A 56,513-nucleotide genomic window follows, 5' to 3' on the forward strand; every position below is an offset into this window, starting at 1 on the left:
CAGTTCCTCATTCTTTCTAACTGTGAGATGAACAGGATGTCATCTAAGATGTTCATTCTTCCTACCAAACAGTACTGTGAACTGAACAGGAAGTAATCTGAGATGTGGTCATTGATTAATCATTAAAATAGAATCCTCTGCATTGTGTGCATCCTGCATAATAATGTAGGCCTACATTCTGTAGATAGTAGGGTTGAGCGAGTACTCGGCTGAAACAAGTATCCGCTACGGATAATGTACCTTTTACGGATAACGACTTTCACACCAGACCCAATTTGCATGAATAAAATGTAGACCCATTCCGAAAGGATACGAAGAAAAACAGATCAGTTCCTAAAAGTACCGTAGAAAAAACTAAAAACAGACCAAAGCCTGTCTTGATCCGAAAGATCCGTTAAGTTCAGACTGTAGAAATAGCAAGAAGCCTAAAAAAGAGTGCCGCAGCCAGCTTGCACCATCAATAGCTCAAATATTGGCCAAATTAGCTCATTGTGTTTAACGTCCTAAAAAACTAATAAAATGACCTACAAGTACAAGCTTTGCGGTCTTGACTGTAAAATGACCTACAAGTAAAGCTTTGCGGTCTTGACTGTATGCATTTCGTAATATAGGCCTAATGCCTGATGTCAACCAGATACGTCAAACTCGTTGCATTACGTCGGAAGTCATTAATTGTCAATGAAGCAATACGAAAAGGTACGTTTCCAATGTGATGTATTATGGTGCGTTTGATGTAACACATGCATTCAATATTTTCAACTTTGCGTTGTTTTACTCGTGATGTTACAAAGGAGTGGCCACGCCCCTTGACCTAGTTCCTCCCTAGGTCACGCCTCTCACAGCCTCAGGTGCAGACGAACACAACACAGACAGAGACAACAGGGGGAAAAGGGCCACACAGAGGAAAGGAGAACACAGCCAACCCATAACAGTGTTTCCACACCAAAATGTGACATAATCAATACGTTGGTAATTACATTTCATCTTTTTACTTTCACAGAACCTGAAAAATGCATTTTAATATGGGCTTCAATATACATTTAGCAATTTTTTTTATAATGCATTACGATTGTAATGATAGCATTGTTGACGGTGAAATACATTTGGACAAAACTGAATTGTATTTATACATTTTCAAATACATTTTGGAATAAAAGGTCAAATACATTTTGATGCCTGAAATGTGTTTTTAATTAAGTTAAATGTATTCGACATATATTCATCATACATTCTACATACATTTTGCATTGCAAAAATATTTTTATTTTCCATATTGGATAGCCCAATAAATAAAAGGCAGGTTTATCAAATGCTATATTATTTACAATGTCAAATCTACATTGTTTCAGCTAATTTTGATTATCTGCTAAATAAGTTACAGTAACCTACCTAACCAAGTCAAAAACAAATTAAGTAGATAGTTAACTATTGTTGTTACCTAGCATTGTGTCAAACTACTGTACAATGTGAAGCATTCTGCTCTAACTTAGCACCTGTTTTCCACAAATATAGTACACTATCTCATTTAACTGCACAGATGTAGAGATCATGCTCCAAGCAGCATTTTTGGAGTTGATGTCCGTGTAGCAAAAGGCCCTATGCAGTTGGGTCGTATAGAGCAGGGCTATTTAATTCCAGTTTTTAAAGGGCCGAAACATTTCTGTCTTTGTCCTTTACTAACTATATGGGACTGATTCAGATCTTAGATACCAGATCAGCTAGCAGGTAGAACCATAAACCAGAAGTGTTTCGGCCCTCCAGGACCAATACCCCTGCTCTAGAGACTGAAAACATTATTTTATCCTCCCTGCTTCCATCTGTATACCTTCTCAAATTTACATATGCGTCAAATACGAAAAAATATGTAACGCTTGATGTTCTCAGATACGTCAACATTTTGAGTATGTTATTTTCTGTCAGAAGACCTGTACATACTTTTTGGTACTTGATGCACATGGAACCAGGGAGGAGATAATTTTTGCTGTCTCTAGAACCTGCTCTATACAACTAAAGTAGGGCCTTCCTACCAGAGCATCAACTCCAAAAATGCTGCCTGTTAATAGCGGATTAGCTGCTGTGTGGCTATTTTCACCCGGGTGCAAATAGACACTCCATTATTGGCTTTAGCAGATTATCAAATTTAGCTTGAACGATGTAGATTTTACATTGTAAATAATGCAACGTTTGATAAACATGCATTTTTGGGCTGTGGTCATGCTTTGTATGACTCGTTGCCGGAACTTGAACTTCCGTCGTACCACCGCTAAACCACGCACAAGTAGAACATTTTGAAAGCATGCGTTCCACCAAACACACCAAACGCAATGCAACATAGCATCAGAATGTACCATTTCGGATTGCTTCATTGACAATGAATGTCAATGAATGTTTGTGTATCTGGTGAACATCAGGCGTACCCTAAACATTCACTCACTGCATGCAAATCCATAAATATATTTTACAGTGTCCTGTCTGCATTTTTCTATTATACAATGCTGGCATTAATTCAGATAGACAATTCTTGTCAACATGTTGGACTATTCGTACTTCTTGGTTCTTAAGGAAGCGAAGAATTTGTTCAAAAGTATAATTTTATGTTTTTTCCCCAACCTAACCCGGGGGTGCTGATTGCAGAACGATATCTTAATATATTTTGGTTCCCCTCAAAGGCACCCGTTTCGGCAGCGTGACTCACAAAGGAACAAAAGCAGGTGAGAAAACAATACCCAAACACACCACACTTTCTGTGGCTATACACCTGTTGGACCCAGAACACAAAAAAATCTAATTAACTATTACAGTTATTAATAATTATAAAATGAAAGGAAAATTTAATTCTTTTGAAAATACGATCTTCACATTATACAAGAACCATCATCATCATCATTTTCTTCTGCTTATCCGGGGCAGGGTCGCAGGGCAGACTTCCCTCTCCCTAGACACTTCCTCCAGCTCTTCCGGGGGGACACCGAGGCGTTCCCAGGCCAGCCGGGAGACATAGTCCCTCCAGCGTGTCCTAGGTCTTCCCCGGGGTCTCCTCCCGGTGGGACGGGACCGGAACAACTTCCCAGGAAGGCGTTCCGGAGGCATACGAAACAGATTCCCAAGCCACCTCAGCTGGGCCCTCTCGATGTGGAGGAGCTGCTGCTCTACTCTGAGCTCCACCCGGGTGACCGAGCTTCTCACCCTATATCTAAGGGATCGCCCGGCCACCCTGCGGAGAAAGCTCATTTCGGCCGCCTGTATCCAGGATCTTGTCCTTTCGGTCATGACCCAAAGCTCACGACCATAGGTGAGAGTAGGAACGTAGATTCACCCCGACAGACTGATACATCGACCGCATTACTGCAGAAGCTGCACCGATCCGTCTGTCATTCTCCCGTTCCATCCTTCCCTCAATCGTGAGCAAGACCCGTAGATACTTAAACTCCTCCACTTCAGGCAGGCACTCTCCACCAACCTGAAGTGGGCAAGCCACCCTTTCCCGACTGAGGACCATGGCCTCGGATTTGGAGGTACTGATTCTCATCCCCACCGCTTCACACTCGGCTGCAAATTGTCCCAGTGCATGCTGAAGGTCCTGGTTTGAAGGGGCCAACACGACAACATCATCCGCAAAGAGCAAAGACAAAATGGTGTGGTCCCCAAACCTGAGACCTTCCGGCCCCTGGCTGCGCCTAGAAATTCTGTCCATATAAATTACGAACAGAACCGGCGACAAAGGGCAGCCCTATCCTATGGTGTTCATGGAGGGTTCATGGGAGTTTGCCCAACCAGTCCACATGTGTTTTGTGGATTTGGAGAAGGCATTCGACTGTGTCCCTCGCGGCGTCCTGTGGAGAGTGCTTCGGGAATATGGGGTCCTGGGTCCTTTGCTAAGGGCTGTCAGGTCCCTTTACGACCGAAGTAGGAGCTTGGTCTGCATTGCCAGCAGTAAGTCAGACGTGTTCCCAGTGCATGTTGGACTCCGGCAGGGCTGCCCTTTGTCGCCGGTTCTGTCTACAAGAACCAGTATAATATATGTATTGCATAATGGATGTCCAGTCAGTGAATACAATATTTCTGCAGATACTCGAGACCTGTTGCAATTATGTTAGAACCAAACCAGATCTGAGAAAAAAGTACAAATGTTGAACCCAGACCCCTCATATTTTGGAATTTCGGGTCTGGTGAAGACCTTTACCCTGAAGCTCAATTCTGAGGCTGTCTGTAAATAGTTTTATTCTAAATCTAGCAACGTCTGATAAACCCTTATCAATTTCAGGCTTAAATTAAAAACGCACGGTTTGCTCCCCCACTTCTGGTTTAAGACACGCTCATTAAAAAATGGATACAAAAAATGTATTTGGTTGAACAGATACAGATAATGGTGTACTTGTTCATCCCTAGTAGATAGGCCAGAATTTTCCTGAATGTGTTAGAATCTCTATGTGAAGTAGTCCATTAACTGTTTATGTGACTATAAGAACTACATCATGGAGATTAACAGAGGCATTGCTAGGATCACTGTACATTTGGGGCTTAGCTACAGAACAACAACATTAACTACCACAGCTATGCCAATGATACTCAAATGTATATGGCTCTTGAACTGTATGACAACAGCTCAATAGACTCACTGTGTCACTGTATAGAGCACATACATACCTGGATGAGATTATTGTGTTTGGCAACAAAAATAAATAAGTATTAGTAAAGAGCTGGATTCTCTGGCCCAAAAAAAACATGGATCAAGTGCGTAATCTTGGTGTTCTGATAGAATCAGACCTCACATTTAACAGTCATATCAGAGTGGTCACCAAAACAACATTCTATCATCTAAAAAATATAGCCAGAATCAAAGGCTTGGTGTCCCAAAAAGACCAAGAGAAGCTCATCCATGCTTTTATCCCTAGTAGGGTTGACTACTGTAATGGCCTCTTAACTGGACTCCCGAAAAAGACTGTAAAACAACTGCAGCTCATTCAGAATGCTGCTGCTAGAATATAAACCAGGAACAAAAGAACAGAGCACATCACTCCGGTTCTTAAATCTTCCAGTCAGTTACAGAATAGATTTCAAAATGGTGCTTTTAGTTATAAATCTCTGAATGGGTTAGGACCTGAATACATTTCTGATATGTTTGCAGAATATAAACCGAACAGGGCTCTTAGATCCATGAACACAGGTCAGCTAGTAGAGCCCAGAGTCCAAACTAAACATGGAGAAGCTGCGTTTAGCGGTTACGCTGTACAAAACTGGAAAAACTACCAGAAGATCTTAGACGTGCCCCAAACCTATCAATTTTAAAATCCAGGTTGAAAACACTTCTCTTCTCACGTGCCTGTGACTGAGTGTTTTTTTTTATGTTATTGTACTTTCATATATTTTTCTTTGTAAAGCACATTGAGTTGCTTCGATGTAGGAATTGTGCTATATAAATAAACTTGCTTGCTTAGCAAAATGTACAGTGGGGAGAACAAATTTGATACACTGCCTATTTTGCAGGTTTTCCCACTTACAAAGCATGTACAAGTCTGTAATTTTTATCATAGGTACTCTTCAAATCCAGAAAATCATATTGTATGATTTTTAATTAATTAATTTGCATTTTATTGCATGACATAAGAATGTGAGCATGACTCGCAGGGTTCAGTTAAGAAACCATCCCCTAAAACCCCAAGACGAAACATCCCCGATAGTTGACGAAGTCAGAGAAGGAATGATCGAATGCGTTAATGATGAAAATCCTCACCTAGGGCAGACCTATGAACACATAGGCAACCCCAGGAAAAGAAGGATGTGGAACTCAAATGAAAGGGTAACATATCCGTTCCACATTTTAACTTTGAACCAAGGAGGACATGAGGTCCTGGCCCACACCTGCTGAGTACCTGGCTTGAAAGACCCGTTGCTGTCCCTGTCCAAAGACCTCCTGGTTGTGTTACAGATCAAGACGATACCTGACGAATTCAGCTGCCACTGTGCTGACACCTCCTTTCTCCCCCATGTTGTCACTGTCCTTGTCCATCTGGTAATGCTTCCGACCTGGACTAAGTTGAAATAGACTCTGGAGCCCACATGCATTTATTAATTCTTATAATTGTACTCTTAATACGTTCACCCGGCACAGCCAGAAGAAGACTGGTCACCCCTCTGTGCCTGGGTCCGCTCTAGGTTTCTTTTAAAATGTTGCATTCTAAGGGAGTTTTTTTCTAGCCACTGAAATTTAACACTACGGTTGTTTACCCGTTGAGGTTTAAAGCCACATGTTTTGTAAAAGCACTTTGTGACAACTACTGATGTAAAATAAGCTTTATAAATAAATGTGATTGATTGATTAACATAAAGCACAACAATAACTCACATAGCACACATCACAAGATGACAGGCAAGAGAATACAGACACACAAAATGAGGGCAGCCCCAGGGAGGAGGCGAACTGTAGCTGAGTGTGTCGTTGGGCAACAGTAATACCCCTGAGCCAAGCAGGCTACTGAAGCCTATAGCCTCAAAGCAGAGATAGAATCAAGGGAAAGCACGAGATTCCATAGAACAGTTTAGAGGTCTCGGGCAGCAGGGCCAAGAACCAAATAAACAAAGGATGTGAGAGAAACATCCAGTAAATAGAAATGGACAAATGCAGAAGACGCCGCATGGAGTGTGCAGAGACCCTCCGGAACGACAGAGCCAGACGTCTCATAGGCCAAAGTGATGCAGTCACAAAGCCAGTGGGAGAGACGCTGATTAGAAAGCGGACAACCCACCTGGGAATCTGAATAACTTATAAACAGCTGGGGAGTCAGTCTGGTAGTCCTGGTGAGTCAGTCTGATAGTCCTGGGGAGTCTGTCGGATAGTACTGGGGAGTCAGTCCGATAGTCCTGGGGAGTCAGTCTGATAGTCCTGGGGAGTCAGTCTGATAGTCCTGGGGCGTCAGTCGGATAGTCCTGGGGAGTCAGTCGGATAGTCCTGGGGAGTCAGTCCGATAGTCCTGGGGAGTCAGTCCGATAGTCCTGGGGAGTCAGTCCGATAGACCTGGGGAGTCAGTCTGATAGTCCTGGGGAGTCAGTCCGATAGTCCTGGGGAGTCAGTCCGATAGTCCTGGGGAGTCAGTCTGATAGACCTGGTGCGCTCCACATACAGAGCCAGAGTGTACCGGGCAGACAGTGGAGCCTCTCATCCTCCTCACACACATGCAGAGGAAGGCCTGTAAATCTATAACTCTAGATCGAAAAGAACTGGTGATAACCTTGGACATGAAGGAGGGGTTAGGTCTCAGCGTAGCACAGCCTAAGTCCTCTCTGATAGCCAGACAGCCTGGGCACACAGATATCGCTCACTCGCTTAGCAGACCACAAAGCGAGGAGCAAGGCAGTTTAAGAGAATACAGTTGTAAGGGCTTGAAAGGGGGTTCACAGAGGGTGTCCAGCACCTTAGCAAGGTCCCACTGTGGAGCGCCCAGCCTGGCCATCGGGCTCAGAGGGCGCGTACCCAAATGGAAACGGTGGAAGAGAGGGCGGCTGAAAACCTTGTTCCCAGCAAAACCCTCATGGCACGCAGAGATGGCCGATGCATAACCAGGGATAGTGGAGGGCGACCTATCCATATCAAAGAGATACTGCAGAAATGACAGGATCTCCTCCACAAGGCAACATGAAGGGTCAGACAACCTCCAACCACACCACATCACAAACATATTCCAACGAGTGGACATAGATGCTGCCCTGGATGGTGTGGACCACCGTAGCAGACAGGCCTCTGTTCAAAAAGACTGTCCCATTCAGACCATGAGGGTCCCTGACAGCAACTTGCCTGAAGGGAACCACCCATTGGCGGTCCGCCAGCAACTGGATCATCTACCAATATCAAATGGCCGCAGGATGATCGGGTGGCACCAGAATGACCCGAAGTCCCTTTTTGATCCAAGCCAGCAGAAGTGCTATGCAGCACAACGGGAGGGAATGCATAAAGGAGACCCCAAGGCCAGTGGTGGTGCGCAAACGCGTACCAGAGGGGGGCGATCTGTCTGAGATGGAGAACCACAAACGTCAGTGTGTGTTCTGTCTGCATGCAAATAAGTCCCCCTGGGCTTCCCCAAACCTCTGCCTGATGAGGGAGACGATGTCCGTGTGGAGGCGCCACTCATTGTGATGAAGGCCTCCCGAGACATCGGGTCCACGCTCAATAGGGACATGACGGCCTGAACCGGACACCTGCAGAGGTTGAGAGCAGAGAGCAAATGGAGAGCCAGCGTGTCTGAAATGTGTGCTCTTATTGTGCGTGTACATGACCAGACGCAAGTAAAAAACCTGCAGGGCTGGCCTCGGCACGCTTTTCTTCCAATTCACAGCGAGTCTTAATCGCGTGAGAAGGGACACCACTAGGAAAGTGTGTATCCTGGCCATTGCCAGGGACGATGCTAGAATCAGGAGATCATGTCGATAGGCTAAAACCCTGATGCCCTCCCTGCGTAGGGGCTCTAACGCTGCTCTCTCAATCATGCCCACAAACCCCACACAGAGAGATTGGCGGGTGGAGGGAAGCAGCAGAAGAGAGGTCATCATCTAGTTCTCCCCAGGAGAGAGGGAGAAGCGCAAGACCCGCCACCACAACCCACGTGGGAGAGGAACGGGTCTGTCTGAGTCAGGGGAGTCGAGTCCTCCTCAGATATCTTGTCGTTGTCGCTGCTGGAATCCAACATGGCGGAGACGTCCACTTCAGTATGGCCGCTAACATGGCTAGGGTAAACCACTAGGAGCAAAAGCCCCTCTAGGGGGGGAGCTCCACGACATATAACCACCAGAAGTAGTCGCAATATAAACGTAGATACGTTTAGTTTTGGCTTACTATAACGTAGTTACCGAAGGTTGTAGCCAGCAACGTTTTTGTCCTTCTGAAAACAAATGCTAAAGCATATATTTTTTTGATTATGGTGAAATTCCAATGCGGAAACCTTTTGTTTAGCGGTCTGCATCTCAAACCACTACTCTATCTAAGAACAGATAGATGCGAACAAGCTGTATTGAAAACTCTGCAGAAAGTAGTCGCAATATAAACGTAAATACTTTTAGTTTAGCTTACTATAACGTAGTTAGCAAAGGTTGTAGCCAATTAAGTTTTGGTCAACCCGGCACAAATTCGAATGCATATGTTTTTTGTTGATAATAAGGAAATTGAAATGGGGAACCTGTTGTTCAGCAGTCTGCATCTCTAACCACTACGCTATTTAACAACAGGTAGTCAGCCAACCAGTCAGCCAGCAAGTCACTCACTCACTCCATAAGAGACATTCGATCTTCTTGGCCAGCTCCACTTAAGCGGTCCGGCAAAAATAATTCTAACAGATAAATGCGTACAAGATTTATTGCAAGGTGGAAAGTGAGAGGTTCTTCAAGTTTTGGGTTTTAACTGATTATTAAAGCAAGAGTTCAGACTTTTCTTTAGACACCCTGGACAATGAACACAATTTAAATGGAGACTGATAAAGGGGGAAAACACAGGGGGTGGTAGTGCCCAGGGGTCAGGCACACATCTGGCTAATCTCATCAGACACAATAATTCATGTTTCCTATGTTAGTGCCTTTAAAAGAAGAAAATGCAAAATAACTACTTAAATAGCATTCATGTGTTCTATCAATTAGTCAATGAACCAACTGTATTTATTACAAGGAAAATTACACCAGTGACACACATATAAAACAACATTTTGTGCTGGAAGTATTTATATGTTAACTTGATGATTTGTTCCGATGCCATGTCATATTGATGATGAATGATGTTACCTAAGGCTAAAGACACTTTATTTGCTTTGGATTGGCATTTGAAATGTATTGAAATGTATCATCGTTAAAGCATTAATGCTGTCTTTCCAGTGATACACTAACATATAATTATGTAACATAAACAAAGTTACACAAAACAGGATGAGTTACTTGTTTTGTAGATTTTCTTTGACTGTACCGTTGCAATACCTATAGCTTTGTAGTTTGTTTCTTCATAGTCTTCATATCCACCAGATGGCATGAGGGCTTTCTTACAGTAAATGGATGTTGTCATTATCATCTACTTATCATACAACCTATTTTTTGGTCTTCACAATGAGTGTGTTAATTATTATACAGTTAACTCCCAAAGTATTTGGACAGTGACATTTTTTGAAGCTCTGTGTTCCAGCGCTGAAAATGTGAAATTATATAGTTACTAAAAGGTTAAAGTGCCAGCTATATTTATTTAGGTATTTTCATCCATTTGCAATGAAATGGATGTTTCATCAAGCGGACTATAGAGGCTGGACTTCACCGGGTGGAAAAACACTAATTAGCCTCAGAAACAGGATGGCCTGACTTGTTCCTTAAGAAGTATTGTGGACAAAGATTAACATGTTCTGGAATGATGGCAAGAGAAATGGTGCGGAGGAAGAAGGATCTGGTATCAGGTGGTGTTGTGATTTGGTCAGGTTTGGTTGTCACTGGAATTGGCCCACTTGCTGTTGTTTGTTTAGTGTTGGATATATTATAGATAGATGTATTATTCTCCATATATACAGGTGCTGGTCATATAATTAGAATATCATCAAAAAGTTGATTTATTTAAGTAATTCCATTCAAAAAGTGAAACTTGTATAATGTATACATTCATTCCACACAGACTGATATATTTTGAGTGTTTATTTTTTTCAATTTTGATGATTATAACTGATAACTAATGAAAACCCCAAATTAAGTATCTCAGAAAATGTGAATATTGTAAATAGTTTCAATATTGAAGACACCTGGTGCCACACTCTAATCAGCAAATTAACTCAAAACACCTGCAAAGGCCTTTAAATGGTCTCTCAGTCTAGTTCTGTAGGCAGCACAATCATGGGGAAGACTGCTGACTTGACAGCTGTCCAAAAGACGACCATTTACACCTTTCACAAGGAGGGCAAGACACAAAAGGTCATAGCTAAATAGGCTGGCTGTTCACAGAGCTCTGTGTCTAAGCACATTAATAGAGAGGCGAAAGGAAGGAAAATATATGGTTGAGAAAAGTGTACAAGCAATAGGGATGACTGCACCCTGGAGAGGATTGTGAAAAGAAAACCATTCAAAAATGTGGGGGAGATTCACAAAGAGTGGACTGCAGCTGGAGTCAGTGCTTCAAGAACCACCACGCACAGACATATGCAAGACATGGGTTTCAGCTGTCGCATTCCTTGTGTCAAGCCACTCTTGAACAAGACACAGCGTCAGAAGCGTCTCGCCTGGGCTAAAGACAAAAAGGACTGGACTGCTGCTGAGTGTTCCAAAGTTATGTTCTCTGATGAAAGTAAATGTTGCATTTCCTTTGGAAATCAAGGTCCCAGAGTCTGGAGGAAGAGAGGAGAGGCACAGAATCCACGTTGCTTGAAGTCCAGTGTACAGTTTCCACAGTCAGTGATGGTTTGGGGTGCCATGTCATCTGCTGGTGTTGGTCCAAGGTCAACGCAGCCTTCCACCAGGAATTTTAAAGCACTTCATGCTTCCTGCTGCTGACCAACTTTATGAAGATGCAGATTTCATTTTCCAACAGGACTTGGCACCTGCACACAGTGCCAAAGCTACCAGTACCTGGTTTAAGGACCATGGTATCCCTGTTCTTAATTGACCAGCAAACTCGCCTGACCTTAACCCTATAGAAAATCTATGGGGTATTGTGAAGAGGAAGATGCGATACGCCAGACCCAACAATGCAGAAGAGCTGAAGGCCACTATCAGAGCAACCTGGGCTCTCATAACACCTGAGCAGTGCCACAGACTGATCGACTCCATGCCACGCCGCATTGCTGCAGTACTTCAGGCAAAAGGAGCCCCAACTAAGTACAGAGTGCTGTTTATACTTTTTATACTATACTTTTCATGTTCAAACTTTTCAGTTGGCCAACATTTCTAAAAATAATCTTTTTGTATTTGTCTTAAGTAATATTAAAATTTTCTGAGATACTGAATTTGGGGTTTTCATTAGTTGTCAGTTATAATCATCACAATTAAAAGACATAAACACTCGAAATATATCAGTCTGTGTAGAATGAATGTATACATTATACCAGTTTCACTTTTTGAATGGAATTACTGAAATGAATCAACTTTTTGATGATGTTCTAATTTTATGACCAGCACCTATATATTTGGTAGGTATCAGTGTTACTTTTTAGGGAAGGGTGTGCCTAAAAAGAACAGTTCCCTGATGTCATATCCTCTTTGGAGGAGTTCTGAGGAGCTGGTCATTGCTGTACTGAAGCTATGTATTATTTCCTCTTCAGTATTACTGTAAAAGTGAGCTGGCAGCATTACAGCATTCCAACCACGTTGCTGCCCCCATTTAAATGTGTGTACCGTGCGTGCAATATTCTATATCCAACTTAATCTAAATTAACAGACATTACACTACGGAAGCTCGACAACAACACACTTAGTTTTTAAATTATTAAAATGATATTTCATTGACCCCTCCAAGAACTGCCACCTTAACGTGGTGGAGGGGTTTGAGTACCCGAGTGACCCTAGGAGCTATGTTGTCTGGGGCTATATGCCCCTGGTAGGGTCTCCCAAGGCAAACAGGTCTTAGGCGACGGGTCAGACTAAGAGCGGTTCAAAACCCCTTAATGAAGAATTCAATTTTGAGTACCGTGACGTCGCCCGGTATGGCGCAGCCGGGGCCCCACCCCGGAGCCAGGCCCGGGGTTGGGGCTCGAATGCGAGCGCCTGGTGGCCGGGCCTTCCCCCATGGGGCCTGGCCGGGCTCAGCCCGAACGGGTGACGTGGGGCCGCCCTCCCGTGGGCTCACCACCCACAGGAGGGACCATAAGGGGCCGGTGCAAAGAGGATCGGGCGGCAGTCGAAGGCAGGGGCCTAGACAACCCGATCTCTGGACACGGAAACTGGCTCTAGGGACGTGGAATGTCACCTCGCTGGCGGGGAAGGAGCCTGAGTTAGTGCGTGAGGTTGAGAGGTTCCGATTAGAGGTAGTCGGGATCACCTCTACGCACGGCTTGGGCTCTGGAACCACACTCCTTGAGAGAGGATGGACTCTTCACCACTCTGGAGTTGCCCATGGTGAGAGGCGGCGGGCTGGTGTGGGTTTGCTCATAGCTCCCCAGCTCTGCCGCCATGTGTTGGAGTTTACCCCGGTGAACGAGAGGGTCGTTTCCCTGCGCCTACGGGTCGGGGATAGGTCTCTCACTGTTGTTTGTGCCTACGGGCCTAACGGCAGTGCAGAGTACCCGACCTTCTTGGAGTCTCTGGGAGGGGTGCTGGAAAGTGCTCCGACTGGGGACTCTATTGTTCTACTGGGGGACTTCAACGCCCACGTGGGCAACGACAGTGACACCTGGAGGGGCGTGATTGGGAGGAACGGCCCCCCTGATCTGAACCCGAGTGGTGTTCAGTTATTGGACTTCTGTGCTAGTCACAGTTTGTCCATAACGAACACCATGTTCAAACATAAGGGTGTCCATCAGTGCACATGGCACCAGGACACCCTAGGCCGCAGGTCGATGATCGACTTCGTTGTCGTCTCATCTGACCTGCGGCCGTATGTCTTGGACACTCGGGTGAAGAGAGGGGCGGAGCTGTCAACTGATCACCACCTGGTGGTGAGTTGGATCCGATGGCGGGGGAGGAAGCTGGACAGACTCGGCAGGCCCAAGCGTACTGTAAGGGTCTGCTGGGAACGTCTGGCCGAGTCTCCTGTCAGAGAGATCTTTAACTCCCACCTCCGGCAGAGCTTCGACTGGATCCCGAGGGAGGTTGGAGATATTGAGTCCGAGTGGACCATGTTCTCCACCGCCATTGTCGAAGCGGCCGCTCGGAGCTGTGGCCGTAAGGTCTCCGGTGCCTGTCGAGGCGGCAATCCCCGAACCCGGTGGTGGACACCGGAAGTAAGGGATGCCGTCAAGCTGAAGAAGGAGTCCTATCAGGCCTGGTTGGCTTGTGGGACTCCTGAGGCAGCTGACGGGTACCGACAGGCCAAGCGGGCTGCAGCCCGGGTGGTTGTGGAGGCAAAAACTCGGGCCTGGGAGGAGTTCGGTGAGGCCATGGAGAAGGACTTTCGGCTGGCCTCGAAGAGATTCTGGCAAACCATCCGGCGCCTCAGGAGAGGGAAACAGTGCCCTACCACCGCTGTTTACAGTAGAGGTGGGCAGCTGTTGACCTCAAGTGAGGATGTCGTCGGGCGGTGGAAGGAGTACTTCGAGGATCTCCTCAATCCCGCTGACATGTCTTCCATTGAGGAAGCAGAGGATGAGGGCTCAGAGGTGAACTCGTCCATCACCCGGGCTGAAGTCACAGAGGTGGTCAAGAAACTCCTCGGTGGCAAGGCACCGGGGGTGGATGAGATCCGCCCTGAGTACCTCAAGTCTCTGGATGTTGTGGGGCTGTCTTGGTTGACACGCCTGTGCAACATCGCGTGGCGGTCGGGGACAGTGCCTCTGGGATGGCAGACTGGGGTGGTGGTCCCTCTTTTTAAGAAGGGGGACCGGAGGGTGTGTTCCAACTACAGGGGGATCACACTTCTCAGCCTGCCCGGGAAAGTCTATGCCAGGGTTCTGGAGAGGAGAATACGGCCGATAGTAGAACCTCGGATTCAGGAGGAACAGTGTGGTTTTCGTCCGGGCCGTGGAACACTGGACCAGCTCTACACCCTCTACGGGGTGTTGGAGGGTTCATGGGAGTTTGCCCAACCAATCCACATGTGTTTTGTGGATTTGGAGAAGGCATTCGACTGTGTCCCTCGCGGCATCTTGTGGAGGGTGCTTGGGGAATATGGGGTCTTGGGTCCTTTGCTAAGGGCTGTCAGGTCCCTATACAACCGAAGCAGGAGCTTGGTCCGCATTGCCGGCAGTAAGTCAGACTTGTTCCCAGTGCATGTTGGACTCCGGCAGGGCTGCCCTTTGTCACCGGTTCTGTTTGTAATTTTTATGGACAGAATTTCTAGGCGCAGCCAGGGGCCGGAGGGTGTCAGGTTTGGGGACCACACGATTTCGTCTCTGCTCTTTGCAGATGATGTTGTCGTGTTGGCCCCTTCTAACCAGGACCTTCAGCATGCACTGGGACGGTTTGCAGCCGAGTGTGAAGCGGTGGGGATGAAAATCAGTACCTCCAAATCCGAGGCCATGGTCCTCAGTCGGAAAAGGGTGGCTTGCCCACTTCAGGTTGGTGGAGAGTGCCTGCCTCAAGTGGAGGAGTTTAAGTATCTAGGGGTCTTGTTCACGAGTGAGGGAAGGATGGAACGGGAGATTGACAGACGGATCGGTGCAGCTTCTGCAGTAATGCAGTCGATGTATCGGTCTGTCGTGGTGAAGAAAGAGCTGAGCCGCAAGGCGAAGCTCTCGATTTACCAGTCAATCTACGTTCCTACTCTCACCTATGGTCATGAGCTTTGGGTCATGACCGAAAGGACAAGATCCCGGATACAGGCGGCCGAAATGAGTTTTCTCCGCAGGGTGGCTGGGCGATCCCTTAGAGATAGGGTGAGAAGCTCGGTCACCCGGGAGGAGCTCAGAGTAGAGCCACTGCTCCTCCACATCGAGAGGGGTCAGCTGAGGTGGCTTGGGCATCTTTTTCGGATGCCTCCGGAACGCCTTCCTGGGAAGGTGTTCCGGTCCCGTCCCACCGGGAGGAGACCCCGGGGAAGACCTAGGACACGCTGGAGGGACTATGTCTCCCGGCTGGCCTGGGAACGCCTCGGTGTCCCCCCGGAAGAGCTAGAGGAAGTGTCTGGGGAGAGGGAAGTCTGGGCATCCCTGCTTAGACTGCTGCCCCCGCGACCCGGCCCCGGATAAGCGGGAGAAGATGGAGATGGAGATATTTCATTGAAAAGGGGTCTTCCAAGACAGCAACGTCAAGATGTTATTTAGAGTGTGTAGAAACCGTTCAGTCTTTCCATTACAGCAATGCATTTTTTCATGTGCCCAACCTGGTGTGGTTTGCTTACATTTCTGGTGTATTGTCACCGCTCCAAAGGAACCCCTCAAAAAAGCCCCTGTATTAAAAAGAAAAAAAAAATCTGCAAAGGTGGTGTCTGTTTGGTTAACTTTCTTGTCTGGTTTCCTTTTTAATTCAATGCAAACAGAGTGCTCGCTACTGACAGGTTTTCTTTTTTGCCTAAACCAAGCACGAGGCTACTGGAAAAGTGTTGAACTCACTTTACTGCCAACTAAAGCATGCTGTGTATTGCTCACCCCCCTTGGCATTGGTCCTATTATGTTGCCTTTATGACCTTGAGTTAAAATGGGATTTTGGGGGGTTTGTATCATTTGATTTACACAACATGCCTACCAATTTGGAACAGGTGTGTATATACCGAGATAATGTGACAGACTATGTGGCACTTACATGTAACACAGGTGGACTTAATTTAACTAATTATGTGACTTCTTGAAGTAATTGGTTGTACCAGATCTTATTTAGGGGCTTCATAACAAAGGGGATGAATACATATTCACAAACCACTTTTTGCAACAAGTTATTATTTTTTTATTTCACATCACCAACTTGGACTATTTTATGTATGTCCATTATATATGAAATCCAAATAAAAAGTCTATTTATATTACAGGTTATAATGCAAGTAAAAATGCCAAGGGGGTGAACACTTTTGCAAGGCACAGGCACTATTTTATTAAAATTAATAGTCTTTTTGAACTAAGTGCAAGTAATTTCCTTTTCAAAATGTAAGCGGTAACATCCTTAGCGGTTTAAAAAACGGTTCTAATGGCTTGACAATGGTCACCTAAAGCATTTATATGTGAAAGTTTGAAATGTAAAGGTATGAGGAGTCAAACGGCAAAAATGTTGTGAGCGTTTTATAGCTTTATAGGTGAGAGAGCGAAGTGCTTATTCAAGGCCAGTGTCAGTACAAGGAGAACTGAGTTGCTTTTGTTTTTCCTCCATCATAGAGTTCCCTTTAAAATGGACCTGTTCAGGAGGACTACGTGAAAACACATAAACCAAGTCAAAACCACGTCACCAGCTCTTCAGTCCAGTGTTGTTGTTTTTTTACTTGAATCTTGGGGTTGTCCTTGATAATATTAGTTAGGGCATTATATAATTACATATGTATGGTCAGACAGACAAGAATAGACAGCAGTCAGATCCTCCAGTCAGTTTTCCAGAGAAAAAGCAGCATATCGTCACAGACACCAACTTTCACAGATAGAAAAACTAGAATAGTTACCATTGTCAGTAAGCTAGGACGCACTTCCTCCCGAAACACACAAGCGGGGTTTGGGTGGTGGGGGGGCGTTTGTTTCATGCGTATCAGCTCAGCTGCTCTGACCCACTGAGTGAGCTTGCAGCAAAAGTCATGCAAGCCCTTCTGCAGGCATATCTCGCCTACATCAAAATGCCCGCATATGAACACACACGTACATTTATAGCAACATATCTAATGTCTCTCTATCTCTGACCCTGTCAGTCTCAGTCCCTCCACCACCCCTCTCTTCCTCATTTGGTCTGCACATATACTTGCAGAGCTCCTCTATCAGTAAAACATCATGACAATTAAACCACAAACCCAGTAGCTAGGAAACCCGCACACCAACCCCTCCTCCACTAAACTTACTGTCACTGTAATACAAAACACTCTATCTCTCCATACATTGTTTAATTCTGAGGCTGAGAAAAGGGTTATTTTCAGTGAGCCACTTTAGATTGTGACTTCCTTTTGAAATGAACTTACAGGGGTTGTTTTATAAAACTGAAGTCATCCACTGAAGAGGTGCCTGCTCTGACCTCTCGACTTTCTCTTCTCTGTATGTTTGTTGAGTCAACCGCTACCAGAGACAGAGAGATAAGGTGGACAGCCAGCCAGAGGAAACAGACATAAAACGTCTAACAACGATGCCTGCTGGTCCCTTCTCCTACTGCTTCAGTCAGGGAATACTACTACTGTCTATACTCCACTATGGTACGTTTCAACACATTCTTTTTTTTACCATTGTTTTGTATAGCATGGGTTTTCTAGTTGAGGGGAAAATCTGTTTGTTTTCTGTAACTTCCTTGTTGGTTCATGCATGATGTGTGTTAAATGTAGAATGCTTCATGATTGGCTGCAAATGTTCTTACTTTATTATTCTGTGCAACACTAACAAACTATTTTGGTTCAGATACACATAACATAGTAATGCTGAATTTATTAAATGCCGTGCCGTGAAAGTAATCATGATTTGTATTTTTTTGTGCATATTTTTGCCTAGTAATGTTATCAAATCTTCCATCAAAACGTCTTGTCTAGTACAGAGAACCTGAGTGAAAAATAACACAACTAAATACTTAAAGAGAAGAACTTAATGCCATTAATGTTTCAAATTAATGTTTCCATTTTTTTTGTTTTACAAAATGGTTCAGAGTGCCTGAAATACAGTGAAATCCACTTACATCTTCTTGTCGGTCCGTCTGTCAGTTTGAATTGACTTGTAATCTCCTCTATAGAAAACTCCATTGAGCTTGTTATTTTAGTCCTAGACTGGCATTTATCCATGTCTGCGAAACCAGCCCTCAGAGTACTATCCCCCACACTAAACCACCCTGGACTAGATAATACGACCCCCCTAAACCACCCTGGACTAGATAATACTATCCCCTTGACCCTAAACCACCCTGGACTAGTTAATACTATCCCCCCAACCCTAAACTACCCTGGAATAGATAAAACTATCCCTCCTCCCTAAACCACCCTGGACTAGATAATACTATCCCCCCATCATAAACCATCCTGGACTAGATAATACTATCCCTCCACCATAAACCATCCTGGACTAGTTAATACTATTCTGGTCTTGTTTGGTAAGTGAAGGAGAGGAGGAGACAAGTTATTTATTTTTTATTTAGTGTAAACATTATAGGCAGGATTCTACACTGTGCACTTTAAATTATTTTATTTAATGAAAATGAAGTTATGCAGCTTTAAATACACTGCTCAAAAGAATTACGGGGACAGTTAGATCACACATCAGGTCTCGATGAATGAATTATACTAAAGATCAATATCTTTACTGTACATTGTGTCATTTGTTGTGAACAAAATGACGTAACAACGTTCAATGGAAACCAAAGTGAACTGTTGAAATCACAGGCTGTTCCAACTTGCGTGTATTTCATCACAGCAACTCAATGTGACTCAGTAGTGTGTATGGCTCCCAAGTGTGTGTATGCACACAATGTCTGGGCATGCTCCTGATGAGACGGCGGATGGTCCTGGTGAATCTCCTCCCAGACCTGGATCAGGACATCAGTTAACTCCTGGACAGTCTGTGGTGCTACTTGGTGGAGTTGGATGCCACGATACTTAACATCCCAGAGGTTCTCAATTGGATTCAGGTCTGGGAAACGTGAGGGCCAGTCAATGTCATCAATGCCTATTTGTCATCCAGCAACTGCCTACACACTCTGACCACATGAAGCCGGGCATTTTACTGTGATGATTACGTGTTCCCTTCATTTATTTGAGCAGTGTACATGAATATTGCAAAGAAGTGCGATATTGCAAACTATTGAGAATATAAGCACAATGAAGTCCAATGGCTTGTTTCCATTGTACTCCCATAAAGGGCCAGGACATTTGGGCAACAGACGAGGTGACTTGGGCACTGTGCCCTACGTTCAATCATAACACCAACAACCCTAGAACATATTAACATATTTTATTCAAATCCAACTCCAACACTCTTATTTGATGATATCAAGTTAGTGAAAATGCTTCTCGTGGCGTGAGGATGTGCCCCTTACTGAAGTAACATTTTTGATACGGACAGAACGAGTCAAGCTGAATCTTGTGAGCCAGTCCCACCTTAATCTGAATCATTAATTTATTAACCTTTAGCCATTGGAGTTGAGACGAGACAGCATCAGAATCTAGGTTAAGGCAAAGTATAACGCTTATTTATTTTATTCTGAGTCGTTGGTTATAAATGTCTGTCCCATCAGCAAACACATGATCTAACACCATCTCAACCATAGTGTTACCATCTTGATAACACTTTTGTTGTCATTTTCACCAACCATGATGTTAACACTTGCTGATCTACACAGCCTGATATTACAGCCATATAAAATGTCATTGCTTTTCCCCATATTAAGAGAGTACAACTGACAGTTACTGATCCTCCAGTTCTGAGCTGACTCTCTGCGTTCATCTTATCCCATCTCATCCTATGAGAGAATGAAATTGCTGAATTTTATGCATAGAGAGAAATTGATTTACGGGTGATGGACTAAATAACGGAAACACCTAAACATATATTAATACCAAATAAGGAGTAAGGCCACCGTTGGCCTTCAGAACAGGTCCAATTCCTCTTGGAATGCTGTCATACCAGTCCTCAACTGTGTGTAGTGACACAATCTTCAAGAAGAAAAGCCTCCAGTTCTTTTGAAGGACAAAGGTATTATGATTTTTTGTATTTATGTAAAAATAACAAAGTGCTGTTTATTAAAAGCATAGACATATTTACATTAAATAGTTTGTGGTATAAGACTTTTCTTGGTTTCCTGATATCATTGGCAGGTTGAGGTATTATTGATCTGAGGGTTGTTCCTGTCCAGAGTGTTGGGGCGGAGAACCCAGGTTGGTGCTGGGGATGTTGGAACACCTGATTATAGGAACCAGGATGGGTGCAAGGTCTGGGTTGGGGTCCCAGACACAGAGGTCAGACGGGATTACCCTGAGGTCCCTTGAGGGAATAAATGTTGGTCTTCCCAATGACTGTGTTAATTATTATACAGTTAACTCCCACAGTATTTGGACAGTGACATTTTTTGAAGCTCTGTGTTCCAGCGCTGAAGATTTGAAATTAAATAGTTACTAAAAGGTTGAAATGCCAGCTATAATTATTTAGGTATTTTCATCCATTTCCAATAAAATGTATGTTTCATCGAAACGGTTGTTTCATGTTTTGCGGATAGTCCCCCGATGTTGGGTCTTGATTCTTGGCTTTGCATTTGAATTTTGGAATGCACTGCTGGTGTTTGATAATCTGAAGGCTAAAGAAATGTCAATGCAAGTCAAGCTGTCTATCAAGGCAGATAAATCTGAAATTAAACAGAGATATAGCTGAAATATCAGGAGTGCCAAAGTCAACCGTAAGGTACATTACGAAGAGGAGAGAAAGTACTGCTGAGCTAAGCAATGGAAAACCACCTGAAAGGACTAAGGCAAGACCACTGCAGATGAAACAATTATTATCACCATAATAAAGCAGACAGGGAACATTCTTCGGGAGGTAGTTGTGGATGTGTGTGCCACTACCATCCACAGAACAGAGAATGCTCCCACAGGATGGCTGCACATAACATTACAGACCCTCGACCTTGTTTGAGAGGTGGCAGTTTACATTGTGGGCAGAAGACATCCTTTGGGTTTCTTCAAATAGAAACCCTTTTAGATGCAGGAAATCTGGACGTGTTTATCTGAAAGGTTTTGGGGCATTGAGCAACCATCCATCCGGTTAAGTTAACTCTGTTGGGCTGTTTTGACTTGAGAACACTGTTCCTCTTGGAGGATGCCTTTTGTCCATTTTTCGCATATGCTGTTGTGATTCTTGAGACTGTTCTTGTGGACACATTCACACAATCATCATGTAGTTAATGTGACAGATGCACCCTGCAATTCGGGCACCAACTTTTTGTCCTCTTTGGAAATCTGTTATTTGCCTAATGTTGGTTTAAAAATCTAAATATCAAATTGCTAATTGTCAGACCTGTTTTTTAGCTGACACATACAGTTTAACAGGAAGAGGAAGGGTGTTAATACAGAATGTTGTGACACTCCACAACTGAGTAACCAGGCCTCAGACCAAGTGTTATTAACACTGACCCATTGACTTCTCTGTGTCAAAGAGCGTGTAGAGCACTATGTGGCAGTCTGCTTCCTCAAAGGCTTGTAGAAGGTGTAGCAGCACTTGCTACAGAATGTTCTATGATCAATTATGATAAAAACAAATGAACATGTCGTTTCAAAGGGACTTGCAATCACCAGACCGTAAATCATACCATTGTGCCATTATTTGATATGTAGAGGGATTGTGATGTATTGAGGATGCTTTGCTGCATAAAGAGGCCTGGAAGATTTGCCACCTTCGAAGGAACGTGAATTATTCACTGTCTCCAAGATTTCTGTCCTGTTAACTATAGTACAATTTATAACATCTTTAATGGTATAAAACACTGTCTCCAGTATCAGTGTACTACGGAGATTTTGGTTTGGAGTTCCTCCTCTCATCCTGCCTGTAATGATATCTGTTTAGGGTGAATTAGCAAAAAGAAATGAGGAAACTGACAGATTGAAAAGCATCAATCTGTCATACACTCGAGACACACATTTAGATGTTGTGGAGCACATTTGAAAGCAACAATCAAACAGAGAGTCTATCATTCACAAATGAAAAAATATGTTTTCTAACGTAGTATCTAATTATTTTTAATAATTCTACTTGTTGTTGTTTTGAGTGAAAGATGAGAGGATAAACAACAAAGAGATTGTTTTCACAGCCCAAGTTGCTCATATTTACCAATGGTGCCAAAATTAGTGACGCCTGCACATAATGGTCAAAATGAGGGAGCTGAGCTCCCATACTTCATGTTCCAAGTTAACATTTTAGATACAACTGGAAAGTGTAAAGTAAGGCTCCCCCACTTCTGAAATCCCAATGTAACCCCTGACTGTAAACAATTGTACTCTAAGTAATGTTTTGTAACTGACGATTGGGCTATACCTTCATGGCTACTCGGCAAAAACACAACATTAACACACATATTCACCTGTAGAAATAAGAATTAATGCATTCTTAACTATCTACTAAATCTGGTTGTTCTATGAAGGATGGCCCATTTGTTGTAGTACAACCCCGTTTATAAAGAAATTGGGGTGCTGCGTAAAATGCTAATAAAAACAGAATGCAATGAGATGCAAATCATGTAATCAGTATACTTAATTGAAAATAATACAAAGACAAAACATCAAATGTTGAATCAATGCCAATTTTTTATTAGATGCCAGCAACACATTTTGAAAAAAGTTGGGACAGGTTCATGTTTCTTACTATGTTGCATCTCCTCTGTAAGCATTTAGGAACTTAGGTAGACCAGTTGCTGTAGTTTTGAAAGTGAAATGTTTTCCCATTTTTGCTTGATTTAGGATTTCAGCTGCTCAACTATTCGGGGTCTCTTATATTTTTCATTTCATAATGCGCCAATTGTTTAAATGAGCTGGAGGTCTGGACTGCAGGCATGCCAGGACTGGCTCTTATACTACAGAGCTATGCTATTGTAATACATGTAGAATGTAGTTTGGCATTGTCTTGCTGAAATAAGCAAGGTCTTCCCTGGAAAAGACATTGTCTGGATGGCAGCATATGTTGCTTCAAAACCTGTGTATATTGCTCATCGTTAAAAGGAGTTTTTTTCCTTAAACTCTGTGCCTGTGTCATGCCTCCCTGCTAATTTGACAGGCATATATTTCAAGGAACTATAAAAAAATTCTGTTTCAACATTTGATATGTGTTCTTTGTAATGATTTGGGTTTAAGTAATGTGTACATCTTTGCATTCTTTTTTCATTACAATTTTACACAAACTATTAAACTGTAGGTTGAGTAAGTATAATAAGTGCATTCACATTTGTTTATAACTAGAATGATGGCCACATCTTAATTAGCAAGGCTCAAATCAATAGCTGTTATAAAAACAACATGTGCGTAACTATTGCTCATGCTGTTTTTTTTGCATTGCTTGAGAAATAGGTTACGCTTTCAGGGTGCAATGATAAAAGAAAAACACCCACACCAAAGATATATGATAGTAAGATTGGAAACAGTCTTAAAATGTATTTAAAAAAAACTGTCAATATCAGGGTCGGCCCTCGCATTAGGCAAGATTAACCAAAATACGTCAAAATTAGGTCAAAATACATCTGTGTCATCTGTTTCTAACCCACTGAGTTGTGAATAATCCTCCCCAAAGAGCTCCTGCAGTCCTGAACCTGGTTCAGATTGAGATTCATGGTCATATGTCTGAAACAAGGTGAGAGAAGGAACGATTATGTGACTGTTGTTTGCCTTTAAACAGTAAGACCAACTTACTCAGATACATAAAGATATAGGAAGCAATCCAATTATCACATTTTTAGCTCTTTACCTCTGGGTGAACCCTTTTTGAAATTGCATTCAGTATTGATTGCCATTTTAGGTGCCTGTCCAATTCTCAGAATCTGCCCCTTAGCCCTTCATTTAGATTGATAGAAATACTCAACAACTTTGTTCACTGGCTGGATTTATATTACCCACAATTCAATGCCTCATTTAGTCACGTGTCTTATACCAGTGGCCCCAAATGTCAATTTTAATCAGCACAAATACCTTTTGGTGTCAAATTTTAAGCTCTTTCGACAAACTCCTTTAGAGATGCATAACTAGTTTATAAATGTCAGTTTGCTAACTCCAATCATAACTTTCCCTCGCAAGTACACTTGGATCAAAATGCTGAGGTAGTCAGGCCGAGGCACAGTCTACTTTGCATTTGGAGTGCAGCCAAAGAGCTAATCTATCCCCAGAAACACACATTATGAAACATTTGGTGTAAGCCTATGTCCTAACAGTAGGTAAAGTAACCATTTTCCCCCTTCTGAGATCTGAGAATTGTGGAGTTTCAGTAGGTAGTCTGGTGACTGGTAGTGTGGGATAAAGTTTAGTTCTGAGTAATCTGCAATCTGATTGGCTATAATCGTGTTTGATGACTTTGGCAGTTGTCTGTATGATCAAATACACGACCAGGTGGATTTTGGACAGGGCAGACCAGGTGGGCTGTGTGCAGGGCAGACCAGGTGGGCTGCTGTGGGCAGCGACAGCAGGAATCATCAGGTAGAGTGTAGATCAGTAACGTGACCAGTTGGACTTTGGTCATGGAGAGCTAGACGTTATCTGGTCAGGTAGTCCTGAGGCATGGTCATAGGGAAAGGGCCATCTAAGATCCAACAGCACACCAAATAAGGTTGGATAAATAACACTAGACAGGATAAATAACACTAGACAAGATAAATAACACTAGACAGGATAAATAACATTAGACAGGATAAATAACATTAGACAGGATAAATAACACCAGACAGGATAAATAACACTAGACAGGATAAATAACACTAGACAAGATAAATAACACTAGACAGGATAAATAACATTAGACAGGATAAATAACACCAGACAGGATAAATAACACTAGACAGGATAAATAACACTAGACAGGATGAATAACACTAGACAGGATAAATAACACTAGACAGGATGAATAACACTAGACAGGATAATAACACTAGACAGGATAAATAACACTAGACAGGATAAATAACACTAGACAGGATGAATAACACTAGACAGGATAAATAACACTAGACAGGATAAATAACACTAGACAGGATAAATAACACTAGACAGGATGAATAACACTAGACAGGATAAATAACACTAGACAGGATGACTGACTGAAACACAGAATTTTGCAGCGTAGACACTGAAGACTGAGATGGGGAGGGTGTCAGCGGACACTGTGGGCCCCGTTCAAAGATAACGAGCCAGGAAACACTGTAAGAAACAGTATTAGAAATCACAATATGTGTTGCTTTACTGGACTTAGTGTACATCCATATTCACACAGTACCAAGGGCACTGTAGAGTAAAGTTCAACCATTGGTTGATATTATTGTTCCATGTTGTGTATTTGTTTGTTACAGGTGTGGGTGAGCCTCTGTTGATCCACAAGACAGTGGGGGACTCAGTGGAGCTGCCTGGTCCTTCACCCACAGAGGGGATTGTCACAGTGGTGTGGAATTATGGAGGAAAAGAGATTGCAGAATACAAGAAAGATGTTAAATATGTATCTTCACAGTTGGAGGGAAGACTAGAGATGAACCCCAAACACTTCAGTTTAACAGTCAGAAATCTAACACTGCAAGACTCGGGGGAATTCGTAGTGACTGGTAGGAGGGACACAGTTCAGATTCCCTCTAAGGTCTTCCTTCTAAAGGTCCACGGTAGGTTATGACCATGTTTGCATCCTATATTGATTTAAATCCAAGTCATGGAAAATATTTTTACGTTTTTTTCCCTTATCTTAGCATACTTTTTTGCATTACTGTTTCATTTTAAGTTTCATCCTTTCATCATTCTCCTGGTGGTGTAGCTATGCTATAATTAATTTAGAAGTCTCTTCCTCTTTTTGTGTCAGAGCCTGTATACAATGTGGTGATCCATCCTAATGTCAGGTTATTGGCCAACCACAACTGTTCAGTTCAGATGACGTGCAACGCATCTGGCAGCTCCAACCTCACCTACACCTGGAGGAGAGGGAAGGAGAAGATCAGGGACAGCCAGCAGATCCAATTCATTCTGTCACCAGCAGAGGGAGTTATCAATTTAATATGCAACGCCTCCAACCAAGTCAGTGAGAAATCTGCCTCTACAACAGTGAGCTGTGTTAATGAAACAAACCCAACAGGTAACAGTCAATAAAATAAAAATGCCATACAATTTCAGTCTGCATATACTTATGTTGTCAAATAACCTGATGTCCCCTTTGCCCTAACATTTGGAAAGACATGTTAAAGCTTATTACACTGGATAATCTAAAATCATAACATGGTTATGGGTGTTATTATAACCATCTTACAGAGATGTTGTGGCATGTCAAGTACATTGGAATTCCAGTAGGTGGCGCTGTGGTAGTGATCCTAATTGTAGCTGTGGTCATGTACAACCGCAAGGGCAATAACACAGGTATGAACAGCATGGGACTCTCAGCAATATTAGAAATACTTTTTATATGTAAAAGATGGCACATATTCATAGGATGCTGAAGATATTGTTTGGACAAAATTTGAGCTTTTATACAATAAGGCCTTTTTACTGAAAATTGGTGAAAGTCAGATTAATGAGTGTGTTAACTGCAGGATATGTTTCGGTGATAACCGGTTTAACCTTTATCTGATTGTATGATGTTATTTCCTTGTTGAACACAGATGAACGAATAGATAATACCATCTATACAGATGTGGGTGACATTGGAAGAGTCAAAGATGTAAGTATTTCACATTGTGTGTGTTGAGGTTATCACGTATAGCTGAATGTGTGTAAAGACATGGATTGTTGTTTCTAATGTATCATGCACATATTTTGGCCCAGGAAGTAGCATCGGTTTGAATGTCTGTTATTTTGCATCCTTGCTTGGTGTTTATGTCTGAGTTGTAGAATTAATTTATGTCTTTCTTGCAGACCAGATCAAACAGTGATGTAAACCCAATGTCTATATATGAGACAGTCGATGACCGGAATATCCCAAACATAAATCCGGTGAGAATGAGACATGAATGCTCTGCTGATATCTGAACAAACAGTAGCATTTCTGATTGTCTGAACATGTTATCATATAAAGTGCTATAACATTACACCAGCATTTAAGTGAATGGAACGGCAGTATAAGGTCTACTTTATAATTTGTCCACATTGTATAATACTGAAACGGTTTCTTCTTGGTTTTCTGTCCTAATAAGCCACAGACTGTGTATGACCGGATCACATTTGGACGTCCAGATGCTCAGTATTCCTACTAAGTAGTACCAGCGAGGTGAACAGGAAGTTGTCTAAGATGTGGTCATGGACAATTAATGAAAATAGGATCTTCTGCATTGTCCGGATCCTACACTTGTACATTGTATATTGTATTGTATTATATATTAAATGTATATTACATTTTAATAAAAATTGTTTTAATACACCATCTTTAGACGTGTCAACATATATTCAACATGACATGATATATGTTTTACCTGTACTCAACCATCAATACATTTCAGAATTAATAAACATTCAATAATAAAAGTCAACAACCTAATTCAGCCTAAAGAAAACATGAACACTCTTAGGTGTAAATGTAGGGTATATTGTGTCAGAATTGATGTGACAGGTGGGCAGGACATCTGTTTTGCATGGTGGGACTTCCGGTGTGACATATGGACTTCCTGTATGACGTGTGTTAGGGCGGGACTTGAGGAGTGACGTATGCATGTCTGGTGACTTTGTAATTTATATTTACATTGATGTGTCAGTGTTTGATTTTTACAACGACTGATGAGCACCCCGGATGAGTGTTATAACAGGTGAGTAATGTTTGATGCTTAACAAAGGGGTCTTAGGGTTCTGGAATGTTAAATTCCCAGGCAATAAATAAGTGTTATATCAGCTGCAAGATGTTTGGTGTTCAACAAATGGGTGCCAGAGTTCAGCAATTCTATAAACCCCCTGGGATTTTATCTTCTGACAAGTGGTACAACAGATGTCATACAACCGGTGGGTGTTAACCATTCATGTTTAATGAGATGATTGGCGTGGTCTGTCTATTTAAACCACGCAGACAATGGTGATGGTCATTCAGTATTGCCTGATTAAACATACCTACACAATACAACTCAACCGCAGCTCAGTGATTTGGTAAGAAATTATAAATGGACAGCAGAGATGCAATCAACATGGCAGCACCAAAGAAACCGATGCAGAGTTTAACATGAATCCATCAACTAGACCAGGATATGTTGGCACAGGAATGGAAGAAGGGACAACAGTCGGATCAGTGAATACATATTCAACCCAGAGATACCGGAGGTTGCATTTAAAGAAATACCTGAAGGTCAAGAGTTTAAGGCTGATGTGACTAATCAAATGGTTTTTAATGCTAGTTTATGGAACACCTTTCTAAAAGTGATACGGTAATAATATGGTAGATGTACTGTTTAAAGTTGTCGAGGAGATGAAACAGTATGACTGTTAGATTGGAATTATTTCCGGAAAATTTCAGCAGGTTAGATTTTGAGGGCGACTGCGGACTGTTCGATTGACTTAAGACTCTGAAGCCCCGGCTTAAGCTAACACTGTCCTCAACATAGCATAAAAACAGACAGACCGCCTGTGACTATCAAGCAGTCTGAAGAATTTAAGAAACATGTCTCAAGATTACAACCAAGCGGAGATTGAAGAACCCAAGGCTGAGGACTGGCTGTGTGACACCAGGGATGACAATGCTGTAGACTTCTATGGAACCCCGGACCCAGACATCTAGATTCCACCTGCATACCCAACAAGAAATTACCATTGGCTTGACCGGTTTGGTGATCAGCTAGGTCCTCTTAATCTGTCATAGCTTTCAAATGCTAAGAAGAGCTATCACAAAATGGACAAACACCTTGTACCAAAAGTTTTAAAGATCCTCAAAGCAACAGTGGGTATGATTCTGGAAAACGTTGTTGCAGCTATTCTCCACAAAGCATGCATCGGATGTGAAGTGGACCACCCGAGCCAGACGAGACATTCTTGTCTCGATCCGCCTGATCATTTTTTGAGACCCATTATGATGACATCGTGGAGACAGTTTTAACACTGCGACTGAAACGTGTGTTGGTCAAGGCTTTGAACGCATCAGGCTTTCATGCACCGCTGACCGATGTTCACGTGGCCGCTGAGAACTTTCTACATGAGTTCAAGTTGGAGCCCAACATCACACAGAGACTGAGGGAGAACCGGGATGAATACATGGATACATTTAATGAGGATGCCGTATGCGACGCAGTGGCGGCTTCGTGCGATGAAAGCAAAGAGTCTGCTGTCTAAGGATGGGTAACTTCAGTTGTCGTGTTTACATCTATATAAACAAATCCAATGTGGGTTTAACGATTAAACAGTTGATGCACAAAGCTATAAAGAGCGGTATTGATGTTTGTAGACCTTTCAATTAAATCGTGACCATGTCGGTATAAAACGTTTTAATAATCTGAACAAGCATATTGAAACGGTCAGGAACACATCTGATGACTGGCAGAAATTGTTGTCAATTGGTGTTGAATAGACAATTATTCAAACAGTGTTGAATAAAACAACTTCATGTATAAACTTCTAACATTTTCAAATGCTGACAACAAAGACTTTAAAATCGGGAACCTGTTTGTTTACGTATGTAACAGATGTTTGTGTGATAAAATTGTTGAGTAATAATGCTGTGGATGTAAATTGTATTTCTAAATTGTTTACAGATTTTCTAATCACCAGATATCTGAATGTTTGTGTAACTTTACTGAAATTCTTGGATGATGTGTAATTTCGAAAACACAAATAAAACTATGTTACTTCTCATTATTGTCCGAATGCATTACGATGTCTGAACAGGTTATGAAAAGTATTTACTACGACCCAGAAACCCTGGTGCTTATGTGTGTAGAGAGATTTGAATAGAGCGTACTTGGAGAAAACTGGGGAGATCCTCAAAAATGCTGAGGCCAATGACTGGTTGCTCGACCAGGATACATACACACATTTTCAAAGAAATAGAGTTATTGTTCATTATATAAATCCACAATTTCAGCTGGATTTGGTTAACATGAGTGCTTACAGTGTGGAAAACGAAAACATGAAATGCATGTTAACATGCATGGGGTGAAAACACATTTGAACAACATGACTTGAATAACGACAAAACTTGGAAATATGAACTTAACACCGGTTATTACAGCAGCATAGTAAAACTAGTGACAGAGCTCAACTGTTATATAAAACCACATGGTGTTTGGACGGGGTACGACAAATATAAAAATAGAATGTTTCTAAAAGGTGAGCCCCAATTTAGTTTGAAATTTAGTGCAAAACTGGAACAGATATTGGGGTTAAAACCAGGCGAGCGGTGGTACGCCCCATGGTACGGAACATACCCCACAGATATTCTGGCGGGGTTTAACACCCTATACATCTACACAGATATAATTGATTATCAACGTGTTGGTGACAGTCATGTCCCACTGCTGCGAACTGTACATATTGCAGGGAAAAATAAGTTGTCACAGTGACGTACGATAAGACCTCTTAGTACCTCTTAGTAAGAGTCAATTTGATGAGATCTGTATTGAAGTAAAATCTGATCAAAACCAGCTGGTTTCATTCGTAGTGGGGAAGGTGATTGCAAAATTACACTTCAGACCCATCAAACAATCTTTTAGACTATAACATGCAGCCCCAGAAACTCTATGATGATCCTCTAAGGTATGTTGAATACTATACAACACAGGCCGGTAACGGTTTACCAGGGTATCATGGTAGCGCTGCAATGTATGGGGCTGGTCTAGGGGGGCTTTTCCGAGGGCTTTTCAAGATGGCAATACCTTTGTTGAAGCGCGGGTTCTCAATAGCAAAACCACATCTGAAGAATGCGGCTAGGAATATAGTTGGCGATTTTGTCAGCAGTGTTATGTCACGACAAACAAAACAGCAGGACGGTTCTGGATTGATGGTTATGATTCAAGGTGTCTGGTAGGAGGAGCCTACCAAAGAGTAAGAAACGCAAGAATGAGACAAAAACAGGAGCCACAGTAAAAAACAAGACCTACAGCTCGGAGGACACTCAGAGGGAACACCACAAAGTTGATTAAGAATATATTTTAAAAAGATGGTACTCCTACACCATATGTCTGGTGAATGTATGAAAACTGAGTTGGATTTATTCACAGTTCCTTTATTCACAATATTTCCTACTTAAAAAGCATGTAGAGGTCTGTCATTTTTATCATAGTTACACTTCAACTGTGAGAGATGGAATCTAAAACAAAAATCCAGAAAATCACATTGTATGATTTTTTTATAATTAATTTGCATTTTAGTGCATGACATAATTATTTGATCACCTACCAACCAGTAAGAATTCCGGCTCTCACAGACCTGTTACTTTTCTTTAAGAAGCCCTTCTGTTCTATACTCATTACCTGTATTAAATGCACCTGTTTAAACTTGTTACCTGTATGAAAGACACCTGTCCACACACTCAATCAAACAGACTCCAACCTCTCCACAATGGCCAAGACCAGAGAGCCGTGTAAGGACATCAGTGATAAAATAGTAGACCTGCACAAGGCTGGGATGGACTACAGGACAATAGGGAAGCAGCTTGGTGAGAAGGCAAAAACTGTTGGCGCAATAATTAGAAAATGGAAGAAGTTCAAGATGACGGTCAATCTCAATCGGTCTGGGGCTCCATGCAAGACATCACCTCGTGGGGCATCAATGATCATGAGGAAGGTGAGGGATCAGCCGAGAACTACACGGCAAGACCTGGTCAATGACCTGAAGAGAGCTGGGACCACACTCTCAAAGAAAACCATTAGTAACACACTATGCCGTCATGGCGTAAGGTCCCCCTGCTCAAGCCAGTGCATGTCCAGGCCCGTCTGAAGTTTGCCCATGACCATCTGGATGATCCAGAAGAGGAATGGGAGAAGGTCATGTGGTCTGATGAGAAAAAAATTGAGCTTTTTGGTCTAAACTCCACTTGCCGTGTTTGGAGGAAGAAGAAGGATGAGTACAACCCCAAGAACACCATCCCAACCGTGAAGCATGGAGGAGGAAACATCATTATTTGGGGATGCTTTTCTGCAAAGGGGACAGGACGACTGCACCGTATTGAGGGGAGGATGGATGGGGCCATGTATCGTGAGATCTTGGCCAACAACCTCCTTCCCTCAGTAAGAGCATTGACGATTGGTCGTGGCTGGGTCTTCCAGCATGACAACGACCTGAAACACGCAGCCAGGGCAACTAAGGAGTTGCTCCGTAAGAAGCATCTCAAGGTCCTGGAGTGGCCTAGCCAGTCTCCAGACCTGAACCCAATAGAAAATCTTTGGATGGAGCTGAAAGTCTGTATTTCCCAGCGACAGCCCCGAAACCTGAAGGATCTGGAGAAGGTCTGTATGGAGGAGTGGGCCAAAATCCCTGCTGCAGTGTGTGCAAACCTGGTCAGAAATGACAGGAAACGTATGATCTCTGTAATTGTAAACAAAGGTTTCTGTACCAAATATTAAGTCCTGCTTTTCTGATGTATCAAATACTTATGTCATGCAATAAAATGCAAATTAACTACTTAAAAATCATACAATGTGATTTTCTGGATTTTAGTTTTAGATTCCGTCACTCACAGTTAAAGAGTACCTATGATAAAAATTGCAGACTTCTACATGCTTTGTAAGTGGGAAAACCTGCAAAATCGGCATTGTGTCAAATACTTGTTCTCCCCACTGTACATGTAAAAGTCACTAAATCGGATGGAATTAATATTGATGCCGGAGCAAGTGTTGGGGTTATCAACTACCCGATAGCCACCTTATTTTCACAAGTGGATGTCTCCTTGGGAGATCGTTTAATTAGCCCAGCGGTTCTCAAAGTGTGGGGCGCGCCCCACTGGTGGGGAATAGAGACGTGACAGGTAGGGCGTGCCATATGGGAGGACATTTTCCTTTTTATGCCTTTATATCTTTATCCGGACATCCCAACTGTCCAGGAAGTTCAGGGACTCTCCCGCATATTGATAGCGGCTCCTTGATGCCTGCAAATGAGATCCAGTCTCCCGGAATCTGGAGAAAGACAGTGCACTAGACTAGAGAGTGACTGCGCCTGTGTGTGGGTTTGTGTGACTATAAATGCAGCGCGTGTGAGACCAAACCATCCTTATAGCTGTGTGTTGCCGTTTATTAGACCAATCACTCCGATCTAACAGGAATTGAGAAATAGTGCAATGCAAAACAGGCTCATTGCAGCCACTAATGCAGGGATAAATAGACCTGTCTTGCCAAATGGATTTCTCTTCTTTTCCTTTTTTAACAGATTGCAAAGTGGCACTTTTATTTCTTTTCTGTTTTTAAACTTGATACAAATTTTGACACAGCTGCACTTTTATTTTCTCTATTTTTGAATTTCATGCAAGTTATGACACAGCTGAACTTGCTGTTATTTGATGTAGATAGTTAGATTGTATTTAGATACAACTTGTTACTATACTGATACTACTTGTTACTTCAATAAATTGGAACATTTGAAGCTTGTTATTTCATTAGCATTGTGTTGGGGCGATGTGGGCAGGTGGGCTTGAAAATTCCCCCTTGTCCAAAGTGGGGAATGACCGAAAAATTTGAGAACCACTGAATTAGCCAGAGTAGCAACACATACCCCTACAGAGCGTTAAAGAGAGCATTATGGATATGATATTTTAAAGACAATTTTCAGCTGGTTTGTTTTACAAGGATGCCGCAGGTCACATGGATGTTACGGACCCTGCAGGCGAGAACAATGGACTCACGAAAAGGGCAGCCTATTCAGTGGATAGCACAACATTTGAAATGCTTGGCCCTGTTCATAGCGATATCTTTTTTCAAGAGAAACTCATGTTAAACGGCATTGACATCAAGGTTAGGATGGTGCGCGGTAAAGACGAATTCTGTCTTATAGGGGCAGGAGACGTGTGTTATCGTTTGCATATATTATCTGCGTCACTATTTGTCAAGGAAGTGTCTGTTTCGCCAGCCGTGAAACTTGGACATGCTCAAGCGCAACTCTCAACCAATGCCAAGTACCCAATTGAAAGAGTGTGTATGAAGACATTTAGTTAACCGGCGGGGGGTCGCGTCTGCAACCAGGAAAACCTATTTTAGGACCTCTGCCAAAATGTATTGTAATCGGATTGGTGGACAATGACAGTTTTACCGGAAGTTACACAAAAAATCAATTTAATTGCAAACATTATAATTTGGAGTTTATGGCTACGTATGTAGATGGTCAGCAATTTCCTAGCAAACCATTCCAACCAAATTACACAACGGGGTCAGCAGTGCGTGAATTTTACCAATTGGCCTTAGCTTCAGTAAAACACCTAAAGGACCAAGCCTTGGCTATTGACAGGTCGGACTTCTTACACGGCTATGCCCTTTATGCATTCAACTATGTGCCGGATGAGGAATGTGGTCAGCACATATCCTTGATCAAGTCAGGGAATGTACGACTTGAGATGAGGTTCAGACAACCACTACCCCACACAATTAATTTAGTTGTTTATTCAATCTTTGACTCCATTATCAATCTTTGAACCAATTTTAATCTAGGACCCATTTCTATGGTGTGATGGCAAGTGACCAACTACCTAGGGTGCCTGTCCGAGATGTTGCATTAATGATGATTGTTAATACACACCCAAGCAATCAACCTGGGGAGCACTGGCTGGCTATTTACATAACGGATGATGGCATTGGAAGGTTTTATGACAGTTTTGGAAACCCCCCGGATTTTACATATTTTCCCAAGTCAATCAAGGCCTTTCTGAAAACCTGTGAGAATGTGGAATACAGTTCAAAGAGTTTTAAAGATGCTATCTCTTTTTATATTGATGATTTATGTAATTTGTAGCTAAGATGTACCAGAGTAAGCATGATAAGCTAATGTTCAATTGCATTCAACGTGCTCAATCTTGTGAATCGTTTAATTGGTGTCATGGTTGTTAAAGAAATAGAAAAGTCAATCATGTGTATGTCAACTTTATTATTCAAAAATAAAGCCATTTGTAAAACCACATCAATGTTTACATAGTATTTTTCATACAACAATTATTCAAGGTAAAACATACACTTTTACAATGAATCACAAATGATAAAAAAAGCATAAAATAAAAACACATTAAAATGGAAGCCATTTTGTGGGGTCCATGGTAAGGTGTACAAAGAAAGCTTTGGTTGATTTATAAACAGTTGCTGGGGGTGTGGCTAAATCATCCATTGTCACCAGACATTTGTTTATACAAATTGATTTCACGCCTTACAAGCTGTGACATTTTTAACTATGGTACATTTGAGAAATGCCTGTTTTTCTATTGCCTGGTATGTAACTATTTTCTTTGATTTTGACACGTCTTTATAAATATCAGCACCACTAGGTACTCTGACCATCTGTTCTTCTGCCTAGACCAAGAAAGGTATCAGTCCTTTGTTTCTTAGGAATGTGGTCCTTGGGGGGCAGTAAGGTCAGTTGGCCTGTTTAGTTAAACACAACAGTAAACATTATGGCAGGAAGGATAAGGTGGGGGGACAGGCCTCCCTTTGGGTAAAACCTATGCGAAATAAGACAGATGGGCAGCATCTGACCACACCCCGTTTCCCCTTTAAATACTGTTGTTTTCCCTGTATTAATTTAGAGACTATTCACTGCTACTATTCATTGCCATCACACAAGCTCATTTGGAATAGTTGTACAAGGCATGGCCTTCTATCGTCAGCAATTTTATTGATTGATGTCACACTTTAACCAGATCCAACAGGTGCAAGCCCTTGATTATCTCTCCTTTTTAAATTAATTCACCATTTGAATTCCATTAAGTCAAATCTTTAGACCTGTGCATTCTATAGAATATAGTCAACATTCTTCCTACTCCTCGCAGGCACATTATCCAAAATTTCATCAACAAGGTTAACATTTCGGTCAACAGTTGGTTTAGTCTCAGTCATGTTTACTACATCAGCCACAGTCTCAGACCCTGGTAGCCTTAAAGTCAGTGTATTTGTGTCAAGCTTCCTCTGTCTCACAACAGTCAAAAATCTTTGTAAAATGGCATGGTATCTTTTAGCTTTCTCATGTAAATCCATATCAGGCTTCAACAGTATATTGCGAATCGATGAGTCCAAATCATTCTCAACAGATTGTCTTACATCGGTGCTAGTTGTTTTGGATTCACCAGAAACATTTTCTGAGCATGATCCATGTTGTTTAACCCTGTCTCGATGCAATTAGACTGGTTAGGAATGGAACCGCAACGCTTAGTAACTGCAGTAGAAAACCTCCAGATTGGTTGATGGTTTTTCTTTTCCGTGCGACTGAAGAGTTTTTTCTAGACATATATATATAATTTTGTCTTTTTGTCTCTTTACTTTTCGGCGCTGCGATTCTGTTAAGGGTATATTTCTGTGCCTTAGATTATGTGCTATTTCACAGAGTGATAGAATGAGGTCGGTGGAAGCTGATTCTAAAATAACTTTTCGTTGACTTGCCGGTGACTTAAATAACATCTTCAAAAGTGGTAAATTTCTATGAATGCGTTTAGACATGATCAAACTTTCTTAGGAACATACACGACAGGCCAATCCCCTGAAAATAATCCAGTTCGCAGACGGTAGTCTTCTGGTGTTGTAGATTTAATTTCAATAAGTAAATGAGCAAAAGATGAGGTAGTTTGTGTTCAAGTTAATAGTTGTAAAATGTCCCTTTAACAAATATGTTTTGGACAATGTAAATAGCACTCAGGTTACGGTGGTGGGAATAATGTGTCAAAACTCTATCCATCTCCAAACTCTCTGATGCACATTTAATTAAATCTTCAATTAAAAGGTTGTTTTTCTGAATCAGTAGCAGATTATCATCACACAGCAATGTCGCTAGAGCTCGTATAAAAGTAATCTCCCTCACCTTCAACATTTCGTCATACAGTGGTTGCCAACATGAATAAACCCAGACGATATTCTGAATTTCTTTGGAGAAAACAACATCAGCATTATCCAACAACATATGTTTTACCCGAGTTACTGGGGCCACTAATGACACAGCTGGGTGTTGAAGTCGCAGGTCAAAACCGCTATCCATCCTAGAATGTGGCTTAATACCGGTAAGGGCGTAATCAGGGAGCAGTACATGCTTGCTGTACACAACTCTGAAACGCTTATACACTTTGGGTGACCGTGCCAGAAACAGCCTAGAAATTCATGGACCGTGCTCAACCCACCGCGTTCAGCATATCCATCAACGTAGTAGGCACCGATTTTCACTTCACCCCTGTTCAGGGCGTGCTGTATTGATATATTCTCATCAGAGGCCACATATTCAAGCCACTGGATTGAGCTGTTTGAGAATGTCTTCTGACAATGGTTGTAGTTGTCGGAGGGGACCAATGCAATGGTGTCCTTGGTGAGGAATCTGTTGCAAAAGACTTTCATGCAAGCCGAAGGAATCGTAATTGACCGGAATGGGTCAACACCACCACACTCCAGGAACTCGAGTCTGTAGCGCATACAACCCTCTCTCAAGATGACCACCTCATTCACGCAGTAAGCCTTTATTTCATCCTGCATGACAAAGGGGTCTGCGGAGACAGTTGCGTACTATTGAAAAAACTTATCTTTTTCTTTAGCCATCACGGTATTCACACCATAGTAATGAAGTTCCGGATGGGGGCCAACATAGTTCTCATTCTCCTTGATGTTAAACTTGTAAGGAAAGTAGCCTTTTTTCGAATCCTTAAAATCCATAGCATGTGGCAAGGCCGCCAGCTTTATCGGCCAGAAGCAATGACTATCGATGTATCTCTGATTGAATGTGCTGTCTGTAAAAATCATGAGCTTGCTACCATTAGCAATAAGTGTTGTGCCAATAACATTGTTAGCAAGGTATTGCATCAAATATGTAACCATCAAAACCTTTTGAGTTGTGTGCTATAAATGTGTAGTAATTATATTTCGGTTGCCTAAAGTTTTGGAAAAAAGCAGTGACACAACCATCTCCAGCTGAATACCACGTCTCGTTATCAAAGCATATTGCGCACTCAGAATTTGCAGTGTGTACACCATTCACCGGATTGGCAATTGTCTCTAAAATATGTAGTGCTCACTGGGGTCCTCGGGCTTGGAGGGTTTTATAAAACACTGATGATTTATTTCAACCACCATATCTACATTACAATTGGGAAACATGTTAGCCATGCACTTGTGCGCTTTATAGTTGGTAATACTAACGTTGTAATGACGTTCCCAATCGATACAGTATTTATTCTGGTCACACCCGCTAACCCAATGACCCACACTTTTGTGGTGCTTCAAGCGTTTATGCTGTCTATAACAAAAGTCAGAATAAGATATCCGCTTACAGTCAGGGCACTGCTTTGTGTTACGGGTGTGGGTATCACAATCTTCATGAAGACAGACACTACAGCTATGTTTACAACCATGATCACCACGGGTGTTGAAACCTGTATAACACCACTCACAAACATTTGACACACCCAGAAAACCCTTCAGATTCATGATGCCATAGGAATGATTATCGTGTAAGTACATAAAGACGGTTCTAGAGTGGGTGTCCTCGACCACTAACCAGGACCTCAGGATATGTGTACTGCAGGTTCAAAAAACCATCAAACAAACAGAAAAACATGTAGAATCATTATTCACAGCAACATATAAATGCCTTCTTTTTTTATTGATAATCTGCTCTATCAACAGTTTTTGTGCTTTACGGCACCACCCTTTTTGACAATTTGTACCACCAGCTCTAGTGATTCATCAATCATAATCTCAGCATTACTCTGCATAACACTTTCAAGTAAATTACCAAACGTGCGTTCATTATATTCATCTGCTCTCATGGTCACATGTACGGGGGAAATCAGAGATTCCCCAATCTACTCAATCTGCAGACGATCACCAGGCCAGTGTAAAAAGTCTGAAGCTCTAACAATCAAAGTATCCAAGCTTGCCATAATGATTGCTTAGAATGTCCCAAAATCACCAACTTCACCAGTATTTTGTAAATGTATCAATTGTCGTAATTCAACATTGTCAAATGCATTACGTTGTATAACAATAATCTCAAGTCTACTTACCAAGATTTGAAGGACCAAAAATGTTCAATTCCGCTCAACCTAAACCAGAGATTTAAACAATATGAAAGACATATAAAAGTGCATGGATTGCTCAATCGTAAAATGTATTTACACATTATTAAAAAGTTCAAATTTGTCGTTTTTTAGCATTTGTAATTGCAATACAATTCAAATCAATTACTTAAAATAAAATTACTTGTACTTACAATGTACATACTCCGCGCTTGAAACAACAGGTGACTTCTGTGGATGCAGCAGGGTTTAATACTGTCTTTACATCGCAGCCGGGGGCACCTCCAGCCGGTCACGTCTCTTAACTTTGTCATTGTTTACATGTCATCGTTCTTCACGTTAGATTAAAATTGTGTTAGAACTATACAGGCTACATTGATTAACTATTTAGTTCTGATGATTTTTGACGTTTGACAACTGTTGTGGAAATTTCTCATACAATGTATTCTCACTGAGTAAAGGACGAAGTCCCACTGTTAAGATAGGTACAGGAATGTGTGGGACCTGGTATTTGCATAGGGGACATCTATTGTCTGTCCAGATGGAGATCAATGGGTTTTAGGACAGGATAGGAGAAGATACAGCAAGGGGGCAGTAAGGTCAGTTGGCCCCTTTGGGTAAACACTACAGTAAACATTATGGCAGGAAGGATAAGGTGGGGGAAGATAGCATTTGACGTGTGTGATAGAACAAAGGGAAAGGTGTTTGATTGACATGAAACAGATGGCAGCATCTTACCACACCCCTTTTTCCTATGTAATAAATACTGTCGAAATGATTGGTTGGTTCTGGTTGGTTGAGTATAAACTAGATTTACTGGGTAAATCTGAAACATGGGGACGTGCGACAGTAAATCTTTGCCGGTCTCTCGTGTTTACGCTGGACCGGCAAAAATTATCACTGACGTATATGGTGTTTGGACATGTGAACAATGTTTCTTTGAGAGTTATTAGGTTTTCCGGCGACTGGCGTTTTCATTCGGTGATGGATGCGCGGCCTGTCGGGCTGATTGGAGGTAGATGGACGTGGTAACGTATGAAAAGTTGTTTGGAAAGCGTAGGCTACGGTGTGTAGACAGTGTGGAGTATATTGATCTGTGTTGTAGTTTTTTTTGCTCAGGTTAGATGGCTCGTTCTCCTCTGATCGCCCGTCACCCCACCCCGCGGAGTTCAGCTGGACCGATAGGTGGGTCTCCTTGGAGGCCCGCTCGGGACACTACATCGTTGGAGTCATAACGTGGCCAAGCTCTGTGGACCTTTTTGTTGTGAACGTGGAAATGCTGTGGGCCGCTGGAGGCCGTTTTCTGCTCCGCTTTGGAAGTGTTGAGCATGTCTACGAGTTTCAAGAAAAGTTCCAAAAGTGGGGAGTTGTACACACCAGGTGTACACACCCGTAATCTCTTTGGCCTTGCCGCGAGTGATTCAACGGGAACACGCAGGAACGCTGAACCGCCTGAGGGAGGGGTGCGGACGGTCAGACAGGGGACCAGAGGGAGCATCAACCAGTGAGATTGTTACTTAATACAGTTTTCATATGCTTTAGTAAACAATGTGGTTGTTTTTGTAAGTCAGATTTGATGGTTTTGTGGAAATTGATAGATGGATTTGAGTAAGTATGGTGACTAGAAGTTTTTTTTGAGTATTGCAGTCAGGGCGGCTGTAGTTAGAAACATGTCGTTTTTGTTCCATGTCCTGACACCAATTCCCGTGCAGCAGTTGGACTGCGTGATGGAGTATAGCGTGCTCCTGTATGTGTGTTTGTGAAGTGTGGTGTTTTGGTTAATAGCGACTGTAGTTAGGCCTGACAACCATTCCTATGCTGCTAACCTATTGCGTTGCGATTAGTGCTGGATTATAAGCGGTTGGACTGCTTGAACATCTGCAATTTAGGTTGGACTTAAATATGCAATTGAGATTAGATCTCATACTTTCAGTGCCTGTAGAAGGCTCCTGTAAAATTGCCGCAATTGTTAGTCAGCTTATGGTTTGGATCAGTATGCTACAGAAGTTGTATATGCACGCGCCACTTGTGTTTGTTATGGCCCGAGTCACGGGCATTTGTCATTGTCTGGTTGTGGTCGGTCTAGTAAATGCATTTGTCCATTTTGGTATTCCCTGTGCACGAGGGATCCGATTGGCTGCATTGTATATTCCTTGATAGAATATTGGATCTCGTTTACCGAGGTTGGTGTTAACTTGGAAGTATTTGTAATCGCAATGTTTCTTCTTGTTTGGTGTGCGTTTGGGCGAACACTTACATTGCGTTGTTAACATGGTTATTATGCGAGGCCTACTCTTTTGGCTTTTCCATTTGTGCTGAAATTGTGAAATTGAATTTGCCTGATGGCTGGCACACGTGAGTGTGTTAGCCTGCTAACTTAGGTGTTTAAGAGAATATTGTCCGAAATATAATTAGAGGGATAGATTAGAAATTGGTATAATGATGATTCTGTGATTTGGTAAAATATGGTCTCGTGGTTTCGTAATGAGGGGTTAAAATAGTGTTTTCTCTCTCCTTGTATGGAGTGGGATGCAGACGATAGCAAAAGTTTTTAGTATTAAGATAACATGCTGTTTTCCATGAAGACTGGATTCAGCCAATATAGTCATAGCCTGCAAAAGAGGATAAAATGACTACGACCCGTTTATTCCCCAAATAGCCAAAGCCAGTTTATTCCCCGTTTAAATTAACCTAAAATTAGACGTCCTATTTTAAATGCTAAATTGAGTTTGGTTAAATAATATAGTTTCTCTTATATGTATTTACCAATGATAACTGGGATAATACTTGTGTTTTTAAAACCAGCGCCTGCTACTCATTCATGGAATTTATATCCTTCAATGGTACGTTTGTGAACAAATAGGGTATTGATGTAAAGGTGTTTAAGGCTACATTGAGTTTCCTTTGGATTTCTTATTGTACCTTGATTTTAGTGACGTCATACATCTGTTTTCTGCCTGGATCGCCATTCTTAAGAGTTTCTTAATTTCCACCATAATGTTGAGTTGTTGTATAGATAATGATAAGCACATTTTTACAAACTGCAAAAATATTAGATAGGTTGGACACTAAATCTAGAATCTTCAGTTAACGAACGATGTAGGCTAAATTGAGAGGATGGTCTGGGGACCATAAAGGAACATTTGGCCTTGCTAATGGCTTACCATATATGTGTGGAGCTCAGAGCTTCAGGAAGGGTGGGCAGGTCCACTGGGATGGCTTCCGCCACCCTTAACATTATATCAAGGTAGCATATTACTAAGGGTTAAATTCAAGTGTTCAGCCTGTTCTCACCCGTGGTAATTTTACCAACACAAGCATGTTTAGTTTGGGATGATAAAACATTATGTGAAAGCTGAATAAGTTTTCCTTTTGGTTGCTTTAATGTTTACATTTATGATTTCGAATCAAATTGTAGTAAGGGTGGAGACCTTAAGTTATCCAACATTGTTCATTGCTGAGAACAAATTTGATGTCTTTGCATGACTTATACATGGAAGTAGCAATTTTGGCAGTCCGCCACTAATTTGAATGACGTACACTTACATCTAAAATTGAGAAAATTCCCTAGAGTTTAGGAGGTAAATTGAGTCTGTTGTTGGTCTCAACTTAGTTTGGCCGTTGCTTGGGGAAATGCAAATTTTTATATGCTACTTTGGAAGTTCCTTCACACGAGCGACCGTGTGTGTGGTACAGTTTTTTTAATTTCCTTTAAGGATGTTTTTCTTATTTTTTGTTTTGGTTGGATATTCAGTTTGCGACATTTACTGAATGCATGTTAGAATTTTCTTTTCATTTTCGGTCCTGTAATGGTTCTGCTTTCAAGCTTGAAGTCATTTTCTGTCTTGAAAGCAGGGGGGGATTGTATGAAATGATTATCTATAGTGGAAAAGAGTTGAACTTGGAGTTCAAATGAAAAAGAGTTGAACTTAGAGTTCAAAGCAAATTAAATAGGTACTTAAAGAAGTTACATGAATAATCTAGTTTGTCAAATTGGGTCTTTGAAAAGTATGTTTTATGTGAAATCTAACATGGTTATGGTTGAGTAGAATACATCTTACCATTTTGAAATGGTTTAGCTAAGCAATAACTAATTTGATGGGTGTGTTACTTTTCAGTTAGTTTAATATTTGATTAGAAGTAATCATATTAATCTTATGCACTATGGAACAATTGGGTAAAAACGTGCAGGGAGCACATTTTGTTATTCCTTACATGTTTACAAAATGTTGCCATGGTTTAATTGATATTGAGAAAATAATTCTGCATCAAGTTATATTTCTGGGAAAACCAAGTTGAGAAGTCTTACATAGTCAAAATTGTAAAGAGAGGTACAGACCCACTGGAGCACTCCACTCACTGACACAAAAAACAGTTTGAGATGGATTTTAACTTGTTTGGACTCTTTAGAAGAGAAACAGACATTATCAAAATTGGGTATTCTAATTCTAAGTTAAGTTCTGTCCTAGTAAGCAATCATTGGAAAGTTAATGGTTAACAGAGGTTTCTTTGAGGTGAATGAAGAAAAAAAAAAGGTTATTTTGTTAGTGTCAATGCCTGGGGTGTTTCAAGATAACAACAGTGTCCCTTAGTGATAAGGTGACAATCCTTCAAGACCAGGGCCTGTTATCCTTAGGTTAGTAGACCACCCCCCACTCCAGGGAGAGCCCTGTGGTGGTAAAGGAGTAAAAAGGGGGGGTCATGATTTATGACAGGATTTCAGAGTGTTTTTGATGTGCTAGGATAATAAGAAGAAACTTGGAGAATTCACACTGAGTTCATCTTGTAGAGAAATTAGGCTAAATAACAGTTATGTTAGCTGACCTTCAAGATGGTGTGAAATGTTTGATTTGAAATAAGGTAGTTGGTCCTTTATGTGAAACAATGGGTGAATTTGATTGTAGTTCCAATACAACACAATCAGATGTAAATTATGTAGGTGAACTGAGAATTGTTCATGAACTGCTCTTAGAGAGTGGTACTTCAATGTAAGTTAACTATCTTAACTGATGAGTTTTTGGAACAGTAATAAGAAATGTGAAATTGTGTTCTTCTGTTCTTTGTGTTGGTTGTTAAACCAACTATAGAAAAGAGTGGAATTGTTATTTTGCTACACTAGCAGAACAGAAGCACCAGATATGTTAATGTATTAACGATACTGTTATTGATTTCAACTGTTCTAATCTATTTGGAGAAAAGAAGTAGAGAGACAATGGAAATATAGGGTTTGAGTGTTTGATAGTGTGTGGTTCTAATGTATCAGCGAGATGCAACAAGCTAACGTGATGGACATATGTGATGATGTACTGTGCAGTTGGAACTAATCTTCTCAAGGATAATTCACACATTCAGATACAGAACACTTGAAAGTGATTCGGCAAACAGAGGACTTGTTGGAGCCCTGAGAGAGACTGAGCTTGGCTTAAAAGGACAACTGTGAGGTGGCTGAGGTGAGATGGATCTCACAGACACACAGACAGACTGTCCTACAGTTGAGAGAGGAGTCGACTCTGGCTCGCTGCACGTCTAGGTGCCGCACGTCTACAGGATACTGAGTTCCTGTGAGCTGAACTGATTTGAGTCCTGCTGGTTCTGCAATGTGATGGAGAAGGCAACCTCCGACCGAGAGGATGGAGGCGTAGGAAAGATCTACTGCACAACATCATGCAACGCTGATTGGGTCCATACCAGGTACATCTCATCTGCTGTCCAGGTAGCTGAGAGAGGAACCTGGGGTCGACGACACGCTACACGAGGATTGCAGTGTTTGAAGGTTAGACACAGTGAATTGAAGTCACTGAGGGATAGTGAATTTTCTGGTGCTAGTAACCAGTCACTTTCTACATGGCCTTTAGCTCTAGAACCTTTAGCTAAACCTTTGTGCCATCACACAACCAAATATATTGATACTTCCTGTCCGGTAGAAACTCTGTTCTCATTAGTTTTCACGGCTGAGCCGTGACATCACGTCAAATAATTTTATATATTAACAATAAACTCAACCGTTTACATATAAACGCTGGATATTGTGTGAAGAAAACAATCTCTCGTTGATCCCTGTTTTACAATTACATGAGGTTTTGATTACCTGAAATAACATATCTTGACCTATCAACGATTCACCGTTGTCCATTCAAATTTATACGCATGCTACATCCCCATTGTAAAACAGGGAACTTTACCACCCACCAGTTGTAGGACATCTGTTGTAGCACTTGTCAGAACACAAACACCAAACATCTTGCCACTGATATAACACGTATTTATTTCCTGGGAATTTTACATTCCAGAACCCTAAGACCCCTTTGTTAAGCATCAAACATTACTCACCTGTTATAACACTCGTCCGGGGTGCTCATCAGTCGTTGTAAAACATCAAATATGGACACATCAATGTAATCATAAATTACAAAGTCATCAGACATGCATACGTCATTCCAGAAGTCCCACCCTAATACACATCATACAGGAAGTCCATACATCACACCGGAAGTCCCACCCTGCAAACCGCATGTCCCGCCCACCTGTGAAATCAATCTGGAAGTCCCGCCCACCAGGGTCATAAATCACCATTCTGACACAATATATCCTACATTTAATACTACTCTTCTTTAAACCTCCCATTTGGGCTTGATGTGTAATATGTTGTTTTGTATGTGCATAATCTATCTCGGTTTGAAATAGATCTAATTACATGTGTCACAAATCATAACTTGAATTAAAGATTACATAAAAATCAAGGACCCTTTTTGTCACGATCAAGCTACTTTTACAGTCAGTAAGCAAATATCGCAGACTGCATCTTGAAAGTTTCCAGAAAATTTTGAGTATTAGGCAAAGATGCCATCTACTGTTTCCCACCGGCATGGAATACTCTATAATTCATATAAATTTGGCTTCCTGTCACTACACCTGAGTGCGGATGGCAATAAATGATCAGACCAGAGACGAGTTCAGGGTATTTGTTCTCCATATTTTATGTGTATATTTTCCATATTTAATCTTTTCTTCCTCCAGTCAGTTACAAACATATTTATGCAGTTCCAGCACACAGGCGGTTAAAGAATTCAAATAAACAGAAATTCACATTACGATGGCTCTTCTGGAGTTTTGCAGTACTCGAAGGATGAATTAAAGAAAACACGACCCAGTTCTTCTGTCCCCGGGCTTTCCTCCTGTATCAGTACGTCACCAAAAAACCAAAGCCCCCTGCAATCGCCAACAGCCACACCTAAATAGAGGACACAAGGTGATTAGTGGGTATAGCTGTGAACGTGTGGATGGTGCCAAGAGTACCTGACATCTGGGGGCGGAATGCTTACCTGCATTGGCCACTGAACTATCACTGTATTAAAAACTATTAGAATTGTGTTACAGTGAATATTTGATCCCCTGGTGATTTTGTACATTTGCTCACTGACAAAGAAATGATCAGTCTATCATTTTAATCGTAGGTTTATTTGAACAGTGAGAGACAGAATAACAACAACAAAAATCCAGAAAAAGCCATGTCAAAATTTGTATAAATGTATTTGCATTTTAATTAGTGAAATTAGTATTCGACCCCTCTGCAAAACATGACTTAGTGGGAAACCCTTGTTGGCAATGACAGAGGTCAGACGTTTGTTCTAGTTGGCCACCAGGTTTGCACACATCTCAGGAGGGATTTTGTCCCACTCCTCTTTGCAGATCTTCTCCAAATCATTAAGGTTTCAAGGCTGATGTTTGGCAACTCGAACATTCAGCTCCCTCCTCAGATTTTCTATGGGATTAAGGTCTGGAGAGTGGCTAGGCCACTCCAGGACCTTAATTTGCTTCTTCTTGAGCCACTCCTTTGTTGCCTTGGCCGTGTGTTTTGGGTCATTGTCATGCTGGAATACTCATCCACGACCCATTTTCAATGCACTGGCTGAGGGAAGGAGGTTCTCACCCAAGATTTTAGGGTACATGACCCCTTCCATCGTCCTTTTGATGCGGTGAAGTTGTCCTGTCCCCTTAGCAGAAAAACACCCCCAAAGCATAATGTTTCCACCTCCATGTTTGACGGTGGGGATGGTGTTCTTGGGGTCATAGGCAGAATTCCTCCTCCTCCAAACATGACGAGTTGAGTTGATGCCAAAGAGCTCGATTTTGGTCTCCTCTGACCACAACACTTTCACACAGTTCTCCTCTGAACCACTCAGATGTTCATATGCAAACTTCAGACGAGCATGTACATGTGCTTTCTTGAGCAGGAGGACATTGCGGGTGCTGCAGGACAAAATTCTCTTGCACAATTTAATAATTTATTTGCAAATAGAGAGACGCATCAAACACTTACCGAATAATCATCTAAGGAGTCTCTAACTTAATACATGAACAGTCCGTATTTATTACTGTTAAAAGGGGTGTGGTAAGATGCTGCCCATCTGTCTTGCCAATAAAACACATTCCCTTTGTTCTTTCAATACCTAGGTTTCACACAAAGGGCAGGCTATCCTCCACCACATGGGTAAACTCTTCAACTCTAGGAGAAGACTCACAGCATCTGGACGAACAGTAGATAGACTCTGATAGGTTATACAGATAGGCAGATTTACAAGTAACCCTATAATGTGCTGATACCAGTCAATAATGACCCGAAACACCAGATCCCCCTCTACTACATTCCTTTTCTTATCCAAAACATGGGGACTCAGTACCTTTAACTAGTAACCCATTTATACATGAATAGGACCAAGTATACATCAGTTCAAGAATTTCCACAACAATCCATCCTCTTGATACAAAATCAATCCTTGGTATCAAACCTTAAACAGTTCACTCATTAGGATGTAGACTGCAACAAAACAGTACTCTGTAACAACATGACCCTGTAGATATCATTACCCTTATACTTAGAGAACGAAACAAATCTGAAATGTCTAGATCCTCATTTACATGCTTCTAGACCATTAACTTCGTATAAACTCCAAGACCACACATTTTAATTACAAAGAACTATAACATAGTACAGCAAAACCTTTTATTTTAAAATCACTGGTCAAAGGAAATTAATTCAAGTGACACATATTGACAGTATGGGATGTGTAGCATTGACACGTGTGTAAACACCTATCACTGAATACAACCTTTAATCTGTCACTGGTACAAAGTCCTTTCATGCCAATTACTTGATTCACTGAAAAGTCCTCTCCATGGTTCCAATTAGATGTACTTCCAAAGTCATCACAAATGTTCTGCTCCTCCAAACGTCAGACAGTCAGTTATGGACAATTTCTTGGCAGGCCGGTGTAACAGAACGTAAAAGTATGTATATTCCAAGGTGTTGTCCTTCATAGCACAAATCCAGGTTACAATGACACAGCTCTAGTTGTCTTCATTCTAGCTGCTTTATCAGTCAGGTCAGGAGAATCTGTGTGCTCTCCTTTGTGCTATCAGGCCGGGTCAAAAGTGATGGTTACTGGTACCAGAAAACTTGCTTTTCCCTCAGTGACTTCAATTCACTGTGCCTAATCTTTAAACACCGAAGTCCTCCTGTAGCGTGTCGTCGACCCCAGGTTCCTCTCTCAGCTACCTGGACATCAGATGAGATTTACCTGGTAGGGACCCAAACAGCGTGGCATGATGTCGTGCAGTTGGTCTTTCCAGGCCCCAGTAAACCGGCTTTCCTTAGCTCCCATCCTCTCGGTTGGAGGTTGCCTTCTCCTTCTCATGGCAGAATCATCAGGACTAAAATTAGTCCAGCTGTCAGGAAGCAGGCATCACTGTAGACGGCACCCCAGGGTAGAGTCCACTCGTAGCTGTGGGACAGTCTGTGTGTGTGTGTGTGAGATCCATCTTATCTCAGCCCACCTCACAGTTGTCCTTTAAGCCAAACTCAGTCTCTCTGGACTCCAACCAGTCCTCTATCGCTGAATCACTTTCAAGTGTCCTGTACCTGTCAGTGAATTCTCCTTGAAAAGATTAATTGCAACTGCACAGTACACCATCACAAATATGTCCATTAAATTAGCTTGTTGCATCTTGCTGATGCATTAGAACCCAGTCCTACCAAACACTCAAAACTATATTTCCAATCTCTTTCTACTTCCTTTGTCTAAATAGATTAGAACAGTTGTAAACAGTAACAGTATCGTTAAAACATTAACATTTCTGGTTCTTCTGTTCTATTAGTGTAGCAAAATAACAATCCCACTCTTTTCTTTGGTTGGTTTAGCAACCAACAGATAACCAAACTACAAAAAAAATAGAAGAACAATTTCCTATTATTGTTCCAATTATTCATTATCTATTAAGAAAGTTTGCTTATGTTGAAATATCACTCTCAAAGAGTAGTTCATGAACAATTGTCGGTTTATCATCTAACCAGATCTCAGTTGATATATAACTACATCTGATTGTGTTGTCTCGGAACAACAATCAAATTCACCTTTGTTTAATACAAATGATCAAATACCTTATTGCAAATCAAAATATTTCACACCATCTTGAAGGTCAGCTAACATAACTGTTATTTAGCCTAATTTCTCTACAAGATGAAACCCAGTGTGACATTCTCCAAGCCTCTTATTTTTCCTAGCACATCAAAGACACTATTATCCTGTCAGAAATTTAAAAAATCTAATTTGTCTATGCCAGTCACAATAGTAGCGATTAGCCAAAATCACTACGTTCATGCATAGTTCACACATTGACAGAAAGGTTATTCTAGTTATTAACAATGGGGGATGACTTTAGGTCTCTACCCTCACTACAAGTGTTTCAAAACCATACATTTCGACATGAAAGCTATTGAGAGGAAAACATAGTTAGCTTGCACTTAACGTTTGATTAACCCAAAACTGAATACACTCAAATTACCACAGGTGAGAACAGTCAGAACACTCAAATTTAACCCGTAGTAATAAACTACTTTGATTTAATGGGAAAGGTTGGTAGAGGCCAGTCCAGACATCATTGTAAATACAAACAAAGTGAAACTACATTACTTAACCAAACCCAATTCAACATTTTAAAAATACTTCTAATTTTACAGGCTTTGGCTGTATGGGGAATAAACGGGCCGTGGCTACATTGGATGCAAATCCATTCTTCATGGGAAACAGGGAGTTTTCTTAACGTTAAAGACTATCACCATGCGGTTCTGCATTCTACTCCATACAAGTAGAGAGAAACACTACTTTAATGAAACCATGAGACCATATTTTACCAAATTAGAAAAGCATCATTGTACCAATTTTCAATCTATTCCTCTAATTAAATTTAGGACATAATTCTTGTATACAATCCTAAGTTATCAGGCAAAAACCTCCACGTGTGCCAGTCACCAGCACAATACTAGAAGGCAAATTTCAATTCCGCGGAGACAGCTCCTAGGCAAAAGCCGAAAGAGTGGGCCTCGCCAAAGAATCACATTAAAGACGCATTGAATGCATTCACCCAGGTGTCCACCAAACAAGCAAAACCTTGCAAATTCAAAACATCCAAGTTAACAACAACCTCGGTAAACAAGATCAAATATTCCTCCAAGGAATACACTGCAGCCAATCGGATCCCTCATGCACAGGGAATACCAAAATGGACCAATGCATTTACTAGGTCGACCATAACCAGATATCCACAATTCAATATCCGAAAACCATTATATACAGGACTACTCCACCTCACAGACCAACTGCCGCAGTCCAACTGCTTAAAATCCTGCACGAATCGCCCCACAATAGGTTAAGAGCATGGGAGGGTAACTTGTGCTATCAGGACACGGAACAATGGTGGTTACTTAACTAAAGTAGCTATAACTGAAACACCCTGAAAACTTTGATTATCCATACATTCCCAAACCCATCAATCCTGACATACTAAAACCAACCACCTAGTTTAATGAACCCCATGAAATGGTATAAATCCTGTATACTCTAAATATAGAAAAACCAGGATTGTAATAAGGAATGATTTCACCGGGTGATGCTCCCTAGTCCGTCTCCTCTGACCGTCAGCACCCCTCCTTCAGGCAGTTCAGCGTTCCTGCATGCTCCCGTTGGGTCGCTCTTGGCTAGGCCAAAGAGGCAGCGGGAACTGTCTCTATTCTTGCGGTAACACTACATCTAAACCAGTAGGGATTTCTTTAAGACTGCAAGGGAAGCTCGGCTTCCCCTATAATGTCAAAAAAAAATTATGCTAAAATGTGTACTATTGTGTAAACATTTTATTTACTAAAAATGCGTTAAAACACGTTCATCTCTAAAACTAGTTAGTTCAGAATCAGCTACAGGTCAGCTGACTCGATTTTCTTCTCATACAATCCCGCAGCATCACAGTGCATTTCCCTGTTGAAGCCGAGCGTCCATTGACATTGATGCTTAGAACAGTTTTTTTTAGAAAGTAGACGGTGATTGGATAAATGCTGCAATTATGTCCCGCCCACGGACGCTCAGCGTCTCTTAGGGTGAATGAGGAGTGGGCTGGCCCGGGCTTCCGCATGATGATTGGAGGATCTGACGATCTGTCAAACTGCATCTCCTTTTGACTGACAGCGGTCTGTACTATAAGAAGTCACTGAAGCTATTTCGCGCTCAGTCCCATCGCAGATTTCTCAAGTGTATTCAAAAGACAAACTGCTGCAATATTTCTTGATATTTGTTTGGCGAAATTGCTAGCCGATTTGCATCATACATTTCACACAATTATGGGGTACACCACAATCCTTGTTTCAGTTTTACAAAGTTTAATATATTTTTAACCTTTATTTAACCAGGACAATACTCGTTGAGATTAAAAATCTCTTTTTCAAGAGTGTCCTGGCCAAGACAGGCAGCAGTACAACCATACATACAACACAGAATACACAAGAACATAAAACAACTAAATTAGCAAACCACAAATCCTTAAAATATCATGCAGAACAACTACAGCCAGATGTGTTTTCTTCCAAGTCAATTAACCTTTTCACGCGTGAGTTTCAAATATTCCTTACCGACCCCCCAGCGTGAGTTTTTTTGCATGTGACTTCGGTACTCTGCAGCATTTGAACTCACGCCAGCCTTTGAACAGTCACCTTGCTAGGTAAGGAACACTACATGCATTGCATTGCAAGCTTCTCTCGTTGACTCGAATTCTAAGAGCTACAAAAGTTGGTTGATTTATTACTGTAGCTAGCTAGAAAACGTCAGCTAACCGCTAGCAAACGTCAGCTGCCCGCTAGCTAACAAATCGTGACCAGTTATTCAATGCAGTGAAAATGAATAAACTATATAAAATGCATACAACGGGGAACGTAACTTCTAGAAAGTTTTTGCAATGGTTTTGATCGGTAGTAGTCGCTAATATAATTCGTTTTTGTGCATTAGTGTTGGCTGTCTGCTGGTACGTAACTAACACTTCTTGTCCCGATTTGAATGCTTTCTACCTGGTTAATATCATAGTATGGTCTTGAAACAATTACAATCAGGAAATAAAGTTATAAACACTGTTTGAGCTAAATGTGAGTAAATAATAGCGCGGTTTTACCAGCCATTGTTACGTTACTTGTAGATAGGTATGCTAATGGTGCGTTCTAAACATGACGTTCTAATCACACCGGTGTGATCGTACGCTCCAGGGACCACTCTAGATTGATCACACTGGTGTGATCGTACGCGCCAAAGGGTTAATATCCTCTTAAAAGCAACCAATGGGACAAGCTTGTTAAATTTCTAATGTTTCTGTAACTTGTTCCATGCAGAGGGAGCAGAAAACTTAAACGCCTTTATTCCCAGCTCAGTTCTAACATTTGGTACAGACAGAAGGAAAAGATCCTGGGAACGAAGATTGTAAGTCCCAATATTATTTGCACTGATGTAGGTCAGAAGGTAGGATAGAAGAAGACCTAAAATAGCCTTATATATAAAAACATACCAGTGTAGAAGTCTCTGTGTTGATAGAGAAGACCATCCAACACATTCATACAGTTCACAGTGGTGAGTGAGAACTTTAAGACCAGTGATGAACCTCAGAGCTCCATGGTATACAGTGTCCAGTGCATGTAAACTTGGAGACGAAGCATGCATATATAAAACATCACCATAGTCAAGAATAGACATAAAAGTACCGGCAACTAACCTCGAATGAGAGACAGGATTTGATACTAAAATAAAACCCTAGTTTAAGTTTTAATCTATTTCCCAGCTGCTGAATATGAGAAGTAAAAGAAAGAGAATAATCTATTAAAATACAGAGATATCTGTATTTAGAAACACATTCAATCTTCTTACCCTGAGAAGTGATGATCGAAGGCAGATTTAATTTGGATTTTGAATTTGAAAAAAGCATGACTTTTTTAGATCATAAATGTTCTGTTGAAGCATATTAAAATCAAATTGTATTTGGGAGAGGCCCTGGACTGCTGTAGGTGCTGAGCAATACAGTAAAGTGTCATCTGCATAAAAATGAAATTTTCCTTTCGATACGTTATGATTTATGTTATTTATATAGAGGATGAAAAGCAGTGGAGCCAGCACTGATCCCTGTGGCACACCTTTTGTTATTTTGAGATAGTGAGAGGCAGGGGCGATTCTAGGGTCAGAGCTTTAGGGGTGCTGAGCACCCAATAAGACCCACTGCCACCCTCCACCCTCTTTTCACACAAAAACAAAAAATATGTTTATTGAAAAATTGGTTAAACTAACTCCAAAATGCAGATTTATTTTTTCTATTTTTGAGACCTTTTCAAAGCACCAGCTTAATTGTGAGAGTTCACACAGACAGCCCCCTGTAACAAACACCAAACCTTCTTCACTCAGCTGGTTTTCCTGACCGTTAACTCCATGTGTCTCCTTTTGTATCAACACTTAAACTTTCTTTTATTGTCTAGTTTGATAGTCAGCCACAACTGAAAAATAACAGATATAAATCTAGGAATGAATAACAATTCATTTAAAAAGCCACAGTTAGTGTTTTCACAGATACTGGTATACAGTGATGTTTGTTTTCGCCCTGGTCCAAACGCCAGGGCTTCATGTTTCCATGACGACTGACCAGAAAAGTCGCACATCATGTCATGTTTACATGAGTATCAAATGAACAATAAACTTTAACAACAGAGGCACACGTACGCAATACACTGGTAGCAGTTAATAAACAGAACTGCATACATTTAAAATTAATTGGCTGAAACAGTACCTAGCCAAACCATCTTCTATCTGGAATGTTATTCCTCAACTTGTTTTTTCACAACTTGGTGGCATTCATTTTCTCTTATTGTGTAATTATGATGTATCCAAACTCCCTATCTAACTCTCCAACTTTCATCGTCAGGTTCTCTTAGCATGGGCACTAATTTATAAACATAACTTTTCACCACAGAGATGTTTTATTTGGAACAATAAGAACATTTTATTCAAGAATAAGTCTCTATTTTATGACACTTGGTTCAGTAATGGTTTATTTTTGGTAGAGCAGTTGTTTAATAAACAAGGTCTTTTGTTCAGATATTCAGAATTTCTTTCAGAATACCACATACCAATAACCCCAAAAGAATTTCATACTGTAATGGGTGTTATTCCTTCTGGTTTATGTATGCTTTTTAAAAACTGTAAATACTCCTCCCCAGTATCTACTACATCCTTTCCTGAACGTTGTGATACTCCTGTGGGTCAAACTTGTTTTTCTCAGTTGAAAGCTAAAAACTATAAAATAAGATCTTTATTTCTTAAGAATGTGATATCCGTTCCTCCTGTTATTTCCTTTTGGAATAATCTGTTTGTTAAACTTAAGTTGAAAAATATCTGGCCTTTACAGCAGAAATTCTTTCTCACAAATAAAGTGAAAGAAATTTCATTTAAGCTCATACACAAGTTCTATCCTGCTAAGAAATGTATACAAAGATTTAAGTCGGATATTGAGCTAACATGCTCTTTTTGTTTGAAGTCTGATGAAACAGTGGTTCACTTATTTTGGTCATGTCACTACACTCAGAAGCTTTGGAATGATATTGATGCATTTGTTAAGTGTAAGATTTGGCCAGGCTTCTCAATACATATGAGAAACATTATATCTGGGTACTTTGACTCAGACCCCACAAAAGAAAATATCTGTTTTGTTATTAATTTAATTATTTTCCTAAGCAGATTTTACATTCACAAATGTGATGTATACTTTCTTCTTTGTTATAATTTTTCTTTTTTAAATACTAAAAAAATACTAAAAATAAACAGAACTGCATGCGTCTTGCGGAAGAACATAACCGGCGCTACTTCTCTCCGTTTATGACTATGGACGAGTCACCCAGGTCTTGTGCAACTCCACAGCGGTTAGTCCGAAAATATACACTTATTATAGGTGTACCGTGATTCAGTATACTGACTCCAGTACTCACCGATATGGTTTCGGTATCGGAACAACTCTAGGTAAAAGGAAAGAAGTGTGAGACACAGCTTTGGAGTAACTAGTTGATTCACAACACTACATAACGGGTTCTCACTCTGCGTGTGTTTCACGCTGGATGACGGTCGTGCTGAGCGCGGTGCAGGTACAGAAGACAAGTAGAAGAGAAGAGGATGACACCATTTGCTAAGCGGGGATGTTTTCATTTTCATGCTTAACACATACACTTTAAACCACAAACTACGGAGTATGTTTTGGACATTATTTAACCTTTTCAAAGACGAACAAAAATGTTAGAATAACAACATTTCTTACTCCAAGTTTTAGGGGTGCTGAGCTCCCTTTTAGGGGAGCTCAGCAAAAGGGGCTAGCCTCGCCCATGGTGAGAGGTGTTGCCCTCCGCCTGCACACACTGAGTTTTTAACAAACCAACTTACAGTTTGTTCAGAAAGTCCAGCCCTCCACAATCTGTGCTTAAGCACTGTGTGGTCCACTGTATCAAATGCCTTAGAAAGGTCAATAAAAAGGGCTGCACAATGCTGCTTGTTGTCTATGGATTCAATAAAGTCATTTAAAACCTTAAGAGCTGCAAATGTTGTACTATGCCTTTTTCTAAAACCGGATTGAAAGTCAGATAGAACATTTTTACTGTCTAAAAAAATCTTTAATTGATCACTGACAAGAGAC

General features: G+C 41.4%; 1 protein-coding gene across 1 annotated transcript; it reads left to right on the top strand.

Moving 5' to 3' along the window:
- The first annotated feature begins 16,862 nt into the window (after positions 1–16,862).
- Positions 16,863–27,683, top strand: LOC105009383 (signaling lymphocytic activation molecule). The gene is made up of 7 exons (XM_034290429.1): positions 16,863–17,908; positions 25,720–26,019; positions 26,214–26,483; positions 26,657–26,761; positions 27,004–27,062; positions 27,257–27,334; positions 27,535–27,683. The coding sequence occupies exons 1-7, from the start codon at positions 17,842–17,844 to the stop codon at positions 27,592–27,594; spliced, it is 939 nt and encodes a 312-aa protein (XP_034146320.1). The 5' UTR covers positions 16,863–17,841; the 3' UTR covers positions 27,595–27,683.
- Positions 27,684–56,513: the final 28,830 nt, after the last annotated feature.

This window comes from Esox lucius, chromosome 24, assembly GCF_011004845.1.
Source record: "Esox lucius isolate fEsoLuc1 chromosome 24, fEsoLuc1.pri, whole genome shotgun sequence".
Classification (NCBI taxonomy): Eukaryota; Metazoa; Chordata; class Actinopteri; order Esociformes; family Esocidae; genus Esox; species Esox lucius.

Coding starts and splice junctions, on each gene's coding strand:
- LOC105009383 (XM_034290429.1), top strand. CDS start 17,842: ATGCCTGCTGGTCCCTTCTCCTACTGCTTCAGTCAGGGAATACTACTA. Junction 26,484..26,656: donor TAATGAAACAAACCCAACAG/GTAACAGTCAAT, acceptor ACCATCTTACAG/AGATGTTGTGGCATGTCAAG. Junction 26,762..27,003: donor CCGCAAGGGCAATAACACAG/GTATGAACAGCA, acceptor TGTTGAACACAG/ATGAACGAATAGATAATACC.